The following is a 72,089-nucleotide window of genomic DNA, read 5'->3' on the forward strand; positions in this document are numbered from 1 at the left end:
TTAACTTTAAAGCTGGTTCCCCATGGGGTTGGACCCAAAAAGCAGGACAGAAAGGTAAACATTTAAGAAATCAACCAGGATGTGACAGAAAAAAAAACTGTGACCAGGCAGAACAGGTGACCTGCCAAGGGGATCGTGAGGAACCGGGAACTGGTGAGAATGACGAATGGAAGCTCAGAACATGACCAAAAATAACCAAAAAAGATTCAACTAAACCACAAAAATGTTTTGTTCATGAACACTTGATTATTTAGGTATTGTGACTGTGGGGAATTTAATTACTCTATTAGAAAATGAATGTATGGATTTAATGAATAAATATTGATGTTCTCATTAGCGATCATTAGTATGGACTGCCGTTTGTAAGACTACACTAAAGCTACAGATAAATATTAACAGCGTTTGGTCATTTAGCCTGTTTGAGAAAAAACAAGTTTAATTTTTAAAATGTATTTTTCACCTTTTAATTTGTGTATTTATAAATGTTACATTTAATAACTATATATTTAGTTAACAAGCTAAATATTAAATTGAAGTTATTTATTTAATTTATATTTAGTTTATAAACAAAGTGTTTTGTTTGTAAACTAAGTATTTAATTTTACAAAATAAAACATTTACTTTGAAAATTATATATTTAAATCTGACCTAAATATTTGTTTTTCAAACTAAACATTTAAACTTCATAACTAAATTCTATTTATATTTGGTAAAAAAATATTAAAGTCCAAAGAAAATGTTTCGTTTTGAACGAAATATTTAGTTTGGAGCTAAATATATTTTTTTAATTATTTATTTAGTTTGGAGCTGAATCTTTAGTTTGGACCTAAATATTTTGTTTTTATTGAAATATTTAGTTTGGAGCTAAATATATTTTTTTAATTATATATTTAGTTTGGAGCTAAATATTTAATGTCTTAACGAAATATTAAGTTAGGAGCTAAATGTTTTGGTCCAAACGTAATATCTGGCTATTATGTAAATGAACTTGCAGATAAGCGTAAAGGGACTATACAAAATAAAAGTTGGAGTTTGCTCCACATCTATGAAGGTAATAATGTTCCAAAATGGACGACCATACCTTCATGATTCTCCCCGGACTTGTCGCCCATGCAGGTGCTTGTGCTATACTAATCCCAACCTACTGGCTGGAAACATGGGTTTGAGCCATTTTAACTGCTATTCTTTTGTAAATTGTGTTGTTTTTTAGGGCACCGCTACACTTTTGACACGTGTATGAATGATGAATGAAAGAAAACACCAGTTTTCATTAAATTGATTGAAATGCCAATCTATTTTCGGATCCAAACCCTCCTTACTTTTCTGCGTCTCTGTACAGAACGTTGCAACACCTTTTTGCATTAGCAATGCTCTGCAGATAAAACTGCTTTGCCTTCAGGTGGGACAGCTGCCCTTCAAAGATAAAGAAGGTGTCAGTTTCAGACTACAGATGCCATCCTAACAGATATGTGAACATGAATTGCGTATAAATAAGACAGAACAAGTCTGTACTGAAGTGTCCCAAAATAACGTTTGGTTTCTGCTGAGGCTTCAGATAAAACTGATCATGAAAACACGAAAAACCTCTCTCTCTCTCTGTTAATCTGCTCAGAGTGGTTCATAAGACATTCGGGGGACGAAGTTGTGGCTTCTGACACCTTGTCAGTTAGTACAGAGGATGCTTGTCTCCATTTACACCAACATTTCAAACCATCATTTAGCCAACCATCCAGTAAGTTCAGTGTGAAAAACCGTGAACAAAGGCTCACATTTGGTATTTCTAAGTATTTAGTAACTGTTTTAGGAAAACATCCCAACATGTTATTGTAACCTATTTTGTGTGTGCACCTTTTACTATCAGATATCTGCTGTGCTAGTTTGTGTTGTGTTATTTTCTGGAAAAATTAATAAAATATAATTACAAAAAAAATAAAAAAATGAAAACGTGAACAAAACTTATGAAAGCTATTATGTGCAACTATGTTTGTGAAGCCAAATGTTAGAAAACAACATTTATTAGCAGTAAAAAAAAAAACAACAACAAAAAAAACAAAAACAAGAAAAACATAGATATGATTTTCTTTATTTGTTTGTTTTAGTTCAGAGAACAATTCTGTTCTGAGGCTTCCTGCTGATGGACTCATGAGGCTCTGTGCTGTGACTGATTGACAATCACATGCGGGAAAAAGGTCTATTATAATAATTACAGAAGTTCTTATTATAGATGACACACAGCACTCATGTCCCTCGTGCTATGGAGGCGTGCAGCATTGTCAATGTCCTAGAAGACCTCAGATGTCAGGGGCAACCATCACTTTGAGACACGCACACTTGTCTGCTGCAGACTGAATCCTGTTTGGTTGAAAAAAAATAGAAGGAAAACGCAGAAGTGTGAGTTTATCTGAAGTCACATGACACCCAAGTAATAAAAACATGTGTTTGCACAAAGTCAATGACCCTCAATTGATGTCCATCAGCGGTTTCTCATGATTGCAAAAGACTACTCCTCCCATCTGCAGAAACTACTGCCTCCAAAACTGATGATGATTGACTTCATAGCATCTGATCAGCAGCCTGTCACACTAACGCACTTTTCATCTCATCCCCAAAAGATCTTTAACAAAACTTTAGAATAAGCACCATTCAAGTGCTTTGCAGAACTCTAGTGTACGATTAAAGACACTTTTCTCCACTCTGGTTGCGATGAATGACATATTATTGCACAGGGATTATAGTAAGACAGCTTTTTTAAAGTCTGAAAAGTCTCAGACAGTACAGAGAAATCCAGATGGACTAGATGTAGACTAGACGACACAGAACAAACAGTGATGTTTAACTCAGACCTTTCTATGATGGGCACATTGATGAGCACAAAGAACATTCTGGAAGTCTGTACTTTCAGCTCAACCCTAGCATGCCTGCTCTGAATTCAGAGCACAGCAGTGACTGCAGGAACAGATATTGCAGAGTTTTAACGGCAGGTGGAAGAATCCTGGACAGGTTGCCTGACTTTTGGGATCAACTTCTGCTCATGATAAGTTATTAGCGGCACGTAAACAGACCACCAACCTGCGGTCAGGTGAAGCTGCTGGTCCGTCAGGCGGCTTTGTGTTCATGGCTGTTTGAATGACGAACTTGGAATGACTTATTGGCTAAATCAGCTTTTTAGACCCACAGAATGTTGACACTGATCCCACATTAAAAAGATTTTTCTCTTTGTTTCTTTGGGTTTTGACCCCCGATAAATAAAACACACTGAACACAGTGAGACCATCATGTGGAAAACACACAATGAGGTGTTTTTATCATCACAACACAATAACCTCCATATCCCCAAAAATCTGTGAAGTTTGTTTACAACATCTATCAAGTCTTGTTGCTGGTAGAGCTTTTCCTTTTCACATGCGCATCTCAATAGAGGCACATATTACATATTCCCCTCTCACAGCGGCAAAACACAGAGATTTGACTGTTTTGTTAGTATGTGATTTGAAAAAGCCAGAGAGGCATATCTTCACGGCTTCTGGTCAGAAAAGCTGCAATTAGAGGCTAAAAATAGAGGCTAAAATGCTGCAGAAGCAGATTAGTGGGTGTTCTGTTTTTCAGAGTGTGATGGTCAAACTTTATTAGGTGCTGACGGCACGGCAGTGTAATGTTTCATGCATGAATTGCTGCATTGGAATTCAATTTGCTTGCATAACCTTTGCTGTCAGAATGAGAGGACAACACTCCAATACGTTATAATCACAATGTAAAAAGAGCAGATACAGGGAGCTGTGCTGTTTATGTGTTTCCAGCCTTAAATGGATAAACAGCTCTCTTTTCATTTAAAAAACGGATAAAGTTTCATATTAAAAGCAAGTTTTTCACCAGCCTGTTACTGAATGTGTCTGTATTTGTTCAAATCAATCTTTATTTATAAAGATATTTTCATACATGGTAATACAAAGTGCTTTACACCAAAAATACACTAAATGAATAAAATTAACAAAAAATAAAGGTTTAACACATCATTAACTTTCCATTTTCTAAACCTTTTTGTATCAAACGTAGAGAACTAAATTGCAGCATCATGAAGCAGGTTAATAGAATGGAACATAATAGAATACAATAGAGCTTTAGCGATCCCAAAACGGGGAAATTACCTTGGTTGCCACAGAATTTACTTAATAAATAACACTAAAAATACACTTTATGTCCTCTTACCGGAAGATATCTGTGTCTCGGTAGAATATAATTAGTATTTGTCTGATCAATAAGAAATCAAACTCCCTTACCGTTGGGTTTTATTCAAATTAAGCAAAAACAGCAAAGTTTATATTATTTTAATAACAATGCATTTCTCCAAATCACTTGACATTAAACAGAAATAACATTTTTACATTGTATTCTGTTATTTTTACAAAAACTTCCTAATCTTGTATTATTATTTAAAATTTTAGATGATTGTAGAAATTTGACCATTTTTATCATGTTGGGGGTTTAGATAATTGGTTGATCTGTAGGAACAGTAAGCTGGAACAAAGAAAAGGAAATGTCAGGAAACTGGGTTCCTCAGTCATACCATCTGTATGATTTCGGCCACAACTACTACTTACTGTTGAGATGCAGCCAAAGCTGCATTAGGAAGGTCGTACTGCACAGCCATAAGAGAGATACAATAATTAAACCAGGGCTCTTTTGTTTTTCTCTAATAGAAGAAAAATGAAACGTTAATTTGCATGAGAAGAAGAAAAAAGTGTCCTCGATAATTTTGCTTAAATTCATCCCCTATAGAATAAAACTCAGATTTCCCTGAAGGTTTTCGCCTCCAATGCAGCTCAAACACAAAGCTGATTCAGTTATTTAGACCCCAAGAAGAGAACAGAGACTGCAGAACTTGCAGGATTCTGCAGAAATCTTTTGGACCGTTGGATGGTCCATTTTCAGATGGGCACAGTCTAAACTCTGGATGGAAGAGGCAGCATTTCTGTTTAGTATGCTCTTAACAACTGCATGCTGATCCTCTTCAAAGGGATTCAGAGGGAAAACTATGAAATCTAATTCTCTACCTGGAAGAGCTTCATTTTCAACTTTTAGTTTTTTATTTTAGCATAACATGATTTGCTTGCAGAGGCTGCGGCACATGACTCACGTGCTGCAGAGCACATATAGCTACTTTTCTTTGGAAGTGGGCTGCGGTTGTGAACAGCTGCAAGAGACCCGTCCTTCATCCGTCTCTGTCAAGAGAAATTTCCATGACAGCCATCAGGGTCGTATAGTGTGTGAGACTGCCCTGCAATTGGGTCTTGTATGTGCATAAATCAAACAGATTTGTTTAAATCATCACATTTGCATCACATCAATCATCACATTTGCCTCCAGCGTGGCCCCACTGGTGTGTGAATGTCCCGGTGACATTATTATTACGTTGTTGTCAGGAGCTGGAGGTTCTGAAGAAGGTCGACTGTACTGCAAGATGATCCACTCATGTAAACGGGAGCTGGACATCAAGGACGGTCATGTTCATCCGTTCTCCAGAATCTGAAGCTAAATGAACAGCTTTCCATCCTGTGTGGCTCAAAGAGCTGAGGAGCTGGGAGGGGGATTTCTGGGAATTTCGACTCAAACTGTTCTCCCAGAAAAAAATGAATGGATTCATAATATCACTGCAAGGGCTCTTAAGAGATTTAAGTGAATTACTCGGGCATTAACCTCCATTGATAGAAATTACGGCCCTCAAGGCTTTCAGTACTATTTCTCGATAAAAGAGGAGACAAAAGTCTTTAATAGCTTTCTCCAGAGGGCAAAAGAATCGTCCTCTAATATCACGGTTTATGTTAACCATCTGTTTTTCTTGGAATGGCCAAAGCCTGGAGCGGAAAAAGCCCAGATTCAGTCTCACCATTGCATTTGATTGCATTGATTATTGGAAAAAACATAAACACTGAGTAGTTATTTTGTGGCGCGTGATTCAAAAAACACGACTGAAACTCCTTGGCTGTTTGCAGAAAAAAAATAAGGCGAACTCAGCTGAGGATAATTATCTGGCTTCCTCACAGCTTGTAATCATTCAGCGTTTCCTCTGTGAGGAGCGAAGAGGAGCTGACAGCATGCAAACCCGGAAGAAAGATGCCTGCACACCTCCTGACATGTTTTCTCAGAGCTTGTTCTGGTGTCTTTGTTTTCTCTGCTTTGTCAGAAAACTGTCATTTCTGCATCTGTAAAGCTTTGACCTTTCTTTACCTTTAAAGGAAAATACATTTCCTTTGCCTCACATGAACTTTTGGAGTTTAATTAAATAGAAAGTCCAACGTCAGCTTCTATAAATCTTTGGCTTCGTTGAATAACTTAAGAGGAAACCATCAAATGAATCAAAATGGAGATTAGAGGAAGAGGAGTGTTGCTTGGCTGATAGGCTGAAAGCCTTTTTTTTTTTTCTGCATGAATACATTCTCTTACTAAGGGACAAAAATAAGCAAAGCCTTACAGTTTCATGCATCCGTACGTGGTGCTGACCCATTCTGGGTTGTCCTACAGGTTTTCTTTGCTTGCAGACAGCCCGTATCCACCCGTAAGGACAGTTTGTGGATTCTCATCGTCCGCCTCTGCAGATGAGAAGTTGCTGCTGGATGCTAGTCCAAAAATCTGCTCATAAATTTAATCTTTTATTATTGTCTCTATTCAAATAAGAAAAATATCATAAAGTTCGGGAGTAGAATGACGATTCTCCATGTCAGAGAACCGCTGGCCAAATGGGCAAAAGTCTGCCTGCTCCGCTCCATTCTGATACATTTGCAGAAAGAAAGATCCATTGAATAATGTTTACGTCAAATATACATTATGTCTTTGGTTTCCTCGTCTGAGCTAGAGACGCGCTGGATGTTTATGATTTTAGCAACGTTAGGTTGGGGTTGTTAGGGGCTGTAAGATAGAGGGAGAGAATGTGCTGAAAGGGATGATGGGATATCAGTGGAAGGTTACTTACAGTCTTGCCCACAACTCACAGGTGAATTTCTAATAAACTTCTGCGGAAACTATGTCTTAAAAAAATTGATACAGGTTTTTAGTGGCTAAAAACTGCATCAGTGTAATTAAAAGATGACTGGGAAGGCTTTGAAAATAGAGGAAAATATTGCTGTTTTGGGACTTTAAGGCCTTAGCAAGATGTTGTAGGATTGGTGGGAAGGAGTTTGCAAACATTTTGGGGTTGAAGGTAAAATAAAAAAGTTCTATAAAATCTCTTGCTTTTTGTTTTCTCCTCTTTTTTGAACTCCAGTGATAAAGTTTTGTGACATTTTACTTTTGTCCAAAAATGATGGTAATTCTGTAATTTGACATGACTTCATTTAGTCAATTTCCTCTTCATTCAAAATGAAAATACTTTTGCTAAGTAGATCTGATTTATTCATTATTGGTTTTAACTGAACTATGTTTTATTTTGAAATGACAGATAAACTTTGAGTTCAGCTTTGACCGACGTAAATGTAAACTTTGGTGATTGTTGGTCATAAAAGGTTGCGTTTGTTGAATTTAGAGACTCCAGCAAAACTGTTGCATATTTAGATGCTGTATTATTTTTGATTTCTGTCAAGGGAATGTCTTTTTTTGTAAGTTAAGTGCTCCCCCCTCAGTGGATGAAGAGCCAGCATCCCTCTCTCCTCTTTCTCCCCTCCTCTTCGGCTCCCTCTCGCTCTCCCCGTTTCCATCGCAGAAAATCTCTCAGAGGGGTGACGGAGCGGCGGCTATCGCGGACCTCTTCACCGTCAACCCTCCACCCCTTCCTCCTTCTTTTTATTCTGTCTATATCAACTTTACATCCAGCCGGTCACATTGATGTGATCTGTGTGTTGATCTGATTTCCCCCATTTAAGCTACAAGCATGATCCACCAGAATGAGCAGCGTGCCAATCCACCTGCAGTCCATCCTCATCAAGGTAAGGAGCCAGATTTAAAGACTTCCTACTTTTATATGAACATTCTGAAAGAAAGAAAAGTAGATCTTAATCTATGAAAAAGAAAAACAACAGGAAAATAGTTTTTTTAGGCTGAGCAAACAGTCAGTTGATGCTCTAAACTGTCTGATTCCAGATAAATGAGGCAGATTTGACCTAATTTATAAAATGATGGATTTGAAATATGACTTGCCTGATATGGCTTCATAATTAACCTTTTAGAAGAAGTCATTAGCATATATCAGTTCATGGTGTGGATTGGCAATTATCTCAACAGCCAAGAATTGATAAGAACGATGTGAACTCTATTATTGTGGCTGAAAGCAGCATTTTTCAGAATGTGGTTGTCTAACGTGTTACCTGTGTAACAGAGAGAGAGAGAGAACACCTTGATGCACATCCAAAGGTATTTTAGTGGAATTCATCTTGTGAAAAAGGGTGACGAGTGTTCATTTTCTTAAGATTTATTTAGTCTCTTTGGCTTTTCAATTCACTTTTCTTTTTTAAAATATTTTTTCTTTCTGAAAATGGCTGTGTGTGTATACATTTCATGGTTTGTTCCTCAAATGCAAAACGAGAAGATCTGTTATTTTGGTAAACAGCCAGAAAACGAAGGGGAAAATATGAGTTGGTACCAGGATGAGGACTGATGCTCAGATGTTGTTTTATTTCTTCTCCAACACGAGGAATCCACCTTTCTCTTCATTAATTTGGTAAAAAAGAGTCACCTTCTGACATTTTGCTGTCATTAGCAGAGGGGAGATGGTTTTCATCCACCTCTGAATCCGCAGCAGAATTGTTTGATTTCCTTTTTAAAGGTTCAGCGTTTTACCTAGAAGGAACTTGGGTCGAAAAGGTCGACCGTAAAAGTTTCTGAATTTTAAACAGTCATTTTCCTCCAATAAGCAGTTTTTATCCGAGCTGTTAATCATCTGGGTATTTTCTTTTCTTTTTATTGCAGACCCTTAGAGTTGAACAAATCCAGGCCCATTGGAGCAGGAAGAAGTGTTGGCGTCGTCTTTCCGGCTCTTCTGACTCTATAATGGAGCTGCCTTCGCAGGGTTCCGCTTTGTCTGCTCCGCTCTACAACGCCAGCGTGCCGCTAAATGCCTCAGAGAATTTCACCAACGAGCATCTCACTGAAATCAATCTTTTGGAGATTCTTGGTCCCAAAAGATCTCCGTTCTTCCTCCCCGTGACGACGGTTTACCTTCTCATCTTTCTGATTGGCCTGTCTGGAAATGTGCTCACCTGTGCAGTGATAGCAAAGCACAAGAGGATGAGGAACCCCACCAACTTCTACCTTGTGAGCCTGGCCGTGTCGGACCTCCTAGTGCTGATGTTCGGGATGCCCTTGGAGATTTACGACCTGTGGCAGAACTACCCGTTCCCCTTCGGCGAGGGCGGCTGCTACTTCAAGACCTTCCTCTTCGAGACGGTCTGCTTCGCCTCCATCCTCAACGTCACAGCGCTGAGCGTGGAGCGGTACATCGCCGTGGTGCATCCTCTCAAAACCCGTTACCTGTCCACCAACCAGCATGCCAAGCGCGTCATCACAGTGGTGTGGGTGGTGTCAATGGTCTGTGCCATCCCCAACACCTCCCTGCATGGCATCTTCTACCTGCCAGAGAAAATGGAGGAGTCAGCCATCTGTACTGTGCTCAAGCCCCTGTGGATCTATAATTTGCTCATGCAGATCACAACCGCCTGCTTCTACTTCATCCCAATGATGATCATCAGCGTTCTGTATCTGGTGATGGGCATTCATTTGGGCAGAGAGAGGCGGCACGCCCGGAGGCACCTGGGGAAGAGCTGCTACAGCAGCAGCCGAAGGAACCTCACCGTGGAGAACGGGCGCCGGAGACAGGTCATCAAGATGCTCTGTGAGTCCACCACCAAGCATTCTGGCATTGATTTCATTTGATCTGCTCATCTGTTTCCATTTTCCTCATTTTTCTCCACGTTTGCAAAGAGACTTTTATTTTATTCGTTAAATCCTTTAAGAATCCTCAGCTAATAAAACGATCGTAACGGTTGAGACCGAATTCTGGAGGTCAATCTGAAAGCCCAGCGCCTGAACAAGCTTATTACTTTCAGTAATGGATTTTCTTTGTGTGCACCTCACACAAATAGACGGCTTTATTGCTACAGTCAACAACTTTGTGGATTCATGCTTCTGTTGCGCTTCTTTTAATTAGGGAGAATCTTTGGGGAAAAGACGATAAAGGTCTTTCAAAACCCCGTCAGCTGTTGCATCCTATGCTCCCTGAAAGTCCTGCAAGACAGAAACAAACTTAAGTCAAGAACAAACAACTTCCTGTTTTTTTTAACTCTCCAATTGATTCTATTATTTTTCATCTCATTTCGTGGGCTCACTTTGAGCTCGAGTTACAAAAGGGAAGCTTAATTTCAAATCAGTCTAAACTTCTCTGTGGCAACCCCTGATGAGTTCCCCGAACAGATTAAAGATGTAAGGAAAAACAAATAAACATCTGTTTTTTGTTTTAGATCTGAAATGTTCAGTTTAACCCTGGAGAACCCACGGGCTCAAATTTGACCCCCCCCCCAACCTTTTTTTAAGACCCACTCTGATGGAAAGTAGGGAGCCAGTTTAGCTCGTGCTGGTTTGCGGTGCTTTCTGTCTGTGAAACCAGGGTTCCAATCCGGGCTGCCCCCTGTTCCCTTCTCTGCTTCTGTGCCGGTCCCCAGCCCGGATAAATTGAGAGGGTTGCGTCAGGAAGGGCATCCGGCGTAAAAACATTGCCAAGTTAACCATGCGACTCATCCTCGACAGAGAGGTTGTTTCGCCGTGGCGACCCCTGATGGGAAAAACCGAAAGAGAAAGAAGACTCTGATGGAAAGTGTTTTTGACATGTTCTTGTGGTATTTTTTTTTCAAATAATGAGGACATTTATAACGCAAATTAGGCTCTTTCTGACTATTTCTCTACTCAAATCAGGAAATCAGGAGCAGATGAAAAACTGTTGTTTAAAAAATGTCATATTTGTGGCGTAAAAAATCCGTGGGGCGGGTCACAAGCTCTGTGCTCTGCAACAAGGAGAGGAAAGGGATGGAAGCGATTCTGTGGCATAAATAAAAAGCAAAGTCAAAACAATTTTATTTCATTTTATTTTTGACTCAAAAATAAAATGAAAAAGTAATCCACCAAAATGCTTTTTCATTTCATTCCTCAACACAGCTTATTCTGTCACTTAATTAAAATGATAATGAAAATGGTATTTGACATTTCATTTTCAAGACATTCTCTGGTAAATGTGTAGCAAAATTCATTTAGAAATGTCTAATTTGACATTTAAAATGGATTAATATAAATGCTTTTTAATTTTCAAAATGAAGCTGCATCAAATGACTCAAAATTAAAATGAAAAAGTAATACTTCAAAATGCTTTTTCATTTTATACTTAAAAAACATATTCTGTGTCATAATGAAAACGAAAATGCAAAGAGGGGATTGCATTTGCATTTTCACATCCACCCTGGGAACCTTGTCTCAATATTCATTTAGAAAAAGCATTTCCAGCGAGGAGGCGGGGCGATGACGTCACTGCTTCTCCGTGTGTCCGGACGCTGAAGTTGGCTTACGATTCACAGCTTCTGATTCGCGAGGACACTAAAGCAGTGTTTTTCAACCTTTTTTGAGCCACGGCACACTTCAACCTTGACAAAAATCCCGCGGCACACCGGCATTCAAAAAAAAAAAAAGAAAGGAGAAACTCGGTCTGCATTGATCTACAGTCCCTCCATGATCTCACATGCATTTTTGTGATAATTGTGGCAGAAAAAGCTGGAAGCTGCAGCTGTTTTTTTAAAATGTAATAAAAGTTAAGTTAAAAGATTTAAAAACTGTTTGATTTGTGGTCGTTGTGGTTTCACGACGTTAAGAGGAGATAGTCGTGCGCCCAGACGCTCACACTGTCACTTTAACCAAATGCATCATGGGAGATGTAGTTCACTAATCCGCCGAACGCAGACAGACTCTCTTCTCTGAGCTTCATTCTTTTGTTCACTTGTTCCACGGTCTGACACCGGATTCTGTGGAAAGCTACACCGCTACAGACGAGCTTTAGCTGGTATTTTTGTTGGAACTGAGAGACTTTATGAGCAGAATCGGAACAAGGAAGTGAAGACTTTCACCACTTCTGATTGTTCAGACTGATGACATGTGATTAAGATTCCAAGAATGATTGGTGGAGACAGTTAAAGGGGCGGGACTTTTCCTAATACAGCTGAAGCTGCAGGTAAATCGCAGTACTGTCATTCTTATCAAAATGTATTTAATAGAATCAAATAAACACAAAGAAAAAAGTATTTTACGATCTTTCATATTCCCAATTTCTCAGTGTTTTATCAGGGCCTGTAGGGATGAACAAAAAACTGAAATCCTGGAGATGGAAAATGTTGTTAAATCAGTTAATGAGGGCAATTTCCCACGGCACACTTGACCATCTCCCACGGCACACTAGTTTGCCGCGGCACACTGGTTGAAAAACACTGCACTAAAGGAAGATTCCACTGCATTTTTCGCATTAAGATCCAGGAATCCAGGTTTGAGCAGTCCAGGTCCAGCGGTTTGTGAACAGCACCCGGTTTTAGGTGATCTTAATGCGAAAAATGTTCCTTTAGTGCCCTCGCGAATCAGAAGCTGTGAATCGCAAGCCAACTTCAGCATCGTCTGACCGCACAGATTTACAAACATATGATCGAGCAGAGCAGGCCCTTAAATATAATCATAACTGTAATAAAAGCACATTTAGAAGATAGTCTCCTCCAGCTTCATGCTGAGTCCGTGTTGGTCCACCCAGTAAACGTTTAGCACGGTGAAATCTGCTATCTGTTGATGGGGCTCCAGCTGTCATCAAACAGCAAATTCAGCGTGAAGCTGCAAATAAATTTGTAAATATGTGGGAATTAAATCAGTCTTTATTTTGTTCTGGACACCACTGGAAACACAAATTCATATGATGGTTTCTCAGATCGTAGTGGCATTTCCGCCTTCAGCGATCATCGGAGCTTCGTGCTCCGCTATGCGAAGGCAGCTGGCGGTCTGAAGAACAAAAGCTTGTCCGCGGTGAAGGAGGACCGCAAAAGGCGGACATGCTGCTATGTAGTCCTGAGAAGCTGTGTAAAGTCATCAGAAGTTCACAACCAACTCAAAACCCTCTTCTCTGCCGCTAACACAGTCTGCTCCTGGTGTGTGTGTGTCAGTCAGCGGCCGGACACACGGAGAAAGCAGTGACGTCATCGCCCCGCCTCCTCGCTGGAAATGCTTTTAAGAAATGATTATCGAGACAAGGTTCCCAGGGTGGATGTGAAAATGCAAATGTAATCCCCTCTTTGCATTTTCGTTTTCATTATGACACAGAATAAGGGGTTTTAAGTATAAAATGAAAAAGAATTTTGAAATATTGATTTTTCATTTTAATTTTGAGTCATTTGATGCAGTTACATTTTGAAAAGTAAAAGCATTTCTGTTAATTTAACTGTCAAATTAGACATTTCTAAATGAATTTTGCTACACATTTACCAGATAACCTATTGAAAATGAAATGTCAAATACCATTTTCATTTTAATTTTAATTAAGTGACAGAATAAGCTGTGTTGAGGAAGGAAATGAAAAAGCATTTTGAAGTATTGCTTTTTCATTTTAATTTTGAGTCAAAAAATGCAGCTTCATTTTGAAAATGAAAAAGCATTTCTGGTTTTGACTTTGCTTTTTATTTATGCTACAGAATCGCTTCCATAGAAAGGGGGCGGAGTTGCTCCACACAAACAGTCCTGCCCACAACTCAGAGGTGAATTTTTGATGAACTGCTGCAGATCTGCAGAAACTATGTAGAAAAAAAAAAGAAGACAGTTTTTTTATTTTGGCTAAAAAAAACAGCATCATCACATTTAAAAGACCACTGGGAACGCTCTGAAAATAGATCAAAAGATCATCTGAGTGGATCTCTGATTATTTTTTTCTATTTAATTTATCTGCTTATTTGATTTTTTGGCCGCTGTTAATTGTTGCTACCCAAAATGAACAAACAAAAAAAGTCAAATTAACTTTAAAAGTCTGGAAGAAAATTGTTTTTGGATTCAGGGTTAAAAATAATAACATGTTACTGAGTTAAGAAGTTGGACGTATTAATTTTCATTATTTACTCTTGTTGTAAAAACATATTGTCCTTTGTCCTGATCCCCTAAAGGTTTACCTCCCCAAGCATCAACAAGACTACGGTTACCGATCCCAAAATGCCCCAGTGCGTCCCCACAATCCCGGCAGGTGGCCGCGCGGCGGCATTTGTATTTGGGAGGCGGCTGTGGAATTTTTACGCACCACGCAGTGGCTGCAGGGCTTTTAAGAAAATAAAAAAAATGTTCGCCGACCAGAGAGGTTTTTGACATTGGTCAGTGGCCGCCCGGGCACCTTCGGTGGCGGGTGGTAGGAAGGCATCAGCGTGATTAATGACTGACAGGAGTGTCTCCAAGGGCCCCAAAATCGTCTAATGATCGGCCGATTTCAGACGGCCACCCTCCAGCCACCCCCCTGCCCCCATGCTGCTGTCCCACTGCCACCATACGACTGTTAGAAATCCTATGGTAGAAGCCTGGGCTGTTGAAATGGGCCAGGGCCCAGTTTTGACCGGACGACAATGTGGCGATCCACCGTGGGTCCAAACGGGGGAAATGGTTTGTTGCTGCACAAAACTCATCACGGCGTTGATGGCACCACAGCGACTCCGAGACCTGCATATGGATGTTTTGCTGTTGAAGAAGACAGATCATTGTGCTTTTTGAAGAAGAAAGAGAATCTGAGCTGCAAATGACCAGAATGGGCGGCTTTTCATACACCCCCAGGCTACCGGGCTTCTGGTAGAACTGAATATGGACGGCCGCCATCGGGAGACACGATTCCGTAATGGCATCATCCCGCCTGACTGACAGCCGCTGTCTACATTTATGACAATGATTTTCAAAAAAAATCAGATGGCGGCATGAAATCTTTAGGATTCTGCCAATGTCAGTCGTGTATTGGCGGGTTGTATTTGTGACCGTAGCATAACAAGTCAGCAAGTTTTTGAACTGAGAAAAACAATTTAACCAATGTTTAACTTCTTTAGCCCTGAGCTCTTGATTGATTAGCCCGTCTTATTTCTTTTTGACAGAGCGCCAGTTAATCAGAATTAACTACTGTGGTAATAAATCCCAAAATGTGGTTGGTTGCTGTCTAAAATCTTTATTCATTTTATGACAACCGCTGTCATATGTTTGCTGAAAAACTTCATATTATAAGAAACTCAGGTATTGAGGGAAAATGTTACACTTATCATAGTTGATGTTTAATAAAGAGTGAAAACATCAACTATGATAAGTGTAACATTTTCCCTCAAAGGAGCATGCTGCTTTTTTTATGACTCCTCAAATCAAAACTAAAGACACACAAATACACAAAGCTAAAATTGATCTCCGTTCTCTGATCTCCACACTCTTATTTCCTTTAGACAAAATTCCATTTCTTCACTGAGATGAGGTCTTTCGTCTCTGTGCGGTGTGTCTGCCGCCCTTGTCAAGAAAAACATGGCAGACACAAAGGTTTACATACCAGGCAGGAGTGTAAGCTATTCACATTTCTTGATTTTCTTGATGCATTTCGTGTGGAGGCAAAACAAAGCTGCCGCTGAAAAAGAGTCATGCGGTCACTGTTTCAGCATGGCAGCTCCTACAGCTCCGTCTTCTGCAGAGCTCAGAGCTCCTCGTTTTGGCTGAAACAGCATCAGGTCTTTCAAAAAGGGCTAAATAGATTTGTGTTACAACAAAACACTTCAGTTTGTCACTCTTGTGCATGGAGGACTGTGTGTTGGAGGCCGTGCATTCAAACTTAAGCCTTCAGAGGCATCAAGACATTCCCACAACCCTGTGTTTGAAGTCCACTGTACAGAAGGACTCCCGATGGGACTGACACCGATGGGAAGTTCTGCAACGACATCATGTTATCACAGTTGTTATATGTGAAGCACTGAAGCAAAAGTAATGGTTGCACCAGTCGCAGTGCAGTCCCAACCTTTAATCAACACAACTTCAAACAGCTGTTGACAGAAAAACAACCCGAAGAACAATAACTGAAACCTTGACAAACGCCCAGAAATGGAACAAAATATCAGATACGGTGAACTGCCAGGATACACCATGCCCACTGCTTGGGTCGGCATTGGAGCAGTCATTGTACAAACAAACACAAAGGACAGCTTTGGTCCCAACTGCCCCGGGTAGATACGGGCTGTCTGAAGGCAAAGAAATAGTCGAACCTGTTCAAGGCACGTACACGAAATATCATACTGGTAGACCGCTCAGTGAACCCGTGGAGGGAAAATGATCATGTACATTTTTTCTGCAGGTGACAGGTCGTAGTCAACAAGCTGTGCTACTTTATTAGGCTTTTAAGTATTTTATGGCTTTTATGATTTATTATTTGTATTTCTTTTACCTTGTCTATCTTTGAATTCATGCAGTGCCTCCTTAAATTTTAGCCACAGTGCTTCCTTCCATTTGTTGTTGTTGCTTCTAATCTATTTGTCTAATGACCTTTTAGCATTTGAACTAATGATTACATACGTCTCTATTCGTCTTTTAATGACAAGCACCTTGTGTTCAACTGCATGATGATGAAAAATGAAAAGGGCTATGTAAATAAAGGGATTGATTGATTAATTGATCAGGACGGAGAGGAGCAGGGAGCTTACGCCCCCCCCCCCCCCCCCCCCCCCTGCTGATTTTCTACGACACAAATACGATCCTTTTCAAACGGCATTGTTTCATCTGCTTCTGATTCATAACGATTTGAAAAATAAAATTCGCAGAAATGCAATTTTGATCTAATTTTTCTTTATAAATGTCCTCTGTTGTCAGAAAAAATGCCACAAGAAGACTAAAAACACGACATTCATCAGAACGGTGCTGTGATCTGTGCGGATCTGCCAGAACAAACTCTGAAAAGAATTCTCTCTGATGACAGAAACTCTCATTTTTGATCTACTTCTCTAAATCTGGTTGGATTAAGTGAGGTTTTCCAATCATACGATAGAATTTGGGACTGAAATAAAATTCATTTCTGAGGGAAGGCAAAGCATAACTTGGTTTAATTTGTTGCTCTGACAGGCGCTTTATAACAAACAAACAAAAGAAAACAAGATTCCAGACACATTAGTGAAACCACAAATCCGTACACCCTTGGCAGCCATTTTTCTTCCATTTCTATAAATAGAGAAGGAAAAACTACTATAGAGAAATCCAAAATGAATTATTCAAAAACGCTGGCGGTTTTTCTGCGTCTCAATGAAGGAAACTGCCTCAGCGAATTGGATTGGTTGACTTTTAGATTAATAACTCTGCTCCCATATATATTGGCTCATGTTAAGGCTAAAGGTGAAATAAAAATGAAATATAGGCACTTGGAGTCCGTGCAGTACTTTGCACACGATGGTTTGCTTTCTCCAGCTTTTGATGTGGAATAAAAGATGAGGTTTGTTGACTTTCGTCAAACTTTTTGTCGCATTTGCAAAGAGGAAATCCATTCCAGCCACAGAGGAGGTGGCTTCACCTCAATAATAAATGTTTGAGGCGTCGGTCAGCATTTGAGCAGCGACAGAAGTAATGACTTGAGCAGTTTCAACAGAAACTTTGAGATGGCTTTGGAAAAAATACTTTTAAATCGGAAGTGATGAATCTTACAGAAGTTTTCATGAACTGAGAACTCCTTGTGAGTTTTAGAAATGCTGGGAGAATTTCAGAAACCAAAGTGAGGTGTTCAGCATCTTCTTAACATATACAAAGACTTTTGAAAGACCAGACAAAGTGCTCTGTGAAATACCTAAGATCCTTTGAAATTTTAAAAAGCGTGAAGCTTAACTCTTGCTGTGTGCAGTCGGAGATTGTTAAAAACACAAACCTTTATTTAAAAAACATGGGGAGACCTACATTTTTCAAATCAAGCCAGGCTGGAATGTTTCAACAGTTTAGCTGCATTTATTTGCCTGCAGGCTTTCAGAGCAAACTTTGAAAATGGTCTGGTTGTGCAGGGTGGAGAGAAAAGAAAATGTGTTTTACTGTGAAGAAAACGAGATAAATGAAGAAAAATAGCCCTAAACATCAGCTGTCAGAGCTCATGGATATCCCTACACATCACTATTGTGATTTCTGCGGCCAAACAAATGGACTTTAGGTTTTCAACAGTGGTGGGCTCCAATTTGGTTTGCATCTGCAGCACCATCAGTGCCAAAATGACCCACGCTAAGAGCTTCCTCCTCTTGTTTTCTGTTTTCAGAACCCCGACATTTTCATGCAAACATCACAAACAGCATAACAGCTATAACAGCACTTTTCTAAAGTGGTTGCTAAAAAAACAGGTCCCTTACCATCGCGTCTCTTGGTTTTCGCAGATTTATGTAGAGCATTTTCCCATCTTCTTTTTTTCCCCAGCTCTATGCGTTCTGATTGGCTGTAGACTATTGTCAATCAATCTCCGTGTTGTGTCTCCTGTACAGAATGTGTTTATTTTAACACATTAACATAAAACTTCAACTGTGATCAAATCTTTGTTTTCTTCTTTTATATGGGGTGCCAATACATGAGATTGCCTCTTTACTCCCCTTTTTTAGGCAATACATTAAAGCCTACTTTTAGTTAACAATGATATTTAATTATTCTAATGTGATCTAAATGTGAATTGTATGCATTTTTCTTCTACTTAGTTTCTTACAATCAGGTTTTGATTTTTTTTTTTTTAATCAATGCATTTCATCGTTTCTGCGATGAGTTTGATAGATCTGTAGGATTTATTGTCTGTACAAAAAGTAAAAATAAATCAAATCAAATCAAATGCTATTATCCTGGATTTTATTTTTTATGAAGGTTTTGGAGTTTAAACAAAAGGGAAAAGTGTGAAAATGTTCAAGTCTGTGTAAAGCTGTATATGTGTATAAAATTTGCATCTGCCAGCTCAATTTAGACAAACTCTTCATATTTCCTGCTCGATGCTTGTCCAAAGTGTGTCCATAAACGTGACACTTCTGATAGGTGTGGGAGGAGCTACCGCAGAATGATTTTAGCCTCATCTTTACATCTTGAAAGACACGGATGATGTTGAGAGATCAGGCTCATTTATTTTAAATAACTGTAGAGCATGTCTGCAGGTTCACCAGATCAGATTTGGACTCCACTCACTGATTGCATCATCAATACATCATGGGCCAAATCTGAGCCCCTGATTGGTTGACGTGATGCAAACACGATGCCACTAAACTGCCACACCACGCCTGATGCTCAGAACCCACCACAGGACATCTGGATACGTCTGTGCATTGACTTAACACTGAAGCCGCCAACCAAACCACGTTTTTGGCATAGAGAAATAAAATTGACGACTTTGTTAATTTCATATGCTGCAGGTTATTTTTGGAACATAACTGCTGCAATAAACAAGGGACCGCAGTATTTACAAATACTAGAGTATTGTGAAACGGGTCAGGGTCAGAGTGGCACAGACAATTCACAGCTCAGTGCAGTGCTTAAGTAAGCTGTGGTTGATTGAGTGAATGAGAGTCCGGTGTGTGGCAAGCAGGAAGTGCATGCTGGGAGACGAAGTTCTTCAGTCCTCTGGAGATTGCTACCGCTGGTGACCAGAGGGGAAGACAGGGCTTTGACTTCTGACTTCATGGTCTCCACAGCCTGAGCATGACATGCACAAACCTTCCTTTGCACTACAATGCACGCATAAATGCATAATTTAAATATTTTACCATCCCATTTAAAAGAGAACTGCTGCCTCAGAAAAAAGACAGAAGAAAGGATCTTATTCCTGAAGGATGTCAATAACCTTCCTTGTTTTACATTTGTCCCCCAGCGATCGTGGTGGCGGTGTTTGGACTCTGCTGGGCGCCATTCCACATCGAGCGCGTCCTGTGGAGTTCAGTCAGTCAGTGGACCGACTTGATGCACAATGTTTACCAGTACGTCCACATCCTGTCGGGAATCCTCTTCTACCTCAGCTCCGCAGTCAACCCAATCATCTACAGCCTTTTGTCCACGCGCTTCCGGGAGTGCTTCCGGGAGCTCGTCTGCTCCCACGTGGAGGACAGCAGCTCCGTCAGAGACTCGCCGCCTTTCCCCAAGACTTTACTGGATTCCTCCCCCAGGACTCAGGCCCTGATGAAGGACTCCGGCTCCATCGTCCCGTTGCTGTCTCCAAAGGGGACTTTGAGCATGGACCCTGCAGTCCTCACGTGCATGTGTAAAGAGGAGACCTGCAACACCTCAGCGTTCTGACATTTGCTTTAAATACACAAACGGCAGCGCCGAACCTCTAATGTTTTGAAGAAGTTTGACTTTTTCGAGTCTCAGCTGTCACTGTGTCTTTGGGGGAGGAACGCCTATCCCCACATTTCCCTCCGTCGTGAGAAACCTGTGAGTCTCTTTGGTTAAACATTTGCTGAAAGACAGATTGTAAAGGCAACACTCTGCTTCTTATTATGTGCATGATTCAAATGCCTCTTCTCTGCAGCAGCTCGCTCCTATCCCCCTGAAGCTGCTGACACTGTATCTTCAATTTGTAGTCCAACTCTGTCATTACAGCAGTACGGGTAATCTTTGTCAGGAGACAACCACATCTATTTTTCATCTCCTCACAGTTAAGCTGCTGGTGTTTGCTTAGGAGAGACACGGGAACCAGGGAACCAGGAATGATCTTGAGATTTTCAATTCAAAGCTATTGCTTCAGGACCTTTTTTGACGGGATTAGACAGAACTCACAGGTTTCTGTTTCATCAGTAGTTCTGTGACGCACAGAATTAAACAGATGGAGAGACGGAGGCAGCTGATGCTGATGGAAAAAGTCACTTTTAAATGAATTTAGTGTTCTGCGTCCCTCGCCGTCTGGAATAGGGAAAAATCAGAAGTGCTGACAAGTTATTGATGGGAAAAGGGGTAAATGGAAGGACTGACTTTTCCAGTATAATCTCAGTTTTTGCTGGGATTGCAGAGATTCAGCTCAGTCTTTACTCTCTTTTCTGAGGAGCTGCTGCTGCCCAATTTGAGCGTAGTCTAAAGAAAATTTGTTCTTGTTAGCCTGATTTCATGGTTTCAGGCTCTGGTGAAGGATTGTAACAGAAAGGATGTGTTTTCATCCAGTCATTTGCAGATCTTCTTCCAGCCATGATCAGACTTGGGTTGTGGCTTCAGCCTGTAGGTTTTAGAGCTTTGAGAGGAGAAAAGGCGCTCAAAAAAACTAAAAACAAATCTTATCCTTATTTACCATGAAGTCACACCATCTGTGAAGTAAATCCCTTTCATCATTGCTGGAGCTTTAGAGGAAATTAACAAAGTGAGGCAGAAACATGTTGAGGTGAGCATCAGTAAGGCTTTAAATGAGTTTATTTAAGGCTGTTGTGAAGCCAGAAAACCTTATTCTGAACCGAAAAAGGTTCAGGTGGACCACGAGAAGATAAAGAGTCAAAATGTGCAAACGAGCAAAATTGATCACTGGTGTTGAAGGAAGTGGCTCATCCAGATGTACTGAAAATTAAATCTCATCCCTGGGGAACCACTGACAGTATGAAAAACTGGACTGGGTGAGTTTGATATCCCCCCCTTAAAAAAGGCTTACTGTGATTTCAATGAATGATGTATTTTTGAAATGATGTCATCTAACAGGCGCACGGAACTATGTTAACACCTCGTGATAAGCGAGAGAGAAGGGTCAGAGATAAGTCTGTCCGTCAGTCAGACTTTATTATGTGTTCACAGTAACTCTCTACATGTTAGCTGAGTTAGCATATTTAACAATAACACACAACCTTGTTTGCAACTCGTGAAAACCCAGAGGCATTTTGACAGATCAAAATCGCTTCGACATCAATAAACACAACCGGCATCAGTCCATATATAAATTGCTCCGGGTTATAAGGCGCACTGTAGTTAAAAAAAAAAAAATTCAGCTGGAAAGGGGGGCAGATAAATGTAAAGCGGCGCTGACAGGTGGTCATTTCTTTATTTTTTTATCCTCATTCTTTCTGGTTGGGCTGAGAGGTAAAAACAATAAAAAAGCCTCCGAGTTTTCTGTTTTCTGTTCAATAAAACACTGTGTTGTGAGGTGTCCTTAATATGGTGTCTGTTAAGGCCAGCAATTATGAATGTGATTTAATGACTCCTATGCTATTGTTGTCTGTGATTGCAGCCACAAATTCTGATTGAAGCTATTGTGCAATGGCTTCATTTAAAACAGCTACAGAAGTAAATGTGCAATCTATAGGTAACTATTAAATATGACAGTTGGTGCAGAGTAACTTCTGATTAAAGATTTCATTGACGTTCTCACTCTGAAACGTGTTCTTTTATTCTAAAGGTTGTGCTGTTTTTCCATTGTTTTGCCCTTATAACAACATAAAGTTTGATTATAAAGTTTGATTGATTATAAAATTGGCATGTAGGCATGAATTCGGCTCATTTTTGGTCGCTGCAGCGCATCAACAGCTTTCACAATTTTTTTTTTATCTGCTGGCTGTGATGAAATAAATGCAGCCAAATGATATGATCACAGGCTTAATAAATGTTTATTTTTGTGTCCCAACAAACAGTCAAGGGGCCATTTTGCTGTCTTCTGCAGGTGCATTATTTTACCTGAAGGAATCATTTCACAGTCAGATGAGTGTCTGAATTCAGAGTTCGTCTCTTGTTATTGAGCCCAAATCAATTTGCATTTATAACACTGACTGCATGAGTTTGTAGTACATGTACAGCTCCAGATAATCAACAACACAGACCTGGAGTTAAACAATAGGGGGGGAGGGGGGGGCTTTCCTTTTACAGAAAATCCTTTTATTTACCGTATTTTCCGGACTATAAGTCGCACCGGAGTATAAGTCGCACCAGCCCAAAAATGCATTATAAAGTAGAAAAAAACACAGATAAGTCGCACTGGACTATAAGTCGCATTTTAACTTTCACAACCTTATATGACACAATCATAGCAGACTGTTTATCTAATAATTTCACAGTAATTTTTTCTCAAACGTATTTATTTATTCTTTTCATGAAGCATCATTAGCCAACTAATACTCTGTTTTCATCCTGTATTTGTAGAAACAGTTTTCACTTTTATTGCATTTCTGAATCTATGAAATCATTGGAAAATAGAATATTATGTTGTTAGCCTTCAAGATCTTACTGTATAAAAAAGTTTGCTGATTCTCTGAGTCACTTAACATACCTCATACATCAAATTGACCCAGGAACATCATCTCTGTTCCTCACAAATGAACATAACAGGAGGGTTAACAATGTATTTATTTCAATTTATTTCTAATATAAGTCGCTGCGGAGTATAAGTCGCACCCCTTGCCAAACTATGAAAAAAAGTGCGACTTATAGTCCGGAAAATACGGTATGTGTCACAATTCTCACAACAGTGTCTTACCAAAACCTTATTTCTGTTTCTAATCTTTACCATTTTTCTGTTCAGGATCAGTTTTAGTTCATCCTTAAGCTACGTTCACACACCCCCCCCCCCCCCCCCCCTCTGCAAAGCGCGTTCAAGCGACCACTTCCAATAAAAGTCTGTGTAAACGCGTGTTTAGACCTCAGATTTGGTGGTGACGTGTCTAATGGCGTCTGTTTTGAATTCACGGAAGCGCCAACTGTTTGACGTGCGGTGAGGTTGATGGCTGGTGAGGCACCGACTCCCCTGGAGTCAGATTTACAATTGCAAGAACTGAATATTTCAGCATTCATCCAACAGCAGGTAACAGCATAGAAGACACACACAAGGACATATTCTCCTATAAGGAGAATATTTATTTTAAAGACATGGATAGAACACTCTTCTTGTGAATAAATTATTCATATACCTTAAACAAATTAAAGTATACAGATGTGTTCAGCACACATTTCATTTGACCCTCAGTAACTATTTCTGGTATTTTTACAGCTTCAAATTTTGGTGCTTTAATCATTGTTATTAAATGTTTGTGAAAATGATCATAAAATAAAATATTTTAGGACTAAAATTTAGTTTTCAAATACTTACATTTTTTCCACTTCCTCCCATGTTGTTTTTAAAAAACAAACCACGTTTGGCTTCACTTTTTAAGTCCATGCGCCGATCCTTCTCCACAAAAAGCTCTATGATCTGTTGGAAAAGTCTTCCTTATTTTCCTTTAGTTCAAGGAGTCTCTCCCTCTCAATGGAGAAAGACGTCCTTTAATTAAAATAGGTATCCGACAAGGTTGCCCCATCTGCCCCACACTGTTTATATTAGCCACTCAGTTGTTGACCATTTTCGCAAATCAGTCATGATATTCAAGGTGTTCATATTTTTGAAAAGCCATACAAAGTTAGTCAGTTTGCAGCTATACTGCTTTACTTCTAAAAAAACGATGCAGAGGTTGTTGAAGCTCTAAGCAGGATTCAGTTTTTTTCCAAAGCATCAGGCTTGAAGCTAAATATTTCCAAATGTGAAATACTCTCCGTTCACTCATGTCAGCACCAAACTATTGAAGCCATTAGGGTTGTTCATGAAGTGAAATATCTGGGTGTGTTATTGTCTAAAAACACAATAAGGAGGGAAGAAGTCAACATTGTAAACCGATTACTTGACATTAAGAAGAATTTAAGTCGCTGATTGACAAGAGATGTAACTATCTTTGGGAGAAACCTGTTAACCAGAGAAGTAGGCGTCTTTAAGATTATTTATCCCTTCTATTCTTTATGCATATCCCCTCCAAACATTAGGAAAGCTAACTCAATTATTTTTCAATTCATATGGAAAAACAATTATAACAAACGTTCCCAACTGACATCAATGCTCTAGATTTTGAAGCTGGAGCTAAAAAAAAATAGACTTGCTTCTGAAAAGTGTTGTTAAAGTCAACAAGATTCCAATCATTTTGTCCAACTTTCACAAACAAGTTCTTCAGTTTTGGAAAATGACATTCAATCACAATTTTACCCCTCATGGATCAACGTTATGGAATAACAGAACAGTTTTATTTGGTAGAAAATCTATATTCAAACAGGATTGGTTTGACAGGAACATTCTTTTTTGTTGAAGATTTAACTGACAGTGAAGGTAATTTATTGACTTTTTCTTCGTTTATAGATAAATACCATCTGACCTGCAGCCTTAAAGAATTTAAAAATGTTTGTCGAGCTATCCCTGCTGCTCTGATCCGGTTAATAAAGAACACTGTATTAACTTCTCACAGAACAATTGTCTCATTACCAAAATTAAAGATAAATGGATGTAACTTCTTAGATCTCGAACTAAGTAACAATTCTTTGAACAGCTGTATAAAAGAAAGAATTTATCATATCCATAATCGAGCCTCTTTTAGATTATTCTCTTGTTCCAACAGCCAATATCTGTTAGTTAAAGCACACTCAAAGTACATTAGATGGCCTGTTCTGTCCAAAATAAAGTAAACTCACTTCAAAATAATGAAATACGATCCTGTCTCTGATTTCCTCCAAAGCAGATTTAAATTTGATGTGGAATTTTGCACTTTTGTAACTCAAATGAGGAAACGCTGGAACATTCGTTTTTTTCATGGAATCACTCTGAGGAGGTCTGGACTCACATAAGGAATTGGATTAATTTCAAACTGAACGTTCCCCCTTTTAGTATTTCTGATGTACTGCTGTTTATGGAAAATCTATGATTCTTTCTCAAATATCATTAATATCATTTTACTTTTAGGAAAATATATCTACTGTTGCAAGTGAAGAGGTACCAAGTCCACCTTCCCAGGTTTTATTATCAAATTTAAATTATATTATTCCTCACTGAAAAGATGACAATTCTCAGTAGTTGCTAAAATAATATCTAAACAAATGTCCTTGTGGCTGTTATTCTAGTTTCTGTCCTGTGCTATCATTTGGCTCCTGTTTGTCTTTCTTCTTTCTCTCATTTTATTTTGGTGAGTGTTTTAACACTGTGTGTTGATGACATCTGAGAGTATTATATACCCCCCCCTAGTGAGTGTGTATTTCGTAGTGTGTTCATCCTCTGCTGGAGTTTGCATTTTGTCTTTAAAAAGTTCAATAAAAAAAAAAAAGAGGATACGGACAAACCTGTACAGGACACGCAGGTGATCCGCCTGAAAAATGTCCTGGGTTCTCCAGGCTTCAAATGAACTCAATTACATTTCTAGTACCATTTCTATGAAAAACAAACCCCCCGACATTTAGCTATTATCAATGTCGTAGATAAGTCTGTGAACCCGTAGAGAAAATGATTTTTTTGGACGGGCATGCTACGGGCAGCAGGTCGTGGTGAACACTTCTACAACACGTAAGGGTAAGTGGGGGTGAGATTGGTGAGACGCAGGTGTGCCGTGCAGATTTTTCATTATTTCAACCCCTGAGCCTCTACCTATCGTTGGTGGCAGACGAGTGCTAGTAAACAGTAAAAACACAAAAGTAGAATCCCCCCTCCCTGCCGCTACCGGCGTGTTTGGCGCTGGTCTGGTTTTAACACCATCAGCTGAATGCGCATTAATGAGGCCGCGTGCGGTTTGTGTGCACCTTTAGACCGTCAGAGTGTAGTTTGTGTGGACACCGCACACATTTGCTTTGAGCTTGGAATCTGCATGAGCCTTCGCTCTATTAAGCTGAAGTAAAGTGGCCGCTGATCCCCCAAGATGGTCCCTGGAGGCGCAGGTGTGTCTTGCAGTCTCCTGGAGGCTCATGCGGCTGCCTTAAGGGGCGTCCAGAAAATGGAGCAAACCCTTGCCATACATGCGGTACATGTATCGTGAAGTACGCTAGCGGTGTGTCCTGTACACATTTGAGAATGTCCCACTCCCCCGTAAGTCAATCATTTTGAATCCCAACATTGCAAAAACATAAAAACATCTTTCTCTTTGTCGCCTTGACGTTTCTGTTGTGAACCTTTTCTACTTTCTTTAGTAGTCTGACAGGAACATCTCGGCTCCTGTAGGGTTGCCATTAATCATTCTGTGTCATCGTACAATGATGGAGCTGTTATTGTTTAGAAAAGACCTCCTTCCTCAGATTGTTGAGCAGATCATTACTGGTGTGTCTTTCCGGTGGTAATTTTATTAAAAAAACACATGCGATTCCGGGAAACTGGCAAAGCACTGGCTTTTTAGAGATGTTTCTGATGGATAGCTGCATCAAAGCAGCAGCTTCTGACGCTCATCAAGATCTGCAGATGCTCTGCCTGGTTTTTCTACAAACATGAAATCGAAAAGGAAAAAAAAAAGGAAAAAGTGACACTTTTGGATTTGCGTTTGTCGCCCATATAAATCGACTTTTAATTTAGATTTTTATACCAATGAATGGTAAAGACAAGATATATTTATTATTAAACAAATAAACATCGGTCTCTTCAATCATCAAGTGAAATTAATTTCCATAGCTGATTTGGCTTTTATTTTATATTTAGGTCCCCAAATAAAAAGAAAAATCTCAAATCTGTGAGTTCGAAAGTGTGGTTCTGCAGTTTGTGCAGAAATCCAAAAATCTGTGATTTGCTTAGCAGTAAAGGACAGTTAAAACTTTGACACAACAAGTATTTAATTAAATCAAATCTGAAAAATATCAGTTTAGTCCTATAATCAGAACTTCACAGCAGTCGTCTCTCACTTTTTTCAAGCTACAGAGCAGTTTAATGACAGACGATATTTTCACGCACCGGCCTGTACGAGGCTGAAGTTGGTGTCTGACTTGTTTATCCGCCCTTGTCCTTTAACTTTTGAGTCTAAAGTTTATCTTCGTCCTCTGTAAAGTATCTGCAGCCGCTTTAGGAACTGTTAAAATGTGCCATAGATTTTCCCTTAACCCATAACTGTCAAAGTGGAAGCTATAAAATCAGACGCTAACTTCAGCCTGTCATACTAAACTGTTTAATAAACTGTCATAATAAATTTTTGGTGTAAAGACTATTGGTTATTTTCTGTTAAATGCAGAAGTCCATTATTTTGAAGCCTCGAAGGCTATTCTGTTTTCTCTTCTGCCTGAAGAAATTTTCCAAATACGTTTGTTTTTTGTGAACTTTTCCAGCTTGAAGGTCTCCATTTAACAGTCGGAGCAAATTCTTTGGATGGATTTACGGCTCGAGGCCGAGCGACATGACAGGCGTCCAGAATGAGGTGAACGTGGGCAGAAGTTTTCTGAAATACAGCGGGGAAAATAAGTATTGAACACGTCAAAATTTTCTCTCAAAAAAAACATTTCTAATCGAGCTATTGACACTAAATTTTCACCAGATGTCGGCATCAACCGAAATCTAAACATTTATGTCCATAAATGAAGTTATGTGTAATAAAGTGAAATGGCACAGGGAATAAGTATTGAACACATGAAGAAAAGGAGGGGTAAAAAGGTCTGGCAAGCCAAGAAAGCAGCTGGAGTTTGTCAGTATTCAGAAGGTTAACCTGCCCCCTTTTAGTGCAAAGTAATATCAGCTGGTATAGTCCTGATTGATGCCTTTTAAAAAGGTTTCTCACCAGCAAGGTGTTAGACAAGAAGCATTGCATGATGGGTAAAAGCACAGAGCTGTCCAAAGACCTACGCAACCTTATTGTTGCAAAACACACTGAAGGCATTGGTTACAGGCGCATTTCTAAACCTTCTGAAAGTTCCAGTGAGTACCATTGGGGCCGTCATCCGGAAGTGGAAAGAACACGGCATTACCATAAACCTGCCACGGCCAGGTGCTCCTCGCAAGATTTCAGACAGAGGAGTCAGAACAATCATCAGAAGGGTTCTCCAACAGCCCAGGACCACTGGTGGAGAGCTTCAGAAAGACCTGGAATCAGCAGGTACCGTTGTTTCAAAGAAAACAATAAGTAATGCACTCAACCGCCATGGCCTCCATGCACGCACACCACGCAAGACTCCATTTTTGAAGAAGAAGCATGTTGAAGCTCCTTTGGAGTTTGCCACACAACATTTGGATAAACCCATGACATTCTGGGAGAAGATATTCTGGTCAGATGAGACCAAAATTGAACTCTTCGGATGTCATAAGACACAACATGTTTGGAGGAAAAATGGCACCGCACATCACCCCCAAAACACCATACCAACAGTCAAGTTTGGAGGTGGGAGCATCATGGCGTGGGGCTGTTTTTCAGCATGTGGTACTGGTAGACTTCATATCATTGAAGGAATGATGACTGGAGAAAAGTATGGAGACATTCTTGATCAGAATCTGCTGTCATCTGCCAGGCTGCTGAAGATGAGAAGAGGGTGGATCTTTCAGCAAGACAACCATCCCAAGCACACAGCCAAGGTAACACTCAACTGGTTGAAGAAAAAGAAAGTAAAGCTGCTAGAATGGCCAATCAATCACCAGACTTGAATCCAATTGAAAATCTTTGGAAAGAACTGAAGATCCAGGTTCACAGAAGAGACCCCCGGAACCTTGAAGATTTGAAGGCAGTTTGTGTGGATGAATGGGCCAAAATCACACCTGAGCAATGTATTCCACTGGTTTCTCCATTCAGGAGGCGTCTTGAGGCTGTAATCACCAACAAAGGTTTTTGCACTAAGTATTAAATAAATTTCAGTAAGCGTGTTCAATACTTATTCCCTGTGCCATTTCACTTTATTACACATAACTTCATTTATGGACATAAATGTTTGGATTTCTTTCTATGTGTGCATTACTTGGGCTGATGTCGACATCTGGTGAAAATTTCATGTCAATAGCTCGATTAGAAATATGTTTTTTGAGAGAAATGTTGACGTGTTCAATACTTATTTTCCCCGCTGTAAAACCTCTTCAGAATCAGATTATAAATAAAACAGAAAATTGTGGGTCATGTTTCTCCTTCTTTTGTGTGGCCCGGTACCAACTCCCTGGGGGTTGGGGAACACTGCTTTACAGCACATTCTTCCATCTTCTGCATCTTTTTAGTGAGCCTCGTTTTGAGAACAGCGACACGGCTGAATAATGTTGAGTTCACTTATCGATTCTGCTCCTGACGGCTAACAGATTGTGACCGCAGCGGCAGCAGAAGAATTAACCTCTGAATCCGCACAGGGCGAACTCAGTTTAGACAAAGGCAGGAAGAGCGCAATCAGTCAGATCGCCACGGAGTGAACGTCTATCCTGGACGATTGTGAGGAGAAGATCTATGTACACAGAAACAAACTCATCTTCTGTCTGCTCAAACTTTGTGGAGCTGCAGTTCTCAGAAGTTCACCCTAACACTCTACTTTCAGCATTGGCCTTTCTCCATACGGCGTCCCCCGTCTGTCCTTAGGCGTCTCAGCTGGAAAAGGATGGCCTGCGGGCTATTCTGACCACGTTGTACGTGTTCAGTCCAGGTGCGTCAAAGCCAGGAGACAAACCCTGCTTATTGAACACATAGAAGTTGAATAATTGACCGTCTTGTGCTTCCAGAGACACGGAGGCTGCTCCCACTTGCAGAACACACGGGTATTCCTTCTCGAATACAACTCTGAACACTCGCTCCACCAGATAGTTGAGCTTTATGGTCCTGTACCTCTCTGGGATCAGCTCTTCGATCTGTGGGCCAAACTGCTGCATGATCAAAACTCCGTCTGCTCCCGCTTTGATTTCATAGAAAGTGATGTTGCTGTATGTATAAAAGCCAATGTATGGATCTGGGCTCGGAGGGGCAGAGAGAACCTTCTTGGCTTCCCTGAAGGCCTTCTCCAGAGCTGGAATGATATATCCGTACGCCTTCGTGACCAAATCCTTCTTCTGCGACCTGGTGCCGGACATGAGGACCACCAGGCCAAGCTTCAGTCTGGGGATCAGAGAAAACGTGGCAGAGTAGCCGTCTAGATCTCCATCTTTTCGCACCAGCTCGTAGCCCATCAGCTCATTCACCTCCCACGGTGTCCCAGTCCGATTTGCAAAGTAGTCCTTCTCGCACCTGAAGAGCGGGGTTAGCATGATCTTCAGTGAGTCTGGCTCCAACACTTTACGGTGATAAGCTCCCAGAAGCACCATGGCAAGTTTGGCCATGTCGGCGGCCGTGGAGAACATCTGACCGGAGGGCCGGTACCAGCCCAGGTCATAGATCGGAGCAGGCTTTCCGTTAGAATACACCCCGACGGCTACCTGGGCCTGTAACCCAGGGGTCAGGTCAAAGCCAGTGTCCTCCATACCGAGCCGGTCCAAGATGTTGTCTGTGACCCATCGTTGGTAGTCAACTCCAGCCACCCGCTCTGCCAGAACGTGAGCCATCAGAGAGAAAGCGAGGTTGCTGTAGTGACACCTGAAAAGAGATGGAGGACGTTTGCAAAATCAAGGAGTAAATCGGCAAGATGGGATTTGAAAAACAAAGTTGTGAGCTTTACTCAGCAGTTAGAGGCAGATTGTATGAGAAAGTTCTGCACCAAAAAAGGAGCACATGGGCAGAAGGCGTGTTATTCATTCCTACAGATCTGCACGTGAATGTCAAATAATGCAACTAATAAACATGAGGATGACATGTCAGGGTGGCTTACCAGAATGCCAGAAATGTGAGAAAGTAAAGAAAATTCTCAATGTTGAAACGCGTCTTACTTTGTTCCTGGATCTGCAACCAGGACGTCATCCTGCAGCAGGTTTATTGCAGATTGTGTTTTTCCTTTCCACAGCAGATTGGTGCCCCGGAGCCTTCTGGGTAAACCTGTAATACACAGTGTGAAATGACAAAATTCTATCTGTGAATTAGATTTATAAAAACCCCACGTCTTTGTACGGATCTGATCTGTGTCCTGGTTCTTTTCAATTCTCAGGTCTTTTATCACAGATTCATTTTACAGCCCGTCACTTTAATGTGACAAATGCAGACTTCTGTTGGCGCTGCCATCACACCCAGTCCTGTCACTCAACAGAACCACAGATAAAAAGGTGTTTATGCATGACTCATGGCGGTTTTTATACTGAATTCATCTCCATAGCAACCGATTTATTTTTCGGTCGCCTGGGGGGTGACGGACGGGTCCATGTAGTTTTTTGAAAAATTGGCCAAAGTAAACTGTTCATATCCTATGTCACATCATTTTGCTCAGCTTGAACCAGGGGTTCATGTCATAAATTTTCCTGTAAAAAATGCGAGCAACAAAGAAACGTCCCTTTTGCAAGCTCGCCACGCCAATGACGTTCAAAATCTAGAACTTCTACAAGCAGCTTCCTAATGATGCTTAAGGAGTTAGGTGGCGAAATCCCTTTAGGGAGTTTAAACCAGTGGCTGGTACGGGAGTTGTTTTTATTGGAAAATTCAAGAAGGTGGCCTTCTTTCGAGGTCAAAGGTCAGCTGACTTCGGTGGTGGTTGTAGACCAGGACTGCTCATTCCTGGTCCTCAAGATCTACCACCCGGACATTTTTCCAGATCTCCAAGTCCTGCTATCTGCTGATTAGTTCAGTCAGATGTCTCCACAGTTTGACTGAATGAACACACCTGGTCCAGGTAATCAGCAGCAAGGAGTGCAGGGAGAGCTGGAAAACAGGCAGGGTGGTGGATCTCCAGGACCAGGAATGAGCAGCCCTGTTGAAGACTCAACGTGGTTGCTTGTATGGGAAATTTTGTGAAGATAGCTCAAGCTAAAGTTTTCTTTTCCAGTATTTTGCAAAAACGTAAAGAGTCAGCAAAATTCACACTTTGCCTCAAAATAGGCCACATGTGGTCATCCCATAATCATTTCAAAACATCTTGGGTTTTGGTTTCAATTTTCAATTCATTGTATTTTTTCCTTTTTTGTACACAGATCACACAGCTGACGGGCAGAGCTGGGTGAAATACTGTACAGGGCCGTCTTTGATGGATTAGAGTTCCATGTCAGTACTTTACCCTTTAGCAAAGCAGTAAACAAAAGTTCTGAGGATTTTGACGGTCGTTTTCTCTGCTGCTTCTCCGTACCTGAGAGCTGGCTGGCCATCCTGCGCAGCGTGACTGAAGATGAGCGGATGGGAACCTCCCCGCTGTCCAGGAATATCAGACCATCCGTCACGTACTTCAGCTCAGAGTCTCGTGTCTTCCCCAGCGGGTTTTTTATGGTAAAGTTCTCCACATATTTTTCTAAAGGATCGTCCAAGGAGCCGATTTTCCCATCCTCCCACAGTCTGTACAACATCAGCGTTGGGAAAATCTTGGACAAGCTGGCGATCCTGAAAGACCAAGGAGAGAACATGATTTGATTTGATTTATTAGTTTGTTTCAGGCATTGAAAATAGGGACGATAAAATATTACATATCAAACCTGTTTTAGACATCATTCACTGATTAGAAACTAAATAAAGATGACAGATGATGCCATCTTCCTGAAAGTGTAATTACTCATAACCATAAATAGGCATGTCTGCACATATATATCTGGTTGAGATCAAGTGTAGATTGTTTATCAAGTGACTAACAGAATTCTTGTTGATTATCCTCAGGAAACATTTGAAATCATTTCAGCAAACATTGGCAAGAACATGTTTCAAGTAAAGGCTGTGTCACAAGGCCACTATGTCCCTTTTGCTTATAATGCAGGGATGAAAATTGGTCATAAGTAAATATATGTGGAGAAAGTGAATAAAAATTATGGTCTTTATGTGAAGTTTTCACAGATGGATCACGAATGAACCACGTTAAAACCACAGAAGGATGGAGTGATACTCCACGCTGCACACAAAACTTTCTAAGATGCAAATGAAAATATTAACAATGGGCTTTAAAATACTGTTTCTTTGCTTTCAAATGTTGTTTTTTGCTTTCCCCTATCTTTTTTATTTGCTTGATGGCAGCTTTGTCACGCCAAACTGAAACATATGAGAGCAAAACCAAAGACAGGAAAAAAGTGAGATGGGACATGACGCATGGGAAAACGTTTGTGTTGCAAACGCAAAAATAGTTTTTGAAACCCCAAAAAATAAGAATAATCTGAAAGCAAAAATAAAAATGTTTAAAGCAAAACCTAAATTTTGAAAGCAAAAAAATAAAAATTGAAAGCAAATATTTAATATTTTGCAACTTAGAAAGTTTGCGATGTTTGTATGCAATTCATCAGTAATTTGTGCTTCAATTACATAACTTGGACGTGATATGTGCGCCGTATATGCGACATAAAAGCCACAAACCTGCGTTTGCATCTTGCAAATATCAAGCATAACTGCGTAAGATTTACAGATTAATTGTGTATAAGCTACGTAATTCTAAACCGACCAAAAATTTTGAACGACTCAAAAACAAATTCACGTAAAGACCAGACGGCCTCAACCGTCGACTGACATCTGCAGGAATTGATGAATGACAAACCCAAGAAACGCTGATGAATCCCGAATATCACACCAAACAGACCAGAATTTCATGCACGAAATGTTCGTGGTGGCTGTGAAACACAGCCTCAAAAATATTTACAAGACTCATTGATAATTGTTAGAATACAATTGCATACAAACAAGACAATTTGAAAAAAAGACTACTCAGAAATGCAATTTGAAGATTAACGTTCTTAATTTATGTTCTCCATCATCAGAACATGCTATAAACACCATCAAACTCTATTTTCATTGGGGGTGGATCTTTTACATAAACTAAAATAACTTATAAATGTGTCTTTGAACAAAAAGAATTCCATTAGTCCCTACATGAACCTGGACTGCCAGCCGAAGATAAGGTTAGGCGTGGAAAGGCGTTTTAAATGGAAATGCTCTGCTGTGTCCGTGGCAGCTTCAACTCAACCAGACCAACGGAAGCTGCTTGTAGGTTTTCAACAATTCTTTAAGGTCCACCTCTAAATCACATATTTTCCCAGCCGACTGTTAAAGTTTTTCAGACAAATGTGGGAGGACGATCCAGTTTTGAAGCTCGGTGAAGACGATTCTGGCCTTTTTAGTCAGAAACTTCAAGTCCTTTTTAAATCTTGACAAATCTGAGCCGTAAAGTTTGAAGAATTGATTCAGGTGAGGCTGCCCCAGTAAAAAGGAAAGTTCCCCCTTTAGAGGTTCACAGTCTGTCAATCTCAGCTTTGGCTCCATCGATTTTAAACAATCCTTCCCCCAAACCAACTCCTTCAGGTCTTTCAGTCAAAACAAAAAAACACTCATGAAGCTTTGTATTGATGTTAGGCCTTTCCTGAAAAAGAAAAATGACGTTTTATTTCAGGTTCCATTTATCATTTACCTGCTTCTAAAGGATAGAGGAAGGTTTAACTTCTTAGATCAATTATTAAGCAAATATTCTCGTCCCAAAGTTGGACAAAATGACACTTTAGTGTGGGGAAAAGTCCCCAAAATAAGAGTAGATCAATAGACACTTGTGGGTGTATCAGTTCAACCTGTTAAAGTTCCTCTCCGATCATCTTTTGATCATTTCTCAAGGTTTTTTTTTTTTAATTATTCAGTTTTTAGCTTAAAGGCCTGTTCACACCGGGACGAATTTCGCCGGCGATTTTCGCCGACGTTTAACGCCTCGTGACTAAACAAAGGGCACCAATGAGAGTGTGCACACCGACGCGAAAAAACGCCACACGTTAAAGCGTCAAAAAAAAAAAACGCCACGGGTTCGTTTTTTTTTGCGTCGAAATCTACTCGACCAATGAGAATGGCGCTTTTGCTCACGTGTCTGGAGCTTCTGAAGTTACAGTAAAACACAACTTGGGGGCGCTCAAACACAAAACTGCCTTGCTGAGCACACATACCAGCGAAGAAGATAGACGCCAAGTAACGTCTACACAGCCGCGAAGCAATAATGACGGACATTCTAAAATATCCCCGAACCAAGCACCAGTTGGAGCTACTGGTGCTTGAAATATTCATGTTTTCTTTGTTTGATTCTGACAAGCGTGTAAATACTTGCTCTCTTCTTCTGAGTGAAAAGCGACTTTAAGAAGCGTAAAGTTGCGCAGCGCCACCTTGTGTACAGGAGTATTTCTGTTTTACATTAAGCGCCATCTAATGTCCGGGAATGAAATTGCATGTTCGCTCGGCTCATCGTCAGCGAAAATCGCCTGGGTGTGAACACAAAAAACGTGGCGAAAAACGCTGGCGAATAACGCCTGGCGAATATTCGTCCCGGTGTGTACGGGCCTTAAATCTAAAAAATGTGTCTCCTGACATATTTGCCTTTGAGTTGTGGGAGGGACTGTTGGTGCAGAGAAAGCCCCACCCCCTTCCAATCATCCATATGTTGGCGCACGCTCCCGCTAACTTACAGCCCCCTAACATGAGCAGTGCCACAAAAATGGCAAGAAATATTAGAGCAATCCAGCCGCAGAGTTTTGAGCCAGATGCCAGGAAAATGAAGGCATATGTGGATCTATTTGTTTTCAACTGGATGCATCAGAATGGAGCTGAGCAGGGAGCTCGCAGCTTGCCGTAGTAACATTTCCAGCGGCGTTGTTTCACCTGCTCCTGATTCACAACGACTAAAATAAAGAAATACACAGAAATGCTATTTTGAGCTTAATTTTCTTTCTACGTGTCCTTCATCATCAGTTAAATGCCACAAGAACAAGATAAAAATCACCAAAAACACAATTTTCCTCTGTGTGGGTCTTTAACCCTTGTGCTATTAGATGACCCCCCCACACTTACTTTGACGTGTTCTTCCTACCATGACAAAGGTGGATAAAGGTGTAAAGATTTCATGTAATCCATGGACACCAGTAAAGATCACAAATCATTGAAGAAAAAAGGTTCAGAGCACTGTCTAGTGGGTCTAGATGACCCAACTCCTAATGTTAAAGTGCCTAGGATAGAACAAGGGTTAATGCAGATGCTCTCTATACAGCAACAAAGTCAGCATGAATGCATAACCCTGTAAATATTTGAGTAAAGCTGACGGAGGTTCTGCAGAAGGGGTGGTACGAGCCAAGCTGTTGCAGGACAGACGCTTTGAATGCGCACGCTGCGCTGCGTGAAAGCCAGATGTGAAGAGCTCACCATTAACTTAATGTGTATTGATTGCAGCGGCTGCTGAAACGTTCCCCAGAGGCGCTCCAGGGAGCATGGAGGGTTCACACTTATGGTGAAGAAGAGGTCAACGGAGAGCAGCTCAGAAAGAAAAGGTCCCTCTTTTCCATGGCAGAAGGTGGAAGAATGAAAAATCCATCAAACAAATCAGAAACCGTGCTCTTTCAACGTCCCCAATGACCTTAATTGTTCAGCGTTTCAAAGACCTGCCTGCTCCTATAGAGCAACCTTTTACTGCACATGCAGGGGATTTAGACTCTTTTAATCCAAGTCAATTATCTGATCTGCTGAGTCATGGAAATGATCCAGTTCAATGGGTGGCGACTGCCTTAGAGCAAAAAATATTTCAATAAACTGTAGTTCAGTGTTTGCTGTTTGTGTGTGCACCTGCATGCTTTTTGAAATGACATCTTTAGATTTTAAAAACACAGGGTCACGTGTCACATTAACTGACAATGATGACGGACGGATGTTCTTTCAGTTATTGATCAGAGTAAAACCCATTGACTGTACAAAAGAACTGGACTGAGCACCCCCTTCCCACTGGCGTTTCAAACAGGAAGTTCCAAAGACTTCTATAAAGACTTCTACAGTCATTCCGTTGGAAGATGAACCATTCTTGCTCTGACACCTTTTTTTTTAACGTGTTTTTGATAATCCTCTTTTTTACGCCATGATTTTATTTCTGTTGTTCAAGTTATTCAGATGCCTAATGGAGGCATCTGGTCTGGTAGGTGGAGCCTGCTGGCCCCCACATCCATCATTCTCCTAAACTGCCTTCAGTGGAAGGGGTGTGGACTTTGAACAAGCTTACTCCTGATTGGTGACAGTAGTTCAGACCACTCGAACTAATCACTGTCATCTGGTTGCAACATGGCGATGTCTATTTCATTCATTTATTCATTCATTCATTTTCTTCCGTTTGTCCCTTTCGGGGTCACGGGGCTGCTGGAGCCTATCCCGGCCACTTATGGGCGAAGGCAGGGGACACCCTGGACAGGTCGCCAGTCTGTCGCAGGGCCACAATCACACCCATCCACACTCACATGCACACCTATGGACAATTTGGAGTGACCAATTAACCAATGAAGCATGTTTTTGGACGGTGAGAGGAAGCTGGAGATCCCGGAGAGAACCCACGCATACACGGGGAGAACATGCAAACTCCACACAGAAAGGTCCCCCATAGTTGTTTTGTTTCAGGTCCCTCAGCCGGGACTTGAACCGGGGGCCTTGTTGCTGTGAGGCAAGAGCGCTAACCACTGCGCCACACTTCAAAATGGCGGCTGAATGGGTTTCATTTTTCGCTGGAGCTGGAAGTTCATCACACCCACTCAGTCCAGTTCTCTCTTATCCAGTCAATGGTAAAACCCCAACAGGATAAATCCGTTTGCTTACTTGTTCTTGTCAAAGCCAATAGGCAATTGTTAATCGGTGTTTTACTTTTAATTTGTTAGTTCAGGTTCTTGACTGTTGATGTTGCTGCTCCTCTCCATGACCTTCCACGGACGTGGACAACCCAAAAACTCGCTGTCATGCGTTTTTTTCTCTCTCTCAGTCCTATCTATTGTGTTTTTGCTTAAACATTAGACTGCATGCATCAGTCTACTGCAGAACTGTCAGGATTGCTAATGTCCCAGGTGAGGGTGGATGCCACCCACACTGCAAAATGCAGCGCTGAGCGGAGAGGCCGTTGTCCTCAGCACTCCGTTGACATGAAACCAGCATAGATCCATGTAGATCTACTCACCTGTAGATTGTGTACTCATTTGGGGGTCCTGATAAAGGGTCGCTGGCATTCCTCTTTCCAAAGTTCCCGGTCCACAACACTGTGTCGTTCAGGATGACGATGGCAGACAGAGCCGGGAGGCTGACGGGGTTCATGGTTTTTCGAAGCAAAATATCAACCTGGAAGTGGAGAGTGCAGCATGAAAGGAAGGACATTGAATTTGGTCGTTTTTTTCAATATAAAATGTATTTGAAGTCTTATTCTACAGGGAACTTAACAAAATTTTTTGGAGTTTCTTTTTAATTATTCTTAAATGAAGAGAATTTTAGGATTATCTTAGTCTATTCCATTTTTAAAAACAGTGCTTTTACCATTAATCTGCGCACACTTTGCTTTACATGCCCACCCATGCTAAAGTGCTTCTTTTTAAAAGCATAAATTATAGTGCCAGTCTTTCTCCCCCTCCCTTTTAACCCTGTTAATCCTCTGTAAACTAAACGACATTTATTGAGAAGGATTTCTGATGTTTCTGTGAGACTGAACAGCTCTCACCTTTTCCAGAGCTTCTTTGAGGCTCGGGATGGGATGCTCCAGAGGGAGCGGCTCTGGGAAGCGAGGACACATCGTTTCTGAGTTGGCATTTCTCCCCATATCCTCGTCTGAAACATGAATGGAGATGAAAAAAAGGAAATGCAAATGGATAAACTTTAGAATGAGCTGTCTAAATCCCACTTGATATTTGGAAAACTATGATGCATTTTCTGGCAAAATAATTTATAGGGAAAGTTGCTGATGGGAAAAAATGACAAAAGGAAGTTTAAAATGTTTATGTATATTGTACAATCACTGGTATAAAGCTTATTGAGACGACTGTTGTTGTAATGTTGGGCTATATAAATAAAATTGAATTGAAAACCAACAGTGGTTTTTGCAAGTGTGCATTAATGAACTTTCTTCTCCCACAGTCAAAAAACATTGTTTTAGTAGTTATTTGCCCCTTAGGTGTGAATATTTATGGCTGTAGTTTCAGGAAAGAAGCTGCAGGAAAAATGTAACAGCATAAAATAATTAAGGAAACTAGAAGAATCTGCTTTTCTAGAAGAAAATGCAGGGTTGAATGCTATATTGCTGAATGAAATAGAAACTTAAAGGGTAGTAATTGCCAAAAAGAAAGAAAGAAAGAAATCATCAAAGTTGACCACTAATAAATGTGAAAACAGCAAAATAACAAAAAATATATGTTTGTGAAAAATGCCAGCGCCGGGTATCGAACCAGCGAGCTTCTGCACCAAGGATTCCCCATTTATTTCAATGGAGGCAAAAATCCTGGAAATTTTGAAAAGCTTGAGGTTTTGAAAGACCAAAAGTCACAGCTGGAAAAAGCTGAAAGCGCATTTTAATAGTTAAATTGTGAAAACAGCTGAAAAATTGTAGAAGTAAAAAAATGGCAGAAGATACTAGAATAAAGAAAGAGAAACAGGAAAACAATGGTTGAATGATTGAGCATTCAACCAATCAGCAGTTTAATGGAAAACAGCGGGTAGATATTTCATTCAAAAGGAAATTTTACTTTAATGTCAATAAAAATGTTTACTTAATAATATAAGAATCATGCAAAATATAGAACTTTCAAAGTCATGATGTGGATAATAATCAAGATCTGAGGATAAAAATCTGAGTGTTATGACCTTTATGTATGTTTGAATTTAAATATTCATCACAATTAATCAGTTTTAACAATTGTAAATGACAAATTCACAAGATTAATGTTGATTTTAAATACATTTATTTTTTTATTTTATTATTTCTTATGTCTGTTTTTAAGTATCTGTTGTTTTAACTGCATGATCAATTGGCTTTACATGTTTAAAAAATTCAGGACCATTAAAAACAAATGAACTGCAAACTGCATACAACAACAAGCAGCAGCTATTGGCTAACAGCTCATAGCCATTAAACACACACACAAAAAAATCCAAACTAAAAATAAAAATTTCTGTTAAACTCAGATTTTAAATGTAGCTGTTTGCAAAATGTGCAGTTTAAGGTATTTGTTTTATTTATAAATTGGTCCTTTTTTAAATTAGGAAATATCTGGACTCTTCAGATCCATTAGGTCCTTAGAGTCACTTATAACTGGGTTAGATTTAGCTTCGGCTTTAGCTTCTTTAGCTGGTCTGCTGTGTTACTTGATGGAGAAATTTGAATCAAGTCAACACAAATGATGACGAGCCATTCATATTACAACTATTAGTCAAAGAAATACGAGATTTCGGTTTTCTTTTCGGTTGTAGATGTTGAGTTTGAGGCGGCCATCGGGGTCAGTCTTACCGGGCAAAACCTTTGGCAGCTGGTATTGCCAGAGGAAGCAGCCGGTCATCACCAGGGACACCACGAGGAAGAACACCAGACCCACCTGGCTCCATTTCACCTTCATGGTTTTGCTTTTGGAGACTTCTTCAAAGGGGAGGGCAGCAGCCGGGGGGGCAGGAGCGACCAGGGCTGGATTTGGCTTCAACAAAACACAAAAGAACTTGTGGTCAAGCAAATCTATGTTAAATTCTCTATCAAGCAGGTTTTTTTTCCAACCTAGACCTAGATGTTCTCCTCCATTGTGTCTTTAGGAAAGCAGTGGGAGACCCCCGTCACCACGTCTCCGTGGCATTACACAGCACTCATCACCTGACGCTTCCAAGTCCAGACCACAGCAGGATTACCGTAAACAGAAATCAAAAATATTCCGTCGCCTTTGAGAGGTAAACAATTCCAACTTCCCAAAGGCAGAAAGGGCTTTTTGGTTTTCTGTGGAGGCTTTAATGAGCGGGAGAAAAGGCACAGACATGGACTGGAATCTCCGGTTTCTCACCGACTACGCTGTAATCCGTGGTCATCCGCACTCGCATTCCTCACAATTCAATTTCCTCTCTGGCAGCCACAGGCTGTTGACATCATAATCCCCCAGATTAACTCCACCAAAGCGGCAGGGGAAATCTTAATCCCTAATCCCTGTGAATCAATTCACTCGAGTCAACCTTCACCCAGCAACAAGTCTCAGCAGGTCGGTAAGACGGCGTCGGCAGAGGCCAAGACAAGTCGACGTGAAGTGTCAGCTTGGGTCTGCTGGCTGGAGCATAATCTGAGAAGTGCAGTCATTTGGGTGTCCGGTTTCAGGTCAACAAGACTGCACAGTTTGCTGAGCACAAACTTTAAATCCAGATATTTAAAAAAATTTGCAAGACCCAAAAGCTGTGTTTTTTGTTTTTTTAACTCGTTCTTGTGGCATTTTTCTCATGAATTCAGAAACTCAAAATTGCATTTCTGAGTATTTCTTTATACAAATTGCTGTGAAGCAGGAGTAGATAAAACAAAATCAGTTTGAAAAAGATTGTATTTGCAAATAGCAGGAGAGCATGTAAGCAGATCTCAGTCATGTGTGACAGGAAGAGGGGCGGGGTTGCTCTGTGCCAACAGTCCCGCCCCCAACTCAGGGGTGAATTTCTGATGAACTCCTGCTGCTCTGCAGAAACTATGAGGTAGAAAGTGACTTTTTAGCATAATCATAATAATATGGTTAAATGATGTCATCCTCTTAGACAGGCTGTAAAACAGGTTTGGAATCTGTAAAACCGCCATCGATCCCTTTTAGGCTGCATGAAATACGCATCTGTGTCAAAACACTAGCGACAAGTTTTTCTCCAAGCGGACCTATATACATGTTTTTATTCCTGATTGAGCAGAGTGAAAATGAGAGCAGATCTGGTGAGTTTGACTGGTCAGTGGCCAATGCTTCTGCTAGAAGTACAGCTGGTCAGCACTGACACGAGCAGGTAACCAGCTGATGGAAGGACGTCATTTAGTGCTTCCTGGTTATAAAATCCTAACACAGGAGGGAGGTGGAGGAGATCCGTCTGGTGTTCGTGAGCGCAAATGACTCCACTCACTGTTAGGGAAGCGATGGAAGAGGTGCATTGTGGGACTTAATGTTTTTACTTTCCTTTGATTTTAGTGGCTTCACAAGGTTTTTCTTATTTTAGTCTGTTTTTAGGTTTTTGTTAGTTGAATGTCAGTAACACTTTTGCAATAAAGACATTTAAATATTTAAATGTTCGGTCGGTCGGTCGGTCGGTCGAAACTTTATTAATCTCCCAAAGGAGAAATTCAGGTGTCCGGTAGCAAAACACACAACAAACAACAGTAAAAAGACAGTTCACAAAATAATGTCAGTTCATACCAGGCAGGTTCATTAAACAGCCTGTTAGCTGTAGGGACAAATGAGTTCTTAAAGCGCTCTGTCCTGCAGCGCAGTGAAAAGAGTCTATTACTCCGTGTGCTCCTCTGACCAGACATCGTGTTGTGCAAAGGATGTCTGGGATTGTCCAGGATGCTCTGAGTCAAGGCTCTCATCCTCTTCTGCAGCACAGATCCCAGAGAGTCCACCCTCCTCCCGATCACAGATGCACACCTCTTAATCAGTTTGTCCAATCGAGTGCAATCCCTTGTGGTCATCCTGCCACCCCAGCATACAACCCCATAGAAGACAGCACTCGCCACAACCGACTGATAAAAGAGGAGCAACATGTCAGTACACACATCAAAGGACCTCAGCTTTCTCAGGAAGAACAGTCTACTCTGCCCTTTCTTATACAGAGCATGAGCCTGCTCCGACCAGTCCAGTTTGTGGTCAAGGTGCACACCCAAGTCCTTGTAGGAGTCAACCACTTCGATTCCCCCACCATCGATGATCACTGGCTGGTGGGAGGACCTTCTACTAAAGTCAATGATCATCTCCTTGGTCTTTGATGTGTTCAGCACAAGACCATTGTCCCTGGTCCAGGAGGTGAATCTGGTGATGAGCTCCCTGTACTCATTCTCATCCCCTCCCTTTACACACGCCACAATAGCAGTGTCGTCCGAATACTTCTGGACATGACAAGCTGCAGACGCATAATTAAAAGCAGCAGTGTAGCGTGTGAAGAGAAAAGGCGATAGTACAGTTCCCTGTGGTGCTCCGGTGTTGCTCATCAGAAGAGGTGGAAAGAAATAGGACCTTACTTAAAAGCCCACCCACCATTGGATGTTATTGCCGTAGTTTTCTACAAAAACAACCACACCAAATAGTGAAATCCTTAGTCCCAACTGCCCCTGCAGGTGGATACGGCATGTCTGCAGGTGAAAAAAGGTTGGGCGAAATATCAAGGTCAGTGAACCCAAAGAGCCAAAATGTTCATGACCATTTTTCTGTGGTCATGCTGCAGGCGAAACTTGTCCAGGCTGCACCCATCCTCTTGCTTTGTGACAGCTGGGAGAGGCTCCACCCACCCCACCACCCCCATCTCCACCCAGCACAGGATGAAGTGGGTTTGGAAAATTAAAAGCAGAAAAATTAAGTGTGAAAGCAAGCTGTGCGGGTCTTGGTTGTGTAATCCGTGATGGGAGTGCACAGCAGCTGGCCCATTTTACCAGCAGGCACACACGCATTTCTTATCATCGGAGGTTTAATGTGTGTTTTCACCGCCATGCACAGTCTGCATGTTCACCATCCTGCTGCTGGATGGGCTCCTGAGAGGAAACATCGCCACGTCTGGGAACAGGAGGGCAGCGTGTTCGGTGGCTGCTCACCTGTGTTTGAACCCCATCCACTGACGCTTCCAGAAGAACTTTACTCCCCGCCTTCCCCATGGTGTTTCTGCAACAGAAACAAACAAAAAGAAGCCATTAGTGCCTTTTGTGTTATTATTAAAAGAAAAGAACACATTTCCTGCAAAAATAAAATACAAATAAAAAAATAGCATCAGGGTTTTCAATCTCTTTACAGCAAGGGAGCAGCTTTATCTGTTCTCCTGAAACGCTGAAACATGGGAGGATAATAAAAGTGAACTGGGCTGCGGTTTTCGCAGTTGCGGCCGTCGATTAGATGCTGCCATTGAAAAGCCAGGGTCATTCCAAATGCGGCAGAAAATTGCCTTTAAACGGTCACTTAAACCAGAGCAACACACTGTAGATCACGGAGTTCTGCTTTTTGCAAAAGCAGTGTTGATTATTAAGAAATGAAGACGCTGCAGCGCGAACAAAAATTGATGAATTAATCCCAGAGGGACAGTCAGACAAACGTCAGAGTGGTTCAGATTACAGATCATTTAGCAGTAAAAACCTCAGACACATCCATGTTAAACTGACATGTAGAGATGAACCCCAACAGACATTGTGGTCAGAGTCTTCGCTTGTGTCTATTTTACTGAGATATAATTTTCCTAGTATCCTAGTATATATATTGGATGTAAAACGGTTTTGGGTGAAATCTAATACCGTCTGTAATCAAATCTGTCAGGATGTCGGCGAGTTTTTGTCCTGGGAAAATGGGAAATTCCTGCAGGCAGATGGTTCAGGCAGATTTCCAGGTTCTGGACGTCTGAAAGAGCAGCCTGATGTTGATTCACCAAAATAACACATTTGAGAAGCAAACGTTGATTTTTAAAGTTTCTTTTCACTCTGACGTTTTAATTAGCTTCTCGAGGCCACTTCAAAAACACAGTTTCTTCAGCAGAAATGGCAAAGGAGCTGCTATTCAGATCAATAGACAACAAAACGGTTCAGCTGTATTGTTGCAGCTTAATGTTTACATCAATAAAGGCCTAAATGCTATTTTATTTATCCAGCTGTGTATTTATGTATTAAAAGCTAAAGTGCATTGAAGAACCTGAAGCTAAACCAGACTTTACTGATCATTTGCAGCTAAAGCCGGATGTGCTGATATTCATCCTGCTGCAATCACTGCCACATTCTGCACAGTTTGAATGAAAATATCAACGTCTATCTAATTTGATTTCATACAAAGATATTTCTGCAGGTTCTATTTTTGCTGTAAAATGACCAAATGACTCTAGGAGTCACATGACCTTTCTGAGGTTTGCTTGCAAAGCTGCCATTTATTACACCTGTTAACTTTTCAGGCCATTTCTGAGCCTTTATAAAATCATTACTCTGCCATTAAACAAGTCTATACCATGGTCCAGGTGAATACTGGCTTCTGATTGGCTGCTGAGAGTCCATTAAAAAGTGATGATGACACCTATGAAAGAAGTTCCCATCCCTTAGCCTGAAAGTTTTTTATTGTTGTGCTGGCCTGAACACCAGTTGGTAACCGCAGCAACAGACACTTGGAAAGAGGTTTATAAATATTTGATTATTATTTAACAGAAATAATAATAATAATATGACATTTAGCAGATAAACCTCCGCTGGAAACACCGGCTGCAGCAGTGAGAGAGAGGTTGATGTAGCCTCTGTAGCCGTTACCATGACAACGCTTTGCAACTCCTTTCCTGTGAAAGACTATTTGAGCCTAAATACGTATAAGATCAACGTAGTAATATTTGATTGATCATTTATCTCTTTTTTTTAGTGAACATGGTACAAGCAGGATGATGCCCTTTCGAGGTTAACGCACGCCGCAGAAGCCTGAACCGTTGGATGGTTCAGGATTCTGCGGCGTACGTTAAGTCCTGTTGTACCATGGTCCGGGTGAAAACTCGATTCTGATTGGCTGCTGGGTGTGCATTAAAACCTGATAACCGCACGGTGAAAAAAGAAGTTTCGGTCACCTAGTTTAAATGTTTTGTATCACTTAAACTATCACTCTCTATTCAACCAGTTTTTATTACTTGATTCTTGTTATTTTTTTGGTTTAGATCACAGACTATTTGTTACATGATGCGACGCGTTGACACGGAGCTAGACTGCAGCGGCAAAGAAAGCGATATCTGTGCTGTCTGGGTTAAATAAAGCATCAGTTCAGAGAGAAAGTTCACCTCTGACCGCTTGTTTTTGTCCAGAATATGGAGATAAAATTTGCCAGCGCAGTGATACAGAACATTCAAGCTATGTGACCGGAACTACTTTCTTAGGTGTGCGTTATTACTGAGGTAAATCACTTTTTAATCCACGCCCTGTAGCTAATCAGAGTCAAGTATTCGCCCGGACCCTGGTTTGACAGAAATATATTAAGAAGAGTCCGCCTCACATTCACTTCTGATGATGGACACCTTGTCAAGTATTGTCACTGTCTTCTCTTTATTTTTGGCATCTATGAAAAAAAAATCCTCTTGTGTTGTAAAAAAAGCTAAAAAACAAAACCGAATGGTCAGCCGACACGAAGAGACTGGAGGATCTGGTTAGGAAAGGGCACCTCTTGACTGAGTGGAGGAGGTGGGTGAAATAACAGCCACATCCTGCCTGAGCGACGCAGTGTCATCACTAAACAGCTCTGAAAAGCAGAGTTTATCCTGAAATCAAACAGCGTCAAAGCACAGTCATCTATGTCTTCAGCATCAAAAATCTGTCGAATATCAATCCATTCTGCCATTTAAAAGGATTTAGCATAATCGTCCCTATTTGTTGTGTTTGTCATGATCATCAATGGTGTAGATTTCCATGAAAGAAACGTGTTTCTCTTGATCTTTTTGTTCTGCTTTGTTTGAAACTGAAAGTCGACTTGTTTTCTTCCATGAAGTGCTTCACTGGGGTTTGAACAGGTTTCCTGCCAGGAATGGAGGAGCAGAAAGTTTTTTTACAGTTGATTTATTCTGATTGTTCAGGGCCTCCTCTGGAGCCGTTGCTATGGCGATACGTTCATGCAAAGCCATGTTTACTAAATCGTGTCATTGTTCCTGTGAGGAAAAATGAAGTTCAAATTTTTGCTGGTCAAATATTGCCAAGTGAATTAAAATTAAAATTAAAATTGGACAGCTATCGTATCGAGAGGGTTTCAAAAATAAACCTGCTTTTTTATTTTCTCTGATTGTGGTGAAAAAATGGAAAGAAAAAAAAAAAAGCACAACTTTAGCCAAAAGGTCAAACTACAAAAAAAGAACAACGTTCTTAGTAGCAGGTGATGAACATAAATGGATGATTCCCTGACTGTATTACAATCTTCAACCCGAACAAAAATCCTCAAAGATTAGATAAAATCATCACTCAAATTCACTTCTCCAACCTCTGGATTAAAAAAAAACCATCTGTTTGATCTCTGTGAGGGATCCATTACTGCAATGAGACACAAACATATCATATATTGAGGAGAAAGTTTCTACAGCCTGTGACCAAACTCCGCCTTCATCAAATAAAAGAAAATGTGTCTGTAATTCGATGGCAGAGAGTGTGAGTTCAACAAAAATCCCCTGAAAGCAGCACTTTGATGGAACGGACACACAGCTTTCATGAAACGTTCATGTGACCTCATCGCACCAGCCTGGATTATGCGTGTTCATCTAATCCCAGTCCACAAACACAAGAAAAATGATTGCAGCTCGTCCTACATGTGCCGCTCTGCAAAGCAGCCACATCTCCAGGCAGAAGTCTGACCCGGTATGGCGTTTTTCCTCTGCACGCCGGAGAAGCGACGGATCTGCAGTGAGCAGCAAAATGAGCCCAGTGAGATCCACGGGATCTCAGAGGGATCCGTCACAGGGGACGCAGTTCTTCCTCTGTAACTGTTGTGACAAAGGCAGAAATGTGTTTTTTTCTATGTTCAGGTTGGTCAAACCTTTTTACAGCATTAAAATGTCGCCTAAGAGAACACAGAAAGCCTCGTTTGACTACAAACTGAAAAGAATAAGGCGTCACAATAATAAATCTAAACGGTTTCATCAAATCCACTTTATTTATGGAGCACATTTCCCAAACAAACTGTTTCTTAAGTGCTTTCCAGAGACAAAAATATTATAAAAAATTATTAAACAAAATTAAAAACAAAGAAAATGCAACAAAAAAAGGAATAAAAATTAGATAAAAACCAGATAAAAATACTGCTATGCCACCTTAAAAAGCTTTATTTAAGGCATTTGCCCTCATTTCACTAATGTATTTTATTTACTTTCCAAATAAAAAAACATTTTCTGTAACAGATTTTCCTTTTCTCCATCTATAACTTAAATTCAATCATTTTTTTCTCATATCTAAATCCAATCAGTCACAATAAGTAAATTCCAGTAAGAAGAGGTTGAAGACACTCCCTTCAAGCTGTTGGTGCATCTGATGTTCACGGTTTTTGCTGCTGCAGCAGGGATTCATATCAGGCTGCATAAATAAATATGTACGTGTTTGAAATTACCAGAGAGGGGGGCTGGACTAAAATTAAAGCCGGCCTTGTTTTCTATTCTATTTCAATTCAATTTTTTATTTCTATAGCCCAATTTTTACAACAACAGTCGTCTCAAAGGGCTTCATGCCGGTGATTGTGTAATAAGCATGAACCATGAAGAACATGAAGTCATAGAATTCAAAATTCTAAATGATCATTTCCAACCTGTTGTGACTGACAGCAGATACAGAGAGAAGGAAAAACCCATTTTAATAAAGACCCCTGCATTCAAATGACAAAGCAAGAATAAAAACATGCAAAAGACTGTAAAGTCAAGAACATTTTCTCACATTATGCACAAATGGATGTGAGGCCTTCCCACACCTGAACCTGAAAAACAAGAACAACTCCAGAATTCAAACCCTCGACTTTAGCAAGGGACCTCTCTGCTCGACTGCAGCGCAGTATGGGTGGGAATCAGACATGACGGGAGGACGTGCTATTGGGTCAACTCTGAAAGGAACTTCTCTGGATCTATGGATGCACTTCCATCATTTCAGGAGCTAAAGCTGAACATGCAGGAGACCAGGCTTTCCACAGAAACTTCAAACATTTCATCAATAAACTCAACCGTGACAAAAGCCCGGGAGCCAGAAACGAGTGACCAAACGGAGCTGAAAACCAGACGCTCAAACAGACTGAAGGTGATTAACTGAAATGAAGACAGCTGTTGTCATCAGCTGAAACTGGTGTGACTGAAGGACAACTAAGTATTGGTTGAACTGTGAGTTTAAGCTCAGACACAGAACGGTCAGAAAAGGTTCTTTTGAGCTGTTTTTTATTCACTGGGGCAGAAGCATGTTCTAATGTAAACTGGAAGGTAATTAGAAAGTGATCCGAAATGATGGGGTTATGAGGAAGGACTCATCTCTGTACCACCAGTTAAAACAAGGTCCAGGGTCCACAATAGTAAAAGGGAGCAACAAAAATCAACCAGAAACAGTAAAACAAACAAACAAAAAATAAATCTCATTCACAGAAGCTAAAACAAAGATTTAGTCGAAGACAAAATAGACATGAGAGAAAGATTTTCTGAATGAAAAAACCTGTTCAGAGTCGATCTGTCATCGTGACAAAGGGAGAGTGCCTCAAAGACGAGGGGAACCCCTCAAGGCGACATCTTCTCTGGTTTTAATAACTAGGCCTTTTTGGTTCTCAGATCTCAAAGGATGAAATGAACACTAAAGGGTTAAAAGGTCAACAACACATGCAGGCGCTTTTCCAAACAAGGCTCTAAAAACTAGAAGAACAAACTTTGAATCGGTTCTAACTTTGACTGTGAATTGGATTGTAGAGCAGTTCTATCAGCTTGGTTTTTTGGTACCTGTTTACCTAGTTTTGGACAAACCGCAGAAGTCTTAGAGAACTTTTTTAAAAACATAAGAAAAGGCAAATGACAGAATTCTGAAGGAGTGGAAATAAAAGTATAAATAATCATCTTTACGTCAGCTCTTGATGAAATGGTTTTTCTTGTTGCCATGTTTCTTGGGGGATAGAAAGACTTTTGGACTGCTGGTTTTGAAACGACCTTCCGGAGACAATCATCACACCGAGGTCACCAGCGGCCGGCTGGCGCCACGTTGGCTGGAAACATTACCAAGAATTCAATTTGACAGAAGCTACAGGCTATTTCTGTTTAACTGCTGGGTGTTCGAAAACAACCCATGACTAAAGTGTGAATGATATGTGAAGTAATTCTTTGGTCTTTCAACAACATGATCCATCATTACGCTTTTTTCAGGCTATTGTCTTCAGATTTTAATTTCAACACAACTTTTGCTCAGACAAAAACACGTAGAGTTTCTTTCAGACGGACAGATGGAAGGACAGACAGAGTTCTGCATTTGTCATTGTAACTGGCACAATGGCACGAAAAAGAGCATTGATTGATTGACTGATTGGTTTATTTTAAGCTTATTGAAAAAAGCAAAAGAAAATTAAAACACAGAGATTTATCAAATCTTTTTGAAATATTGACTCATTGATTGATTAGAAAATAAATAAAAGTAAATGATTCTGCCTTCTTGACATTATAATTGCGACTAAACATTAAAAAATGGATCAAATTGTTGTTTGCTTTGATGTTTTTGCTGTGTCTGTTTCATTGTTTAGGTGAGAAAAGTCAACAGTAATGTCTGTTGACTGCACGTTTTTGGTGTATTTGTGCACATTTATTACAAAAAACAACACAGCACTTTAGACTATAAATGTGATTTAACTGAAGCAAACGAAGCAGGTTTGATTGTAAATGTGAAGAATGCCCTGTTGGGTCAAAGGAAATGGGTTCTGCACGGGTTCTGTCAGACTAGGGAGCAAAAAGTTTAACAACACAAAAAGGTTGAGTTGGGTCAAACATGACGCACAACCAGTGAGGATTAGTTTTTGTTGGAATTTCCAGCCTGCATTAAATAAAAATTCAACTTTTAAGGGTTAAAACTGAATGAGAAAGCATTCAAAAATATTCAAAGAAAGTGATTTATTCTACAATATGAAGATATTTTTGGATTGGTTTGTTTATTTATATTGTTATTCTGGGCCTTCAAAAAAAAAAAGAGGACAATTAACCTAAATGAATAACCAATCATTCACTATTAGTGGTATTGATTCCTTAAACTCAATTTTTACCGTATTTTCTTCCGGCTAAAAACATATTTTTAAAACTATTTTCATGTTGTTTTTTTTTATATCGTTGGTTCCAGATTTATAAAATCGATTGTGGATTATTGAAGCGTGTTCCGATGATGGAGAACATACAGTATATAGCGAAAGCCCTGCTCAAAATTGCATTTCTGAGTATTTAAAAAAAAAATTCATATCACTGTGAATCAGGAGCAGACAAAAAAATGCAATTTAAAAAGATCCTATTAGCGATGTTGTCCCAAGCCCCCTATTTCAAGCACTAGCAAAGGAAGGGGAAGGGGGGTGGGGTTGCTTCACATCAACAGTCCCGCCCACAACTCAGAATTGCTGCCGCTCTGCAGAAACTATATGGAGAGAAATTAGACTCAGTCGGATTTGTGCGTGCGTAATTCTTGATTTGTGCGTAAATTAGGATTTGTGTATGCATATTCTTGCTTTGAGCGTGCGTAAATTAGGATTTGTGCATAAATTTGGATTTGTGCGTGATTTGTTACTCACATAATACGTTTTGTGTATAAGTTAAAAAAATATAAAATGAAAAAAATACAAAATGCAATTTGAAACTACTTACACACACACATCTTTGAAAAACACGCACGAATCCCTTGTTACACACACACGAAGCCAAAGTTACGCACGGATCTACCGTGAGACTGTTTTCACGTCTCACAAATTCGTCCGTGAGTGCTGCGTTTAAATACCAGTGGAATGCTCGGTCATACTAATTTTCCTATCAGCCTTCCCTTCTAAACGTATTTCCTTCAGTGGGTGTAGCAGGGCTTAAAAAAACTTTAAAGGAAAATAAAAATTATTATCTGAGAATATGACGTTCACTTTTAAAGGCTAATATATATATTAAAAGTATATTATTCTCCGAGACACAGAATTGATACAAAATGTGTAATAGGAACGACCAGTAGGGGGCACTGTCTTTTTTCTTCCGGAAAAATCAAAGGCAGTCAGACTGAGAGAGTCACGGGAAGAATGGCGGCCCATCTCGGTGGTCAGCGCCCCGAAGTAAGTAGCCTCTATGTTCAACACTAACATCTACTGTCTTCATGTATTGATTGAGTCATTGTCTGGATACGTTTAGAAGGGAAGGCCAATAGGAAAAGTCTAATGACCGAGCATTCCACTGGTATTTAAACGCAGCACTCACGGACGAATTCGTGAGACGTGAAAACAGTTTCACGGTAGATCCGTGCGTAACTTTGGCTTCGTGTGTGCGTAACAAGGGAATCGTGCGTGTTTTTTAAAGATGTGTGTGTAAGTAGTTTCAAGCTGTTGTAATATTAATTTGTGCAAACGTAAATTGCATTTTGTATTTTTTTCATTTTATTTTTTTTTTAACTTATACACAAAACGTATTATGTGAGTAACAAATCACGCACAAATCCTAATTTATGCACAAGTCCTAATTTACGCACGCACAAAGCAAGAATATGCATACACAAATCCTAATTTATGCACAAGTCCTAATTTACGCACGCACAAAGCAAGAATATACATACACAAATCCTAATTTATGCACAAATCAAGAATTACGCACGCACAAATCTGACTGAGTCTAATTTCTCTCCATAAAACTATGTCCTAGAAAACGACACAGGTATGTTTTTTTTGGATTAGAATCAGAATTAAATAAAGACTTTGGAAATGGATCACAGGATGATCAGAATGAGACTTGAACTGGTGAGACGATGATGTCTGCAGACCCTCTTTGTTGGAGTCTTGCCTGGGAGTCTGTGCTTTTGGAGAAACATTTTATTAAAAGATAAAACTTCTTGTTCCTGTGTATTCATCGCTTTGTTTCTCCCTCATCGTTAAAATGTCATTCCGTCACTCAGTCAAAAATGATCACGTTTGGCATCATTCTCGTTTGTTTTTCTGATTCCAGAGACATCCTGTCCTCTTGTTCTTGGTCTCTGCTGAGGTCAGCTCACAGGGATGACCCCTTCATTTTGAGACGTTATTGTCCTCCACTTAGCGTCTTTCAGTGCAGAAATAGAAATTTTAGAAAGCGGACAACTGTGGGACCCGTCAATCGAAGTCAAAACTCTAACTTGAGTTGATCAGAGTCACACACTCAGATACACAAAAGCACAAACGGCAGCTGGTCAGAGGAAAGGTAAGCCAGAGTACCTCAAATGTCACCGTCGTGACTCCGTTGGTCTGACGCGAGCAGCAGAGCGATCTTCATTTATCCACAGGAAATGATGGCATCACTGGTCCGTGTGGGCAGATGGCACACACACGGACCAGGATCCCGTCTGTGTCAAAGCGTGTTACATAAGCCGTGGGACGCCAGCGCATCCATTCCTTCAACACTCACCTCTTCTCTTGACGTTTTCCTTGGCTTTAGTGAAGGGACGCCGCCGACAGTCCTCCGTTCCTGCCTGGCCTGAGCCCGGGAGCTTGAAAGGGGACGTGGACAGATGTTAGTATCATGGTGGAGGCTAAATCCTCGCTTGTATCAGACCCATGATTTCAGGATTAAGCGCCTCAGCCAATGGCCACATCTGCCGTGTTTCAAAAATAGGCGCTGTGTGAGATCTTTCACCCTGTTCGTTTGACACGTGGCGTTATGGGGGGGGCAGAAATGAACAAAATAGAATTCCAACCGGAGCCGTTAGCTGATCGGAAAGTGTCGTTTTTAATGGCAGGGAAGAGTCAGAGTCTGTGGATGAGGCTGAGGGGTTTCCTAAAAGCAAACTGTACTGAATGAAACATCTCTAAATGTTAATTTTATGGAACATTTTTCATCACAAATTGGAAAATATTACTATTTATTCAGCAACATGGGATTGATTTAAGATTTTCAGGTGAGTTTCTGTGATTGTTAAATAACAAAAGTGCGTTGATTTAAAAACATCTTAACGTTGAATATTTAAGATTCTTTCAAGAAAATCACTGTAACATTTGTTTGTGTTGAATTATGACACATTCTCTAATGTTGCCACTTTTTATCCTGAAGTCTTCAGTAAATATTATTTCAATACCATCACGTATCATTAGTTTGCTGTTTTTTTCATTTGTAAGATGCTTTTAATGTTAAACTTTTCGTTGTGGTTCTTATCAGTTTGATCTTGAAGTTCCTCTTTCCCCTTAGATGTTCCTCCTTCATTTTGTAAGATATTTTTTTGGATGTTGAATGGTAAAGATTTCTCACTGGCTCTGTATAGATGTGTGGTGTAAAAATCCACAAGGTTATAAAAGTCTGGATTGATCAAATAAATTGTTTGTATGATGAAGATATCCGGATTTATGTACAATTCTGACGGCTCGTTTTTGAAGTAAAAAACGTGATTCATAAGATACATGTTGTTGTTTTTGTGTATTAAGGACACGTCAGTAGTAGGTCATGTGACTGACGTACCTGTGACTAATTTGATAAAGGGGACCAAAGTGTGTGTGTGTGTGTGTGGGGGGGGGGGGTGTCCTGTCAAGACTTCAGGGAGTCTACGAGGGACCTGGAGAGAGAGAAGAAGAGAACATAACGGATCGGTTTTGGTTTAGTTTGGTTTTTCTTGTGTTACAAAAAAAAAACTGAATGACAAAGAGTCAAATCTATTGTGTAAATAAATCAATTTAAATAATCTAAGTACCCTAAAAAGAGTAATGAGCACTTAAATAAGAAGATGATCGTGACAATGTCGTTCATTCCAGTCCGGCGGGCTACATTAAATCGTTTTAGGGGCCCCTGAGCCAAAGTTTGCCCACCCCTGATTTAGCCCATAGTGTTCACACTGGACAAGCAAGGAGGGGCTTCTTCTTCTTGTTTCTACAGCAGGTGTATGTTCTCCACCTACTGTCGGAAGAGGCGTATTTGATTTTGAAGCGATCGCTTGAACGTGCTTTACAGAGGCTGGTGTGAACGTTGCGTAACGATCTTGAATTTTGGGATGTTTCTCCTCTTCTTTTGAAGAAATGGTTTTCAGGAAAGTGCAGATGGTTGGAGTAGTGGTTAGCGCTCCTGCCCCCATCTGTGTGGAGTTTGCACGTTCTCCCCGTTCATGGGTGGGTTTTCTCCGGGAATGCTGGTTTCCCCCCACCTTCCAAAAACATGCTTCATTGGTTCACTGAATATTCTACATCATCCCTCTAGTGCAGGGGGGTCAAACTCCAGGCCTCGAGGGCCGACCTCCTGCTGGTTTTTCAGAAATCCTGCCTCATCTGCTGTTGATTACCTGGATCAGGTGTGTTTAGCCAATAAGGAGCTTCAATGGCAGGTTGGTTAGAAAGCATGTAGGACACCGGCCCTCGAGGCCTGGAGCTTGACACCTGTGCTCTAGTGTGAAGGTGAATGTCTGGCCCAGCAACAGACTGGCAACCTGTTAACCTGTTCAGGGTATAGACCACCTTCACCCAGCAGTAGTAGGGATAGGCTCCAGCAACCTCGTGACACCAAAAGAGATTCAGCAAGTTCAGAAAATGGATGGTTTTCAGAGATGTGTGGGTCAAAGCGTCCTACTTTCTCAAATCTTTGCAGGATGCAGCAGATCCTCCACCTTCACAGGTTGACAGGGTTGCGGCCTCTACCACTTTCACTCATTCACAGCTTTTCTGTCGTTTTTTACGGGGATGCACAGAAACTGCCGATAGACCGGGCCTCCTATTCTTCATCAGCTCATGTAATTTCCCACAGGGATAAAGCTTCCGAAGCGCTGAAAAGGCCACACGAGTTTCATCTGCACAAAATCCTTTCATCTGTGCAAATCTGTTTGATCTGATTCCTCCCTTTGACTTCCATTGTTTAAACTTTTGAAGTAAAAGAAAACTCGTTACTTACCATAGTAACTCAACCGCCGCTGTCGATTCACAACCGTTGGTGACAAAACCGCTTTTAATAAATGATCTCGCAACTTCCCAAGTCAAGGCTCCTGGATGGACAACGCCCCCAATGTACGTAGGTCGGCGTGGTCACTGTGGGAGCCGACCCGCATGCTTCGTCAATACACAACAAATACACAATGCACCGTTCATTTCAATTCAATTCAATTCAATTCAATTCAATTCAATTTCTATAGCCCAATATTTACAACAACAGTTGTCTCGATGGGCTTCATAACGGTTAATTGTATAAGTAAGGGTTATTGGCCTTCGAAGTGTGCATTATCACTTTTTAACGCACGAAGCCTGAACCGTCCGACGCGAAGCTGGTAGGATCATTGTCTGATTTATCCGTGTTTGATTCTCGTGGGATTAAGATTCTTTTAGCAAAAAGACATACAGTGTCTGGAACATTGGATTGCTCTCCTTTGAAGGGTTTGTTCATAAAGTTGTTTTAAAAGAATCACACAAAGTCAGTTACCTTGAGCACACAAGCAAATTATTCATAAAATCAAAATTTCTAAAATGTTATGATCTAGTAGAGTATTTTACAGCTCAAATAATATTCAAGGCAGAAAACAATTTATTACCGATGAATATCCAAAGGTTATTTATGAAAACAAAGGAAAAATACAATTTTAGGGGAAAAATAAATTTCTCATACTTAAAGGACGTACAAATAAAAAATGATTTTGTGTTTCAATTTGTGGAGTGAAGTTGTGGAACAGAGCCAGTAAATGCTTGAAACAATGTCCAAACGTAAAAGAATTTAAGTAGAAATACAGAAATATGATCATTGATAAATATGTACGAATACAAAACAATACAGAACATCAGCATTTGTAAATCTGCATCCGTATAAAACAAGATTGTGTTATTCATTTGGGTGGGGCAGTGGACTTTGATGGTGGGTGTACTGGGTGTTAGTTAGGAAAGTAAGGACTTAAGGTAAAGGGGTGAGTTTCTAAGATTTTTCTTCTTCTCACTCCCTTTTGGACTTTTGTTGTTTCTATAATATTGTGTCTTGTTTTGTTATTTGACGCTTGTTTTTCACTGGTCCAAATTAAACATTTTTGAATTTGAACTTGAAATGTGTAACTGTTGTCAGTGTGAGAAAGAGGTGAAGTTCTGCTGGTTCCAGCTTGCAGGAGTCATGAAGGTTTTTACGTCTGTCTTCACAACCCAGATGGGTCCGGTCCGTTTCTCTTGGAAGCACCTTCAGGTCCAGAACCTTTTCCTCTGGCAGACTCCACTCAGGTGTGACGCTGCTTGCCGCAATTTGCCGCAATTTCCCAAAAATATTGAGGAGCTGGATGCTTGATTTTTCCCAGGGCATTTCTCTGCCCTGTGAGTGCATAGACTTCTGTAAATGTCAGTCCAGATGGTCCTGATGCTGCCTTCCTTCCGTCTTGTTCTGGCCCGGTTACTATAGGAAGCTATTTGGCAGCTCTTTCTTGAGTCTTATGATAAATGTGGCCTTTTTGGACACCTTTCTGACTTTATGTGAATCTTGTCCTAAACTTGTTGGTTTCAAAGCTTTCATTTGTGCTTACTAAAACTGCCACAGTAAATGTACTTGTTTCAGTATTTTACTAGTAAAAATGACAAAGTTGGAAACGTTTTTATTTATATAACCTCTAGTTCTGTGACTATAAGTTTAAAGGTGTGGCATTGATTATTAAAACAACTTTAAAACCCATACAACCGCAGTTTTTGCGCCTCATTACTTTGCGCATATTTTTTTAACCATATTATTAATTTATAAATGTCATATCAAAACTGAACCAGAGAAAAATCTGCAAAGAAGTTCAGGGAATTTCTCCCCTTTTCTGCCATCTTGTGGACAATTAGTGTACTACATGTTTCTCAAACCATGTTGAATGAGTTTCTTCCTGTTAGTTTTTCTCAGTCGCTTTAGTACAATTCTCAGATCAAAATTGAAGTTTGCAAATACGTGTGTGCCTTTCTCAAAACTATTTGTACAAACAGCAAAACACTATGGATTTCTTGCAAAAGCCTGTCACTTGCTCAAAATCTTTAGTTCATCTCTCAAAACTAAGTCTTTATGTCAACCACTGTAAACCACAGAATGACTTTCATGACGTGTTGGTCTTTTGTTTCCTCCTGATGCAGTTTTGTAGTCTGACCCATGTATGTCACTAGTGTCAGTGTGTCAAATGCATCACAAACCGTTTCAGTACAATCGGATTCACTTTGGTTTCTCCACCACTAAACATCAGAAACAAGAAAACCTTTTAGACTTTTCTTCTGCTTTCAACTAACCAATTAATGCAAAACGATGTCAGGAGCAAAATCCACAGGTGAGGACACAAATGTTAACAAAAGTTTAATTTATTGAACAAACTCCAAGCTTAGTAAAAAAACAAAATCATTTGAAACATGTAACCCCAAAGAGGAAACAGAACAGAGAAAACCAGGAACTTAAATACGGAGAGAGCTGTGATCACCATGAGAAACTGAAAACAGCTGTGATCTGACACTGAAGCAAAACAGGAACAGAAACCAAAAAAATGACCACAAAAAGTCCTGATCCTCAGAAAACTGCAGAATTTTAGGGCAGCAGGTTTTCTTTATTTAAGCATCAAACAAACAGCAGTTTTTCTTTATCAACACTGTGCTAAATCTGTCATTTTTAATGCTAAATTATCAGTACCAATGCCACAAAAATCTGTTTTCACATTAAAAGTTATTTTATTCTATTCTGGTCCAAGAAACAGTCAAACAGTTTTTAGTGAGATTAACAAAATGTGGGGAAAAAATGAAACGTTTTCTTTTAACACCCAAAACAGAGACGCTGGTGCAGAAAGACATCTGACCACAAAAGCAGAAGAAATGTTGAGTTAAAAGGAAATTCTGAATCTGGAATGTAGCCTAAAGCCAAAATGAAGCAGATGCAGGTCAGAGAAATGTAATAAACCTAACAACAATACCTGAGCTGGGTGTGTGTGGAGCCTTTGATTCTCACTCCTGAGAATGGAATGACCTCCATTTGGGTTTTGGGCAACTAAGCTTGAGTTTTAGGTTAGAACGTTTCTCTGGTCCAAAAGTCATTTTCAATGATTTACTAAACTGCTGTGTTCTTTTCAGTGGCTAAACATCACTGTTATGAACACAACAATATATTTGTTCTGAATCTACTTCATGTCAAATCCACAGTGACATCTAACATGTCAATAGCTCCCATTTTCACAGAACTGAAGAACTACCAGCTGCTGTGTTCTGGACAGAACATCTCAAAGTGAGAAGAAAACAGGAGGCCCCTTTATAGAATAGTTTGGGAATTTTATGCAAAGTAAATAGTATTTTTGTAGGAAAATGTATTGGTTAACTGTTGAATTAATTCAAAGTGCGTCTCTATATTTCTATTTATTACGACGGAGTATTAGAGCCACCAAAAAAAAAAAAAAAAAGTAAAATCACAAGTTTTCATCTCGTAAATTTAGGAGATAAAAACTCGTAAATTTATGAGAAGCAAACTCGTAAAGTTCCGAGATTAAAGTGGAGGTAAGTATGCAGAGCAGCAGGTGAACGCCGCGCAGCAGCAGAGCAGACCAAGTAAACTTAGTTGAACAGGTGATCTGAATGTTTATTGATAACATTCCAAATGTTTGGAAGCTCATTTGTTTGATTTATGATTTATTAAAGTTTTATTTATTGGTGGGTGGTTTGCAGGATCTCTGCAGCCCGATGAAGCCGTCGGTGTCCCTGCAGATGTCCACTTCAATCCTTTCTTCCACCAAAGACAAGAACTCTACATCTGTGTGACGCTTCCGTATGAGAAGTAGCACTTTTTTGGCATTTTCAACGTTCTAATGCTAATATAACAGACTAGTTTCATTCATCTTTATTGTTCTATGCCGAAACGGGACGTTTCATCTGGAGGGGTGGGCGTATGTAACACTGTTTACTTCCGCATTGGTGTTCGGATGACAGGTTAATGACTTAAGGTGACAGATGAACTTCAGGATGTTTGAATCAAAAGGAAAATAAAGTAGCGGTCCTCTACACCCAAACGTGTCTCTGAGCTCCTTATTTTACATATGAAACTCCGCTTTACTGACACTGAACCCCGTAAAGCCGGCTATACTGAAAATAATCTGATTTTGAGTCATCAAAAGGTTCAGAATCTCTTTGTTTTAAACCTATAATACGGAAATAAAGCTTCACAAAAGGCTCCACATATTTCATCTTCAAGCTAGGCTCCAATAAACGGACAACTTCGGTGTTTTCTCCTTGTTAATCTACAAATTTTTTCTCGTAAATTTAGGAGATAAAAAGTCCTACAATTACGAGATTACGAGAAAATTACGAGATTAAATCTCGTAATTTTCCTTTTATTTTTTTTTTGGGTGGCCCTAAAACTCCGTCGTAATTTATTGTTCTGACCATTGTGTCATTTTTTTATTTTGCTTACTGTTGTTCATTTTTTCTATTCTTAAGTCTTTTATGTTGCACATTAGCACAGCAGCAAATTCCAATTCTGTGAAACTTCTCTGTTGACTGAAAATGGCAATAAATACTCCTTGAATCCTTGAATCCTCATCTTTAAAAAATGTCATGACTGGGGTAATGACATGTACTTTCCACTAGAGGGCAGTAGTGTGTCACAACCAAGTGGCCTCTTGAAGAGACCAAAGACCATTTTGAAGAAAAAAGCCTTCATAATATTAATAATAAGTATCAATACATCTCGTCAATAGTTGGAAACTTGGCCTGATTAAAACTTTTCAGGTCGTGTTTATGAATTTTTTGGTCATTGACTGAAGTTTTACCAGCATAAGTAAAGTGAACAACACAGTTGGCTTGTTGCTGCATCCTCTTTTTCTTCCTTCCAACATTCCTTTGCAGTCAACAAAGCCATCAAAACCAAAACCCCAAAGATTTCCGTCCTTTAAAAGGAAACTGCAATCAAGACAGTTAGCATCCCTGCTCCAAGGTCGGAGCGCACTAGCTGTATGCATTCTAGATTTTATGTGGATTTCACAAAAAATAAATAAATAAATAGGTTTTGCACATAAAAGTCAAATCAGAAACATGTGATTTTGGAGAGGAAACAATATAAACCACCATCAGTGTTCTGACATGCTTATTTACTTCAGTGTTTCCGGACTTATTACCATATTTTATGATCTACACCACATACATTGGACAATTAACGCATTACAAGTGTGTTCTGGCTTCAGCTTTTCTTTGCCTCCGCTGTGATTTGGATTCATACTTTTTAACGAGCGGTTCCTCGTTTTTGGCTTTGGAGCAGTTCTAAACTGAGTTTGGGTTTTGCCACGGAGGAGGCAACGCTCGCCGGAGGGGAGCGTTTCCTGGACAAGCAGTCATCAATCAGACACAGAAGAATTTACCACAGAAGGAGCCGGAGAGCTCCAGCTGGAGCTGGAGATGTCCAACGTTCCCGACAGTGGCATCCGAGCAAAATGCCACACATGCTTTTAATGCAGCGCTCTGACAGGAAGAATATGGACCATTCACAGCTTTTAGGCCAACATAAATGTGGAATAAACTAGAAAAAACATCTTTAATTGAATTCTGAAAAGAGAGGAGAACAGGTCTGTCTGTTCTGTCGTCTGAAAAGTCCCTGAAGTGAAGAGGAAGAAGAAGAAGAACAACAAGAAGAAGAAGAAGAAGAAGAAGAAGCTCCGCTTTTGGGTCAAACAGGACAAACATGATCTGAGCTCAAAGGGAAGCTGATGAATGAAGGAGTTCAGAGGAGCAATGGCTTCTGGGTAACAGTAGTGTGGCTCCTTCTTTAGGTACAAACATCCTTTTTCTCTCTCTGGAGAAATTTGACTGAATTTATAAATCATCAATAAAAAAAGAGACAAACAAACAAATATATATACATTTATGTACATAGAAAGCCTAGTTAGAATATTTGGTCATGAAGTGATTGGAAAGTTAAAATAGCACCAAAAAGGCGTGAGCTGAATCCCCACAGAGCTGTCGTTTGGTTGATTTTCTTCTGGATCTTGCAGGACTGACTTGCTCATTTACTCAGCAGTGATCTGTAAATGTGTGTTTGGGGCCCAGGTCTGACCCGTGTTCCTCCTCCTCACTGGGCAGGATCATGGCGCTCCGCTCTTGTGCACAAATGGCATCAGGAGGAGCGGTAAAGCTGTGTGCATCTGAATGCGTCCAACCACCAGCTCTGCAACATCATCAGTTGGACTGTGGCCTCTTTGGAGATGAGGCAGTTTCACACCTTTCATTAGTCTCACGTTAAGCTAAATTGGGAGAGATTTGGTGGGTTGGATTCCTGCCGGTGGAGCGGTTTTGGGTGGAAGTGGAGTTTCGTGACTGTGGGATCATCTGCAGCAACCCCACCATAAATAAGCAGCTAAGGCCTTTTGTTCTTTTCCATAATGATCCCGCTGGATTGTGTGAACCCTTGCCATTATCCTGACCTTTCTGATGAGGAGCACAGAGGGAAGGCAGCTTTCCCGCTCCCAGCTGAGGAAGAACCTCCTCAGATGTAGGTCAGCAAACGGCCCTCCGTGCTGCTCGCACGTTTGCCTTTTAACGTGCACGTGGGCGGGGCAAAGGAGTCTGTTTAATTGCAGGGTTGATGAATCATCGGGCGCGACGGCAGCAGCGGGGAAAGTTGCATCTGTTGCCAGTTCTAGGCTTCGTGGTTACAATTGCTTTGCATTGCAGGATCCTCATGTAGATCACCTGTAGGGGGGGTTAGGTACGGTGGCCCTGAAGTGCAAAGGGCATCAACACATCAACACAATGCAAAAACATATTAAAGATCACAACAGCGATTAAAGAAGCAAAACAAATGATGTAAAAAAAAAAAAACCTTAAGAAATTTAAAAAACAAATTTAAAAAAATCGAAAACGTAAAAGAAGTTTTTGGAAAACAAAAGTAATTTCCAGAAATCAAAGAGAAATGTTAAGAAATAAAACAAAATGAGAGACTCATATAAGAAGGTATTCTGGGACCTGGAGAGCTGGAGTGAGTGAGTGTGACGTCACCTGTGGAAAATGGTTCATTCCATCCAAATGAAGCCAATTCAGTCGCCATTTTTATGCGGTATGGATGCCGCCATGTTGGAACCAGAAAACGACTGTGAGCAGTGATTGGTCTGATTCGGCATGAGTCAACGGTTCTAGGCCAATCAGGAGCAAGCTTGTGAGAAGGCCACGCCCCTACCACTTGAAAGCAGACTCAGAAAAATGCGTCAAACGCTTCGAAAATTCAAGACCAGCCTCTTTTATTGAGGCGTCTGATTGGTCAGTTTATAACTTTAATTCAAAAAATCGAAAAGAAAGACGTTTATCGACAGCATGTTAATTCTGACCAATAGAATGACAACAGTTATGACTGATTGTTTGAGCCAGCGGGGACTTCCGGCTGGGATGGCGGACTGAGCGGACGTCTCTCGTTAAGCTCTCGCCTTTCGCGCCGATTTGCGTGGTAAATGTCAGAATTTGAAAACTGAGAGAGAACGGTTTGACTGGAAGACAGTTGCACGTTGACTGTGTCTTTGTTTTGGAAGAAACAGCTTTGAGTTTATCTTTTTGCTCAAATGGCGTCAAAGAAAACAAGTCAGAAGCAAACTACAATGCAGCCGTCGGCCACGCGCGAGCATGACTATTCTCAGATGGACGTCGCTTCCAACATGAAAAGAAGACCACCAACAACTCCCACAAAATCTACGGGACCACCTTTGAAGGTAAAAGCGGGACAGGAGTCAACTTCCAGATCTGATGATGCTGGTTTGGCTGCAATTGAAAGCCTAACGTCCAAAATAGAAGACTTTGGGAGTCAGCTGCGTGAAAACTCAATAATGGTGGCAAACATTACCAGCCTGGTTGAGATGAACGCGGCTGAAATAAAAGATTGTAAGACAAGATGGCAACGATGGAAAGAGAAATTCCACGGATTTTGAAGGAGAACCAAGAACTGAAGGAAAGAGTTCCCGATCTGGAAAGATACAAACGAAGATGGAACTTGAAAATTCATGGATTGAAAGAAAAAGATGAGGAGAACATCAGGGAACATGTGGTTGGAATGTTGTCCAAAATCGCACCGCAGTGGGGAGACGTGATGGACACGACATCGCCAGGTGATCCTGCAGTTTGTCACGAGGCGCCATAGAGATGCTTTCTGGAAGATCACCAAGAACTGCCAGACCTGCAAAGACCTGGGGATCCGCTTCAAGGAGGACTTCAGTAAAGCAGACCGAGAAGCTCGAGCGGCCGTCTGGCCCAGGATGGAGCGGGCCGAGCAGAAGGGAAGAACGTCTACTACAGGGGCCATTTGGGATCCATCAACGGGACTAGAGTCACTGTGGAGGGAAATCTTTACAAGGAGGTGACATACCTGTTTTGCATTATTGAGTTCATAGTGTTTTACTGAAATTGTTTTTTTTTTTACTTTAGTTATTCTAAGGTTAAACATTTAAGTCACTTTAGAGCAAATCTAAGTTAATTTTTTTTTCTTTTTCTTACATTTTACCTTTTATTACCAATTTTTTCTTCTATGATGCTAAAGGTCTTAATCGCTATGGTTCTTTAATTTGTAATAACAATTTATATTGTTTTCCAGTTAAGCATTTTAGTGAAACTCACCGTCTAATGTTAAAATTCTCGGTTTCATATTTAGTAAATAGTTAGGGGCGCAGCTAACCTCTAATTTAAGACACCAGCTTCTTTAATCCTAAATTTTGTCTTTTGTTTATATGTTTTTTCGTGTTTTATTTATGTCTTTAAGTTCTGTGTGGTCTTTTATTTCACCAAACACTAGGGGTATTAGGGATTCTGTTGAAAGAAAATCACTTTTTGTTTTGCAAAAGCCAGAATGTTATTCAAGACATTTCATAAAGAGATCAGTTTATATTCTAAATCTCTGAAATTGATTAATAATAAACAAAAATGTAAGAAAACTGTCTATTTTCAATGAAGACTATATGTTGTTTGACGATCCCTAGTATTGTAAACTACAATTTTAATGCTGTTTTTTTTATTTCTTTGTTGTAGTTATGTGTATGTGTTTGTTTGAAGTTCAATAAAAAAATAAAAAATAAAAATAACATTTGAGCCAGCAGGCACTTCCTGTTTAAACATAAAGGGGGAGGAGTCACCCAGTCCAGTTCTCTCATACATTTTGATTGCAGCAAATCACTTTTTTCTTTCTTCTAGAATTGTGTTTTGGTTTCTAAAATGCAACATTGATTTTTTTTAAAGTAATTGTTTTGCTCTTTGAGCGATTTGTTGATGTGATTTGTACTTCAGGGCCACCGTAGTTACGAAACCAACTGAATTCTTGCTGCAGTGGTGCATCTTTCAAGCCAAAAACATCACAACAGACCTGTACCTGTCATTTTAAGCACAAAGACATTCATGAAACATTTTCAGGTGGATTCAGAGCAGAAACTGAAAGGTTTCTGCATTTTTTTCCACTTTCAATCTAAATCTTTGTTTGACTTCATGTCGATCGTTGGGATTTACTTCAGACTTTGTGGGCTGTTCATCCCGGACGCTCTGGTCAAACAGCAATCCACAAATCCCATCATTCCATGGTGGAATCTGGGCCAGAGTCCCATAACTGTCTACTAATTGTTACGTGTCGGTCTGCATGAGGGAATTGATCTGACAGAGCATCAGAATTTTCCATTTATCTGTGAGCCACCGAACTTTAGTGGGAAAACATGAACAAACTTTTTATTTAATGTCTTCCTTTTTTCTGATTGTATTCTTTTTTCGACTTTCTACTTTTTTTCTTATAAAGAACTGTAAAATTCTACTATATTTTTCTTATTAGAAAGAAAATGAATGTGGAATTTGTGTGAATTTGTTTAGATAAAACACAAAAAAATAGTTTTTGCTGAGTAAAAAAAAAAAAAAATTCCACGAAAGAAACCTAAACAAAACTGTAGGTGAGATCCAAAGGAAGTTTTGAAATTACTATGGGATGGCAACAGGACTTATGGCATGGTGGCCATTTATTGTAAAATTTGGCGATTTTCACGTTTTCTCACAATTTAGGAGAATCTTTGTATAAGCAATCCTCAGGAAATTACTTAAACAGATACACCGCCAGGTTAAGTGTGTGACCACAACCAATGTTTCTTTGACCCTTGACCTCGGGAAGAGGCCACCGTCTTGAATTTCCCCCCAAAATTCCCTTTAGTACCAGCTACTAATGTAAACTCCTCCTCAGGATTTTTGATCAACGCTTTTCTACTGGAAGCTACCTGGGGAAAAATGTTGGAGAAGTGATGTCTGCTTGTTGCTCTCACATTCTTGACCATAATGTTTTGAAAACGCAACACATGAATCCCTGCCTCAAGCTGAACAAAACGATACGACATCCAACATGAACATGTTTGGAATGTGGGCGTGGTTAACACAAAACCTCCGTCGCCGAGGAAATCAGAAAAATTACTTTTGCAGATTTGTCTAAAAATGATGTAGACCTGTTCATCGAACCCATGCGATCAAAAAATATAATGGTTGCTATGGAGATAAACCAACAGAAAAGCTGCCATTTTTACAAGAAGGGGAGAGTGAGGGTTGTGCAGCAGCCAGTGAGGGCGGAGTCTAAAAGGGGGCGGCAGGGGTGACGGCGGATAGTGCCTAGGGGCCTTCAACTATTATTATTACTGTGTTTTTTAAATATTACGTATGGACTGATGCAAAGCATTGTGAGGTGTTCTGCAGAAGGAAAATGTGGTTGACTTTGGATTTCTGGTGTCATTGCCTCATAACACGAATGAAACCAGTTTTGGGGTCAGATCAGATGTTTGTGTTTGTGTCGTTACCATCACAGCTCGGACCGTCGGTGGCGCTGGGTGGCCCGTTGATCCGCCTCAGCCCACGCAGACCAACAATTGATGTCTCCCACAATTTCGCCGTGCAGAGGAGATGGTGTGAGCAATGATGCCTTCATGCTTCAGCTAACATTGGAGTTCAGGGGGCCAAACCCTTGGTGACCCCTGGGTGACACTAAAAATCCTCCATCCGGCGGCTCAGACCTGCTGAAGCAGAAGCACCAAGCGACCCTTCCAGTTCTGCAAGAGCTTCAGATTTATTTTGTAATGACATCAGTGTTTATAAATTGTTTTTCCATGAACTTAGCCATTTCCAGAGGGAACTGAGAACTTGAGGACAGAAGAGGGACAAATGCGTCTAAATGTGGAGGAGCCTGCAAACCTTCTGCATGTTCCTCAGCACACGCGTGTCCTCCACCGCAGGTCTTCCCAGCAGCCACAGTCGTCCCCGATGGCTTTGGATTTGACAGCGGGTGTTGGCGCCGATCAATTCTAATGTCAGCAGTTTCACACCATGAAGAGCCACACGAAGGTCAGAGGGAACAGCTCTGGTGGGCGGAGCTCCGTGTTTCCGTCTCCCCCACACGCCTTCACCTCATGAAGCTCAGCACACACGTTTACGTCTTCCTCTCTGACACGTGCAGGATTTCGTTCACACAGGCAGCATGTATGGAGAGAAACTGCTTTTTAAAAAAACTAAAGGAAAAATAAATCAATGGAAAAACAACAAAGAGTGAGACTAACATAAAAAGCAACTTCATGTCTGTTGAGTTTTATAAATCAAAATATCAGTTTTCACCTTAAAACTTTAAATGTTACAACACAAAAGACACTTTATTTACATTTATGCCAGAGCTTTTGTTTTTCATAAAACAGATGTTCTTTCAATACATGAAGAAAAAATGAATATTGGACAAAATTTGAAATCAGAGAAAACAGCATTCCAGATTCAATCAGCATGAAATAATCCTAACCGCACTGAGAATTGGATTTCACCTTTTTAACTTAGTTCATCCCGTTTTTATATGATGAGTTTTGTTGATTTTCAAATACTTTTTTAAAATTCTTGTTGGTTTTTGGGTGTTTTTATTGGTTTGTTTGTTTGTTATGTATCACTTCTCCCCCAGTGCTTTTTTTAGTTATTGGGTAGAATTCCTGTGTGACGAGTGAATTAACATCCATCCATCCAGTTTGTCTGAACTCCTAATGAACAAGATGAAAACATCTCCTTCACCAAAAAATGTCTTTTGAAAATGTCCTTTGTTCTCCTCCTCCTGCAGCCTGTAAAAGCCATGAAACATCAGATTTTTATGACACTTATAAGAATTGTTTTTTTCTTTTCTTTAAGCATTTTCTGCAAGTAAAACTAAAAATTACTGTATGACAGTGATCTGATCATTAGATGTGCTACATGGCACTGATTTCGAATGAAGCAGATTTATTTTTTCCCCACATTCTGTTTTCAAATAACTCCTATTTTTCAGCAATATAAAATGAGTTATTAATGAGTTAGCAAAAGACAGAGGGGGGGTCTAGGAGTAAAACATATTTAAAAACTCATAAATATCGAGCGAGCTTCGCTGACAAAACAGAAAAAACATCAAAAAATGTTTATCAGACTTTGGAAGAAACTCGCACGAGATAGATAGATGGGCAGTACTTTTTACCCAGGAAACAAGAAGTGCTCTTTGGTCAGTGCATCGTTCAGACGTTAAAACAATCATTTACAGCCAGAAAAGAAATCAGTGCATCATTTGATCATTGAAAACCAAAAAAATTATTATCAGTTCATTTGCGGCTAAAAAAGTGTAACAATGATTAAAAACAAGGATATACAATTAATAAAAGTGTTAATAAATTAATAAACAATAATGAACACCTAAAAGACAGAATATATATATATATATATATATATATATATATATATATATATATATATATATATATATATATATATATTTTTGTTTGTTTGTTTGTTTGTTCGGCCAAAATGAAAAATGTTATTTAAGTAAATTTTCTATTTCTAAAGTGATCAATAATAATTTACAGTTATACTGCATTATGTTAAATTGTACATTTTAATCAATCACTTCTAGAAAAATAGATTCAATTTATTTCAGTTTTATTTAAATAGTCCAATATTGTCCCAAACGGGCTTCTCACCGAGTATTTCCTCTGTTCTAATCTCTAAAATCTAAAACCCGCCAACTTTGATTCTTTTAATGATCGTCATGTTCAGCATAAAGATGAGGCAGAAATGACAGTTCAGCTCGGGAAAATGGCCGGTCCTGGTTAAGCTTTTGGACCAGAACAGACATTTATGTTTGTTATCAGTGACGTGCGGTGAGGTTAATGGCTGGTGAGGCACTGACGTCATCAGTCAGATTTACAAACATATGAACCATGAGTATAAATAACTGAGTAGCTTATTCACCATTTGATTGACAACAGTTAACGTTTTGTTTAAAATATAATTTCAACATGTTTTTTTTCATATACAAACTGCAGCATAGAAAAAAGCACAAACGTTATTATCGTCTTACCTTTAGTTGTAAATAAAGTCCATACGCCGCTCCTTCTGAAGAAAATGAGTTGCCGCTTCCTATCACTTCTTCTAGTATTTTTTAGCGTCATAATCTCAGGGCTCACCGGCGCCCCCTAACATGAGGCACGAGAACTGCAACATGAGGCACGAGAACTGCTGGCCTCACCCAGCGGCTTTTTCGCCGTCGTTTAGCGCTCAGCACAAGAAACACGTCCCTCACATACAGTTATTTATAAAAACAAGCACTGTGCATCATATACATCTGCTAAATTATTTAAACTCAGCTCATATAGTACAAGTGATTGAACCGACATACAGAGAGACAGCAGTACCGTCTGACTGCATAGGTATTGCGCAATCCAAGGTGAGGCTCAGCGGGCTGGTGCCTCATCGCACGTCACTTAGTATCTGAACGGCAAATGCGGAAATTCAGCGATTTTGAAAAGAAAAAACACCCAAAAATGGTACATTTAAATGGAAAATGACCGCAAAGCACAACTTACTGATTAAATATAATAATTGAATTTATTTGTTCTCTTTTCTTCCCATAATGACAGGTGAGGCTGTGCCTCACCTGCCTCTCCTGACTGCACGTCACTGTTTGTTATGGTGGACATAAAAATCCTGAAGAGATCAAGTTTGACGTTTTGAGACGAAAACAGAGATTTTCTGAGTGGTGGAGTCGTTTGTTTCTCATCTTTCTCAGAAAAAAAGACTAAAGCTTAAAAAGTACAGTTAATGTAAAGACTAAACTGCTAATCCTCGTTTAACATTATGATTTCAAATTAAAATGCTAGAATCTCAGGTCATTTTCTATAGAATAGGACAAAAAAGATTATGAGTGTTTTTATTTTGTGTTTTACCACTATAAAATATAAAATTTAATTTACTGAACAGTTTTTTGTGGAGGAAAAAGGAAATTCACCAAAGAACTGAAATTTTAAAATGAATAAATCAAAAGTCACTTAAGAAAAAATTAAACAAACCTCAATATTAATGAGTATTAATAATAAAATGTTGTTTTCACACAAACAGCGGAAAATCTGCTGTTTGCAAAATGATCAATTTAACAAATATAATATATTAATCAGTCTAAGAAATGTGATAAAGTATTAAAATAACTATAAAGTAATAAGACAAATTAAAAAGTAAAAATTCCCCTCTACAATTGAAAGTGCTGCCAATTCAATATTATGTTGTTTCTAACATTATTAATATTAACCAAAACAACAAAATTATTAAAATATAAAATTGCATTTCATAGGTAATATTAACATTAATTTATTTTTAAGGACATTTTAACACGGCTTATTTCTATACTGAACACTACCTTAAAATGTTTTTATTTTTCCTTTAAAAAAAATTATTTTTATCATTTATCGGTTTATTAATATCAATCTTTCCAGTGTAACCTTTATTTAAATATTATCAATGACAAGGATAAGCAAAGCCTCCTCGTGATTCCCTGATCCGGTCCTGAAGCTGCATCCCAGCCGACTCCCCGATCCGTTGGATCGGTTCTGAAGATGACATCACACGCTGATGTCATCTCCAGGAGACGCTCACGGTTTTTAAAAAGACAGGGCGCTAACGTGTTCTGACTCTGTTTGGTTATGAATACGGTGTGAGACGATGCCGTTTCCTCCCCGTTTTCCCACAGCATTCAGGAGTGATGCTGCCCCCCCCCCCCCCCAAACAGCCTCGCTTTTCAGACGGCAGAGCTGTAATGAAAACTCTGCCTTGAGTCAGTGCTCCGTTTGCTAGAATCTCGGGGGTCTGCAATGATTTGGACTTAATAACAGTGGAATAACTGGAATCTTTCTGACAGATGCTCAGTTTTCTGGCTGCTTCCGGGCGGATGTGGGACTGCAGTGAAGCAGGTCGTTGTCGCCGCGGAGACACTCATGGGCTGTTTTAAACACACGGCTGCTGAGCACAGAGGCAGGAAGTAATCCATTACATTTACTCAGATTTAGTGGACTTTTTGGAGCAGTTTTACTTTTCATCTCCATTGATCAGTGTACTTTCATCTTTGCAACATTTGCACCATTTATTCTACAAGTGCACGATAAGATCTGCCGTCGGAAGATCATTTCAGAGAAAAGGAAAGTATTGATCACATATAGATCGCCTGCATCCATCTTTTTCAAATCTCTCTTTTTGATTTTTTTTCCCTTTAAAGCAGCAGTGATGTGTGAGAGTTTCACATCCTCACTAAAATGAGACAAATACTGTTTAAAAAGTCCTTCATGCAGGAATCTTAGCAAATAATTTCCGCACTGCTTCTTTCTAAATTTACAAATGTTTCTTTTAATTGCATGACTTTATTGCAAAGCTATTTCTATTCAATTACACATTTTGGAGACACTGCTTACCTTGGATTGTGGAGCTTTTTTCTAAAAACGAGACATCTATCCGTGTCAGGGTAACAGCAGCACGCATTAGCGACATGCTAACATGTGCAAACAACAGGAGTGAGGGTTCTGCAGCGCACCGCCTCGGAGATTTGAGCCTCTCAGGTTAA

The 72,089-nt window shown here is 40.1% G+C and overlaps 2 protein-coding genes across 5 annotated transcripts; one reads left to right on the top strand and one right to left on the bottom strand.

The window, feature by feature from the left end:
* Positions 1-7,683: 7,683 nt before the first annotated feature.
* LOC101165474 (neuromedin-U receptor 2-like) lies at positions 7,684-22,810 on the top strand. The gene is made up of 3 exons (XM_004069334.4): positions 7,684-7,916; positions 8,896-9,817; positions 19,841-22,810. The coding sequence occupies exons 1-3, from the start codon at positions 7,875-7,877 to the stop codon at positions 20,260-20,262; spliced, it is 1,386 nt and encodes a 461-aa protein (XP_004069382.2). The 5' UTR covers positions 7,684-7,874; the 3' UTR covers positions 20,263-22,810.
* A 6,889-nt stretch (positions 22,811-29,699) lies between these two features.
* lactbl1 (lactamase beta like 1) lies at positions 29,700-54,601 on the bottom strand. 4 transcript variants are annotated; one of them, XM_011475665.3, is made up of 8 exons: positions 53,712-54,601; positions 44,221-44,287; positions 40,933-41,113; positions 39,154-39,260; positions 38,623-38,780; positions 32,836-33,083; positions 31,496-31,601; positions 29,700-31,205 (listed from the first exon to the last, which is right to left on the bottom strand). In XM_011475665.3, exons 2-8 carry the CDS (start codon positions 44,278-44,280, stop codon positions 30,227-30,229), a joined length of 1,839 nt encoding a protein of 612 aa, XP_011473967.1. In that variant the 5' UTR covers positions 44,281-44,287; positions 53,712-54,601; the 3' UTR covers positions 29,700-30,226. The 4 variants fall into 4 exon arrangements, with proteins under 4 accessions (XP_011473967.1, XP_020559266.1, XP_020559268.1 ...); XM_020703607.2 differs by lacking the exon at positions 53,712-54,601 and adding an exon at positions 53,522-53,596; XM_020703609.2 differs by lacking the exons at positions 44,221-44,287; positions 53,712-54,601 and adding an exon at positions 41,468-41,672.
* Positions 54,602-72,089: the final 17,488 nt, after the last annotated feature.

The sequence above is a fragment of the Oryzias latipes genome, chromosome 5 (genome assembly GCF_002234675.1).
Source record: "Oryzias latipes chromosome 5, ASM223467v1".
NCBI lineage: Eukaryota > Metazoa > Chordata > Actinopteri > Beloniformes > Adrianichthyidae > Oryzias > Oryzias latipes.

What these genes read in the sequence shown, in the direction of transcription:
- lactbl1 (XM_011475665.3), bottom strand. Translation starts at nt 44,280, where the DNA reads ATGGGGAAGGCGGGGAGTAAAGTTCTTCTGGAAGCGTCAGTGGATGGG. An exon ending in TGGATGGGGTTCAAACACAG is followed by an intron (nt 41,114 to 44,220) that starts GTGAGCAGCCAC and finishes GTTTTGTTGAAG; the next exon opens with CCAAATCCAGCCCTGGTCGC. An exon ending in GCTGCCAAAGGTTTTGCCCG is followed by an intron (nt 39,261 to 40,932) that starts GTAAGACTGACC and finishes TTCATGTTTCAG; the next exon opens with ACGAGGATATGGGGAGAAAT.
- LOC101165474 (XM_004069334.4), top strand. Translation starts at nt 7,875, where the DNA reads ATGAGCAGCGTGCCAATCCACCTGCAGTCCATCCTCATCAAG. An exon ending in TGCAGTCCATCCTCATCAAG is followed by an intron (nt 7,917 to 8,895) that starts GTAAGGAGCCAG and finishes TTTTTATTGCAG; the next exon opens with ACCCTTAGAGTTGAACAAAT. An exon ending in ACAGGTCATCAAGATGCTCT is followed by an intron (nt 9,818 to 19,840) that starts GTGAGTCCACCA and finishes TTTGTCCCCCAG; the next exon opens with CGATCGTGGTGGCGGTGTTT.